At 38.3% G+C, this 62,558-nt stretch overlaps 3 protein-coding genes across 5 annotated transcripts; 2 read left to right on the plus strand and 1 right to left on the minus strand.

Annotated features, from left to right (window-relative positions):
• Nucleotides 1-3,711: 3,711 nt before the first annotated feature.
• ttc29 (tetratricopeptide repeat domain 29) lies at nt 3,712-9,938 on the plus strand. Of its 3 annotated transcripts, none has more exons than XM_042740408.1 (11): nt 3,712-3,818; nt 3,956-4,045; nt 4,128-4,196; nt 4,282-4,451; nt 5,663-5,848; nt 6,127-6,339; nt 6,844-6,929; nt 7,008-7,099; nt 8,814-8,937; nt 9,112-9,335; nt 9,449-9,938. In XM_042740408.1, the coding sequence occupies exons 2-11, from the start codon at nt 3,960-3,962 to the stop codon at nt 9,468-9,470; spliced, it is 1,272 nt and encodes a 423-aa protein (XP_042596342.1). In that variant the 5' UTR covers nt 3,712-3,818; nt 3,956-3,959; the 3' UTR covers nt 9,471-9,938. The 3 variants fall into 3 exon arrangements, with proteins under 3 accessions (XP_042596342.1, XP_042596345.1, XP_042596344.1); XM_042740411.1 differs by having other exon boundaries at nt 9,115-9,335; XM_042740410.1 differs by having other exon boundaries at nt 3,727-3,818; nt 3,959-4,045.
• A 2,799-nt stretch (nt 9,939-12,737) lies between these two features.
• On the plus strand, nt 12,738-46,250 carry LOC109111371 (cytochrome P450 4B1). The gene is made up of 12 exons (XM_042740412.1): nt 12,738-13,035; nt 13,599-13,743; nt 13,844-13,888; nt 14,184-14,311; nt 14,724-14,848; nt 14,927-15,081; nt 16,604-16,710; nt 16,847-17,037; nt 23,212-23,345; nt 23,936-24,000; nt 24,743-24,825; nt 45,942-46,250. The coding sequence occupies exons 1-12, from the start codon at nt 12,850-12,852 to the stop codon at nt 46,117-46,119; spliced, it is 1,542 nt and encodes a 513-aa protein (XP_042596346.1). The 5' UTR covers nt 12,738-12,849; the 3' UTR covers nt 46,120-46,250.
• A 7,946-nt stretch (nt 46,251-54,196) lies between these two features.
• LOC122140080 (serine/threonine-protein kinase pim-2-like) lies at nt 54,197-55,990 on the minus strand. Its single transcript, XM_042741868.1, has 7 exons — nt 55,921-55,990; nt 55,287-55,532; nt 55,088-55,170; nt 54,872-54,943; nt 54,618-54,798; nt 54,394-54,497; nt 54,197-54,316 (listed from the first exon to the last, which is right to left on the minus strand). Exons 1-7 carry the CDS (start codon nt 55,943-55,945, stop codon nt 54,197-54,199), a joined length of 831 nt encoding a protein of 276 aa, XP_042597802.1. The 5' UTR covers nt 55,946-55,990.
• Between the last annotated feature and the right edge of the window lie 6,568 nt (nt 55,991-62,558).

Here is a 62,558-nt window from a genome sequence, read left to right on the forward strand (position 1 = left end):
GGAAAGTGGTTTAAAATGTATGCATTTACTGTACAAAGTACTGTAAAAAGTTAGGGATGAAAGCATAAACTGACTAGCATCTGAGATCTCACAGACTAACGTCTCCCCCTAAAGGCCTAAAACATCTACAAAGGCACAGCACCTCGTGTTTAATGTCCTGAAAATAAAAGTGCCATTGAAGTTAAACTTTTAATTCTCTATTTCTTGTTTATTTAAGGATATCCTGGAACATGTAACTAGTTCATGTGTGCTTTCCTGTTTCACAAAATTGGATTTAATGCTTCAAGCGAGTTTAAAGAGTTAAAGTTACCAGTATGTACTACTACGGGTCAGTCACAACAAATGGCAATAAGTAATTTATCTAACTACAATCACCATGCACTTTATATTTTATACATAAGCTGGCATCCATATTTTAAGTAAACACCATGGAATTTATGTAGAATTTTTCCAAAAAGTCTAAATTTTGTAGGGATGCATTCAAACAGAATTGAGAACAGAACTGTCCTCTCCTCTCTACGGCCTCATAAATCCTGCTTTGTATTGGGCCCCATGCTCCTGGGTCAGCTGCCTATGGAAATCTACCCAGTCTTCTTGGCACACACTGGAACCCCTGAACAAAAGGGGCACCCAGAATCACTCATGAAATGCCACCTGGACTCTGAAACAAAGACAAGGTCAGCCTGAAACTTTTGACTAATATATATGCCTTTGTACATGTTGTTATACATGAGCAATGAAGCTCTAAGATTTAGTGGGAGATCTGACATAATAAATAATGTGAATAAGAATGCAGGGCTGAAAAATTATTGGCTCGATGGCCCAGGTCTGTCACTCACACTATTGGCCCCGTGCTGCATTCTCACTATACATTACATTTGTTGATCATGTTTTTTGTTTGTTTTTTTTTTTTTGTTTTTTTTTTTTGGGGGGGGGGGTTAAAAACTTGAGCATAATTTTTTTTGTTTAGTTTTCTGAGATAGATCTAATACTGTTGGATAGTTACGAACTATTGTGGAATTGCAGTATAGTTGTATAATTTCCTGCTGCTAAAGAAATACTATTTTTAAATAAATACTATTTTTGTCTTTCTATTGTAATATTTCATATCTGCTTCATTGTTACTTTGCAGTTTCTTTGTAATTTTTTGTGAAATTTACTGAGTGAAAAATTACAATTTTCTTAATGAAAATTGTTGCACTCCATGTTTATTATTATAAATGTAAAATTATTATTATTACTTATTTATTTGTTTATTTTATGTTATTTTATTGCATTTTTTCCTTATAGAATGCCATGAAATATAAACAATTTTCATAAACACGAACATGGCTTGCTTGCTCTGCACTGAACAAAATTTGCTTTCAGTCAAATTAAATGAGAAGTAACACACTGAATTAAATGTGATTATTTTTTATTTTTTTTCCTTACAGTATTTACCCTTTGCCTTAACATGGAGACCTTTTGAATGCATTGAATGTAGTCAGGGATGCTCATCTCCGCAAGCATGTCTTTACGAACATTTTACAACCAAAACGGTGTGCATTCAGCAACAATAATCCTCTTTTTCACCACATTATCCAGCCGTCAGAGCACTGAATGGCTGCAGAGCTCATGCACTGAAAGACCTTCTAGGGTGGCATGATGGGTGGAGCTACTAAAAGTGGTCATATAGTGGGTTTACCACTGCAGAGCCAATCCACAGCTAGTCTTTGTTTTCTCACACTGGGGCTTCTCCACAGGTGACTAAAGGGGTGAAATCGTGGCCCTCTTTCGTGCCTTGGCCTTCAACCCACCCTCACACTCCAGCACACACACCAAACGGCATAAATGACACAGTCTGTTATAGTCTTGGGACGGTTCTTTGAGTCTGTCATGATTCACAGCTTGTGGAAGCAGAGCAATGAGTCTGGAACCAAGTTACCACTCATTCAACCAGTGCTGATCCGGTCAAGACAATGCAATTAAACCTGAACGACTAAAAAGGGGACGTGATGCTTTCAAGTTTCTGATTTGTTCCCAGGGTCACTAGGATGGAGAGGCAGCTAAGTTTAAATTATCCACTAATTGACTTAAAGGGGAAAGTTCAGCTTGAATCACCAACCCATAAAAAATAGGCCACTAATAGAAACTGACTAGGGATTAAATATTCTTTTCATTTAGGGTAGTAATTTTTATGCTACCAGTTCTCAATAATAATAACCAGTGAAGGTCTACAGTTTGTGTGCATAACTCTGTGACAAAGGTTTGCTTTTATTTAATGGCATGGAGTAATTAAGTGTCCACGTTTAATTAGAGCATGCAGAATAAAGACTATCAGGAACATATATAAAAAGTTCAATCTAATGATTTTGTTCACACATAGCACCTGTACAGAAAAGGCCATACTGTATGATGTGTATGATGCACTTACAACTATAAGTTAATGAAACTTGAAAATAAGCTTTTGAAGCATTTTCACTGATGACGCAACAAAACCGAATCAGACATATTGAACTGATTCATTGAAAAAGATGTTCAGTCTGATTCAGAAATTAATTCAAATTACCAAACCTTCTGTTTAAATCACTTTAAAGAAAAGGCTGTAAAACGTGTCTAACGCCTTTTGAAAATAAATAAAAAAGCCTGTAAAATCACTCATTCATCATTTTGGTAAATTTTATTAAATATATATATATATATATATATATATATATATATATATATATATATATATATATATATATATATATACACACACACACACACACACACACATTTAACATAGGCTATATCCTATTATTGCACCGAAAGTGGCAAGAATACTAAGTTAGCTTTGTTAACTAAAAAGTAACAACTATGCCAATTAAATTAGCCTGTCATATCGATCACAGAAACTAATATCTAGGCTAATCATTGTATCATATTGATGCCTGATAGTCATATATATTCATATGTGTGTGTTTCTGTACCTTCCCTACCTGAAGAAGCAAAGATAAACAGGAGAAAACACAGACATCTTTCTGAAGTAAATTTCATTCCCGCGCGCGCCACAAACTACATCCGGTGAGAGCGACACAGCGCCTCCTCCCGCCGCTGACGAGGCAACACGTGTCTAGGCTTAGCTCTAGATGTGTTTAAAGTAAGAACAAAATGAAATCTCACTTGTGCCAGTGATCTAGGCATTCTGAGACAAAGGTGGCCACACATTAATTAATGAGTCAATGGACGATGAACCGATGGCCACAACTAAACAGCACTAAAAAGAAAAATGAAATTAAAAGCATCAGCTGAATAAATCACACGCATAAGGCAGTATACAGCGACCCCGTGTGGTCAGCAGGGGAAGGTGCAGCAACAGTTATATGGCAATACTTCTGTAACAGAAATTTCATGAGTTATGGGTACAGATTATACACATGATTGTAAATTAATAAATGTCTTGACCATAAATCATTCCATCATTTGTAATCATGTATACTGCGCTTTTCTAGATATTTAATCATATTTAATTTTCCGTATGTTTCTTGACTTTAATGATAAGAAGAAACATTTTGTCATGAAAAGCAGGAAATATCAAGAAGTTTAAAAAATAATTTGTGGTTTGTTTACCTAAAAAAGGGGGGGGTAGGTCAAATATGTTCTAGTCACTCTCCGTTCTATAACACACTAAGATAAAATTGCTCTTTGTGACGATTTATAAATTAAAATAACTGTATAATATAACAGACTGATAGACTGAGGAGAGACAGAGTTGAGCGGAAGTGAGCAGTTTGGTCGCTATGGCAACGGAACTCCATTCTGTCAACATTAGCAAGATACAGAAGAGTCACAAACAGGTAATCCGCAGATATAGATGTTTATTGGCACTTAATAAGCTTCATCATGTCTGTTTAAACTAAGTCGTTGTCACACATTTGTTGTTGTTAACTCAAATGTAACTTACTGTAACTTTGTTTAAATGTTTGTTAATCAGCAGGATGTCCTCAGCAGTGAGTGGATCGAGGACTGCTCTCCTCCCAGACATCTACAATCCCCATAAACACAGCGAAACACCAATGTCTAGGTAAGTTCTGCATATCAGCGCTAACGTTAACTGAAACATTTGGCCTTCCAACAGTTTCCAGACTGTTTTTGATTAAGTTTAGGTCCAGCCCGGAATGGATGAAGGAGAACCCCGTCCATCCAGCTGCAGAGAAAACACAGAGGCCCACCGAGTAAGATCTTATCCGTGGATTATTTATAGTGGTTTTAGTTTGTGAGATGATTGTTATGCTGACCATCTCGTTTCCGCTTCTGGAGGTTCCCGGAGCCTCTGCGTCAGAACGTGTGCGTGGATGTGCTGCGCGAGGGCTTTCCTCGCGCGTTCGCGCAGATGTTCGCGCTGCTGCAGCGCTGGGACGCAGCGGATCCGCGCAGACTGCACACGCTCCAGCAGCGCCTCACCTCCGCCGAGACTGCCGAGAGACACGGTAACGGCACAGAAATTCTGATTTACACAAACGAATCGTAAAAGTGGGGCGCGATGGACTGTATTAATTTGAAGGGACTGTCCATGTTTATTTAATTTTATTTTCATGTATTTTTATAGTTGTTGTATCTGTATTTTGAAATGTACACTTCATTGCATTGTTCTAGGCTGATTATACATACACAGGGCAAGTTTGTACAAGGTTGCTGTCACTGGGCAGCCAGGTGAGAGACACATGGCCCTCGACCGATCTAAAGTATCCAGATAGAAATCTGTTACCCACTCTCAATGAGAAAGTGCCCACGCAACATTGCTTAAAAAAGCTGCCCCGTGTATCATCAATGCAAATGTCCATAAAATTAGATGATGTCCTGATAAGGAGTTGCAAGTTCTTTTTCCGTTATTTCTTACAGTGTAGATTGGGAGGATGGGTTGTTGTTGATGTTAAGATAAAATAAAATAAAAAACTTTGTCACCATAGCCTATATTTAAGTATATTTATTCTGAATTTATACAGACATCCATCGCTTTTATATTTTAGAAGTTATAATACATAGATGTAGTTTATTTATGAGTCTGATTCTGTGATTTGATTTTTCAGTGTCTGTATTTTTCTTTTTTTATAATTACAAATTAATGTGTATTAAACTGTTAAGATGCATAAATAAAATAAAATCATTTGATTTAGGGTTAATGACTTAAAGGGATTATTCAATCATATTAGGTGTAATTTATCCACCTGTTGTTTTTGTTTTTTTAAGGGGGCGCTCATTTGTAACTTGAATGTTTAATTAATATTAACAAACTTACTCTAACACTGGCACTCTCTATTCTACTTATATTCGATCTACTATTTTTCTTTTTATTTATTAAAATAATTTACCCTCTAACACTAGCGTTCTCTATTCTTTTTCTATTGTATCTACTTGTGTTCATTTTTATTTTGAAAAATGACCCTGTAACACTAGAGCTCTCTATTCTATTTCTGTTCTATCTACAGTACTTGTTTTCTTATTCCCTTAACCTAACTTTCAACTTTAAAACAGTTGTTACAACAATTAAACAGTATGTAATAGTTGTCACCTTTGCTAATGTAATATACTGGATCCACCTCCTGTACATGCTTATCTAAATAAATTACAGTTCATCAGTACATGTACATTAGCTCTGTCTATTAATCAATGCTCAGCCTCTCTTTGTTTCCTGCTGTAGGACAGTATGGAGAGGCGTATGACAACCACATGTTCTTGGCCAGGTTTTTCACCGAGCCGGAGGACAAATGGTTAAAACATCATTTCATAGAGCTGGCCCTCCATTCAGCTCGCAAATTCAAAATGGACTCTGGCAAAAGAGAGGCTGAGGCCAACCTGCATATGGGACAAGTTTATTTAGAGAAGGGTAACTTACTTACACAGTCCTTCAGTACCGTTTACAACAGCCATTCAATCTGCCTCTTTACGTTCAGATTCAAATTTCCTACCTCAGTTCAAATTTAAATCAACTAGACTACACTGAACTGGAATTTAAAAGACATCCTCAGTTAAAATCAATTTAAATTCAAATCAGCATTTCTTTTAAATTGTGGAGAGAAAATGTGACCCTCTTTGTAAAATTCACCCAAACAGAGAAAAAAAATGAATGGTTGAATGTAGAGATGTTGTGCGTGTGTGTTGCAGGTCAGCTGGAGCGAGCACAAGAGCATTATGAGGTGTTTTATCACCTGACCATGGGCCGTACATGGCAGGACCCCAGCGGGCGCATGCATCACTCACGCTCATGTGAGGAGCTCCAGAAGGTGCTCACGCTGCTGGGACAGAGATTGCTTCAGGAACAAGACTACACTCATGCCATTAAGATGTTCAACGAGGCTTACCAGATGGCTAAAGAGTGTATGCACACTCCGTTCACACTGACACTGATTTAAGACAGAGTTATAAAGTGCAATACCATAACATAACACAACATATTATAATATACATACATATTATAATATAATATATATCTTGGTAGAAATTGCTTTCCGTGGGGCCCCACATATTTGTGTGGGATGCGTGGTGCCTAAACACTCTACTGATTAACTACAATTTATAAAGTATTAATTACTAATAACTAATGGTGTTTGCAGATGATTTATTATTGCATGCTTATTATAAAGTATTAGTAATTATCTTATTGTCATATAATGAGAATTAGATTGACATCTTCTACATTTATACTGGCAATACAACCCGTTTATGATCAGATTTTCAAACGCTTGGCCAGTTGTGCATTCCATGAATAACTTTAGAGCAGCAGAAGGAACTTCCACGTCAGATTTCCAGCAGTAAAACCACACAAGCCCTAAAGCACAGTTTAATGACTCTTCCTGTTGTTGGTTTTGATCTGCCGTCTAGCGGGAGATCGAGGGTCAGAAGGAGAAGCAGCTTATAGACTGGGCCTGGCGTATCAGAGCACTGGAGACCAGAAGACTGCTAAACAGGTCTGTTCAGAGCAATCACAAACTCTGCTTGTTCATTCTGTAATTATTTGTTCTTTGAGGTTTTGTTGCTTGTGTCAGTTTTTCAGCGTATGTATGGAGATCTCCACAATACTTGAAAATGCAGACAGCATGGGAAGAGCATACGAAGCCATTGCCAAATCTCTGGAGAGGTACAGAAGATGCACACACACACACACACACACACACACACACACACACACACACTACACATTTAAAGCTGAGATGTAAAGCTTCATTTCTAAAATAATGACTGTTTGTAGAGACAGAAAAACCCAATGTTTTGCAATGAAAAGGTGTTTTTTTTTTTTTTTTTTTTTTTTTTTTTAAAGGACCAGTAAACATGGTTCTAGACATATTAAAGTTCAGTTTCCTGGAAATCTTGCCATCAATTGATGTATAAATTGAACGGAATATAAACTGCTTTGGATTAGAAAAAAAACAAGTTGTTCAAGTTCAAAATGTTGAACACTACTCATAGGGTAAAAAAATCACATGCATTGGACTGTTGATGGTGCTATAGAGCAGGAAATTAGATATGTGGAATAAACAAGTGTCATATTTAGAATCACTACTCATGCTGTAGATATCTCCAAATTAATTTCCATTATATTAAATTAAAAAAGAAAACTATATTTTATTGTGCAATGACTCCTCCCCTAATTGGAATCAAACAGGGCATGAACATTTTCTGGAGCCCCAGTAAATAATTATCGAAAACATGCTGGTTTTTAGATCAATATGGCTGCACCTAGAAATTGTTATATATTACTAGTATAAATATTGGACATACTTGATTGGATTTATGTTTCTTGTGATCTTAAAATGCTTGAACTCCTTCAATACTCTTTACAAAGCCTCCCAGTATGCACCTGTACTCAAGCTGGCTTAGTTCACCCAAAAATGAAGATTTGCTGAAAATGTCCTCACCCTCAGGCCAATCATGATGTATATGAGTTTGTTTCTTCATCATATTTGTAGAAATGTAGCATAGCATCACTGTCTCGGCAATGGATGCTCTGCACTGAATGGGTGCTGTCAGAATGAGAGTCCAAACAGCTGATAAAAACATCACAATAATCCACACCACTCCAGTCCAGCAGTTACTGTCGAGGTCAAAAGTTTACATCCCCCTTTCAGAATCTGCAAAATGTTAATTATTTTACCAAAATAAGAGGGATCATACAAAATACATGGTATTGTTTATTTAGTACTGACCTGAATAAGATATATGACCCCATTCAAAAGTTTACATCCCCTTGATTCTTGATACTGTGTTGTTACCTGAATGATCCACAGCTGTTTTTTTTTTTTTTTTGTTGTTGTTGTTGTTGTTGTTGTTTTTTTTTTTTTTTGTTTTTTTTTGTTTTTTTTTGTTTTTTTTTGTTTTAGTTTTAGTTGTTATTGTTTTATTTGTTTGTCCTGAACAGTTAAACTGCCTGCTGTTCTTCAGAAAAATCCTTCAGGTCCCACAAATTCTTTGGCTTTCCTGCATTTTTGTGTAATTGAACCCTTTCTAACAATGACTGTATGATTTTGAGATCCATCTTTTTACATTGAGGACAACTGAGGGACTCGTACACAACTATTACAGAAGGTTCAAACTCTCACAGATGCTCCAGCAGGAGAAACCATGCATTAAGAGCCGGGGGGTGAAAACCAGCCAGATGGTGTTAGTACAGGAATGTGTGTCTATATGGTGAATGTAAATTAGTTGGTTTTAATAGAATGACTTCTAGTACTGAATAGTCAGTGGTTTTTGGTAAATTAAAATGTGATTATGGTTCTTGGACCCTGATAACTGATCAACTATGACTTAACAGTAACCATTTCTTTCTAAAGCTTCTGTGTGTTTGTCTGTTACAGTGAAGGCAAACTAACAGAGGCAACTGAATATTTGGAGAAATTTGCAGAGATTTCTCTAAGCAGCAAACAGGACAGAAACCTCGAGAAAGCCTGCATGTGCCTCGGAAACATCCTCAGCTTGAGAGTAAGAGACAGAGAGTTTAGATTTAAATCTACATGTGGGTTAAGAAGTTGTGTCCCAAACCCTAGTGAGCTGCCTATATCATTAGCATATGTTGCATGAGATCTTTGTGAACTTTAGGAGTGTTTATAGAGTTGTAGTATTCCTGTGTATCTGCATGTTTATTTTTGTACATAGAAGCAGTATGATGGAGCTTATGAACATTTTGGACGTGCGTATGAGATTGCGTGTTATCTGGCATCGGTGGCCAGGCTGCAGAAGGCGCGGGTGTGTGCAGGCAGTGCTCGTGCGCTCAGCATGATGCAGACCTATCACAGGCTCATAGAGACACCAGGACGCCAGAACATCAAGAGAATCATCAGCTGGAAGAAGAGGAGAGATGGCAGCTTAAGTGCACCATTGTGAGTGGACAGACAACTGAACACTTCAGCTGAATTCTCTGCCACATCACAGGTATCTGAATTGCTTCGGTGTGTCAGATAATGCACAAACTTACTCTCTTATTTCTTAACAGAGAGGAAGAAATTAAGAGATGAACAGTGGAGGGCAGATGTCTGTCTGAAGGCTGAATAAAGTACTATGATCTGTTTCCAATCTGTCTTTTAGAGAGATTCCATGTGGAAAAGAAGTGGAAAAGAATTTAAAAGAATATACTTAAGAGTCAACTGAATGTAATGTTTTATGACAATTAATTGGATCTTATTTTTTTTACAGTTAAATGAAAATGTATTATATTTTAAATTCATATTAAATGCAATTAGCTGAACTTTAGAATTCTATTTTCACACACTAGTAGGACTTGAGTTAGGCTACCTTTGTATTCTGTTGTTTAAAGAAATATGGTTTAAGTGTACTGCTGAATGTGCTGACAAGCATTTATGGTAAACTAAAATATAACTGAATTTGATTTCTATTCAAACTGTACATATAACCTTTAAATCTAATATCTAATAATACATTAAAGTTAAAAGGACTTCACGTATGATGTTCATCAACACATCAAATTAAGTGTACTTCTTTAAAGCGCAACAAAAATATTATTAAAACATAATTTAAAATGTACTTCAAAGTAAAACTTTCAAAGTGCACTTTTTAAAAGTGTGCTTAAGTGTGTTAAGTCATGAAAGTGTCTTTCTTCAAGCTTTCCATTTAACAAGTTCTTCACCAAAAGTGATCATTTATTCATCATTTATTTGTATTATGTTTTATGCACTTGATACACACATATTTCTGCACAAAATATTTGCATTAATCTCTTGCAAACATGAATGATTTATCAAGTATTTAAAATATGACACATTTAGAGAATGATTTTGAACCATCTGAAGCCACACATAAACAAAAACCGCACATTCCTCTTGGTCTTAGAAACACAGACAAAACGTTTTGCTCTGATGTTAGACTTATTCTTTATGTTTGTCCACTCATGAATGAATGAACGAGTGTGTAAAAACCTCAACACTTTTAAATTAATAGCATAAACAGACATTATAACACTGTACAATGTGTAACATCGAGATTAAAACATAATTACATTTGATTATATCTGAACAAAGTACTGCTCGGAGAAGCGTTATGTAAGGATGTTGATGTGTAGCTAGCTTAATGATTAATTTTATCATTATTGCAAAGTGTATTTAGCAGTTTTATTTGCCCTGGGATGGAAGTTTGAATGTGCACTTGTAGTGTGCAAATTGTAAGCACCTTCCTGTAAATTCTTAAAAACTGTACTTGCAGATACTGTAATATTAATAAAATGAAAGGTCACATAAGTGTACTTAAAAGTACACATTTAAAAAGTGCACTTTGTAATAATATCAAATAAAAAAAATATTCAAAGTACATTTTAAATAATTATTTTAATAATCTTTTGTTGTGCTTTAAAGTACACTTATTTTAACTTTACGAGACCCTGCGGCCTCATATGAGGACATTATATTTTAGTGAATTTCTCTGAGACTATACATGCCATGGTTTTAAGTATTGATGTCCTGTACAGAGCACATTCAGGGCTTTTCAGAAATACTAAATGTTTGGATGTTTCACCAGGACCACTCCCTCTCCTTGGTCTTCAGATATGTCTGATATTAATTTAGTGACACTCTTATGGAAATATGATAATATTTTGTAATTATCATTTAAATCTGTCAAATTTTTAAATTGTTTGTCATAAATCAACATCTCAGGAAAATGTTATGGGGTTTCAAATCAAAATATGACTTTTTTTTTAGATAAAGGTCTTTGATTTTATTATTTTGTTTTTATGATGAATAAAGTTTTAAAAGCATGTTTATTACGCATTTTGGGAGACATAACAAATGAATAGGGAAATAAATTATATTTCAATATTCCTATGGAATATTATATATTATGAAAATCTTGTCAATCATTACTCCCATTATTACACTTCTTTTTTCATTACATGTTGCCCCAAAAACACATTAATATGCAAATTAGATTTAGTTTATAGATACATTGTATATAATGAGAAAAACCCGTTTATGGACATTTTACACACATTTTGCAAAAAATGGTATATTGAAAAATGGTATATTGAATCATTCTGTTATAACATAGTTGAGAATCATCGTTTTACAAAGTTTGGTAAAAAAAATAAAATAAACAAAAATCTTGAAAAATACAAATTTATTGGTGAATTTTTGTTTTTTTAGAAATTTTGTGTGTATTTTTGTTTATATATGTTTAATGCTGAAATAGAGTCCAACCCTAGTGTTTATTACCAGTCAAAAGTTTTTGAAAGAATTCTCTTTTGCTCAAACCTACATTTATTTGAACAAAAATACAGCAAAATCAGTAATACTGTAAAAAAAATTGACTATTTAAAATAAAATTCTATTTGAATATATTAAGCGGGATAATGCACATCCAGCCGGTTGTTCTCGCAGAATAAACCCCTTCAGGCTGATCAAGACCCCTCCGCTTCACGTCGTCAATTATACATTGTTTTGTTTGTATCCAACCCGCACAAACATCGCGGGCAGCGCTCATGAGCACAGGTACGAGACTCCGCCCACGCTGCGCGAATGAAGGTGAATGAATCACCTGAGAGCGCAATGGAGCGCGTTCAAAATACATACAAGCGTGTATAAGAATGACCTGCTGCTTTACATAAATATAGATTTGCTATTGTTATAAATATTAGATAATGTTCTGTCCTATAAAGCACTTTTAATATTGTTTTTTTTTTTGTTTTAAATTTTATCGCAGATCATTTGTTTTTGACAAATTCATGACATTAAACGTAGTTAACATTATAAGATACTGTAAAGGCCTTAAGTCAAGTTTAAAACAGTTTTATGTTAATTATTGCAATATTAATGTAACCATCTTTGCCAGAAGTGGCCCTGACTCCACGTTAATGTGTTGACTAGCATACTAAAGTATTTATGTTGTTTTTTGTTATATTTGTGTATTTTTGTTTTGTTTTGCATGAATTATTATTCCAAATCTGATTATTGCGTCGTCATCATTACAAATGTGTTTAAAATATATATATTTAAAAAACAGGCTACATTGACAAGTTTCATAAAAATTATTTGACGTAGGCTATATTTTAGTTCACACTTAAAATACTTTTGTTATCCAAATTAAGTTAAAGTAAATAATAAGAATAAGAAGAAGATTCTGTGATATTGCTAATTTTTTTTTATTACCTGAGGGAAGAAAAAATAGGTTTTTACAATGTATTCACACCAGCTAGCTCTCATAAAACCAGATGGTGACGGAAGTCTTTATTTCTTCTAGTATACAAGGTTGTTTGTCTTGTCCAGTAGAAAGTCCGCCTCTCTCTCACACACACACACAGACACACACACAGACACACACACATCACTTCCTCTCTCCCACATCGAGCTCAGTGTCAGCGGGCCCCGAGCGCGACAGTCTCCTCTCGTTATGCAGCTTTACTCGAGTCTCCCGTTGAGTCTGGAGTCGCTCTCCGTGAATCATGTCTTCGCTCTCGCGTTGCTTGTGTGCTCGGCGATAGTGGTTAAATTACTGGTTATGAGGAGAAGAGGGATCCGAAGTATGGAGGCTTTTCCAGGACCACCTGCACACTGGCTCATCGGACACGTCAAGGAGGTAACAACACAACCTCAAACAGTGACTGTCTCTGCTTTGGAGTCCACTGTAGTCAGTGCATGCTTTTTCTGGTGCTTTCGAACATCTGTTATTTAATTAGAATACCTTTTTGTAGTTTTATTCTACAAAAAAAATTTAAATCATCATAATATTTTATATATGATCATATTTAATATTTGTTATGTTTTTTTTATGTTTATATTTTTGTTTATTTTGGGTATTATTTACAAAATTAATATTTTCTTGTAAAACGTACTCCAGTATTTTTTGTTTGAATTACAACTTTGAAAAGTCATTGTATAACAGTCATAATACACAATGTAGCCATTGCTTTTGTTATCTTGGAGGGATGAAACCTCATGCCTGAGCTCTTGTCTATTCACTAACTAAACAATTACATAATTATATTGTGCAGCAATAAACACAACAGCCTTGCATTGCATTCACATTCTTCAGCAGCAGTCGGTAGAATACACGTGAAATTAATAAATTGAGGGCGCAATTTGTTCTTGAAACGTGTTTTATTGTCAATTACAGTTACACAGACCTTTTTATATTCATAGTTTCGCCAGGATGGACATGATTTGGAAAAGATTATGAAGTGGAGTGGACAGTATCCTTTTGCTTTTCCGCTGTGGTTTGGCCCATCATTGTCCATTCTGAACATCCACCACCCATCATATGTGAAGACCCTTCTCACCACTACAGGTGCTCTAAAGATTCATATCACAAGATTATTCTTTCTGAAATATTTACACCCAAAACCAGCATTTTAAGATGATTTTTTTTCTTTTCGCTTTATTTACAGAACCCAAAGATGATTATGCATACAAGTTTTTCATCCCTTGGTTAGGTAAGATCACACGTAATATTGAAAACGATTTCTTTATTAATCTACTATTAGGTTTATTATTGGGTGTTTCTTCAACTACGGTCAAGTCTGTCTTATTGTTAGAGAATAAACTCAAACACAGTTTTCTCACAATTTATTCACTAGCAATGCCCAGTGCATGGCACAGACACCAAGAGAGTATTAAGACATTTTAGTCTGTTTAGACAATGAAGGTCATTTCTTACCATCTCAAGTCATCATTCATTCTGTGGTATTCTGTTATCATCAGTAGAGTGACTCGTGACTGTCTCCTCAGGCGATGGCTTGCTTGTGTCTACTGGACAGAAGTGGTTTCGGCACAGACGGCTTCTCACTCCTGGTTTCCATTATGATGTTCTGAAGCCTTATGTGAAACTTGTTTCTGATTCAACCAAAGTCATGCTTGTATGTGAAAGGAATAGTTCACCCAAAAATCAAAAATATCATTATTTACTTGCAATTTATGTTAAAAACAGTTTATCCTGTCCCAGCAATTAATGTGCACAACTGTAAGACTGCTGCAGAAATTTCTCTGCTTGTTTAATCATCTCAACCAACCCGAAGCAACAACATTTTCACAACCAATTATTTAATATTGGGGCAGGACTATTTGTTTGTCCAAACAATTGAAGGTAAAATGATTTTTTTGAAAAGTACATGCCTCTATGACTTATTGATCATTTCATTTTTACAGTGTTGCTGGGTGACCTGATACACTTAAACGAATTGAATTATTAATAGAATTATTTAAAAAGCTTGTCTTTTGATTGCTATGTTTTAGTTATAGTTTTGAGTCATTTATTTTTCTGTCTTTCAGGATAAGTGGGAAGTTTATGGCAAATCGGGAGAGTCGTTTGAACTGTTTAAGCATGTAAGTCTGATGACGCTGGACAGCATCATGAAATGTGCGTTCAGCTGTAACAGCAACTGTCAGACAGACAGGTCAGTTCATACTCCTTTACCCCGTCCTTTTGTACACATCCGTCTCCTTTCAGTATAACCTTGCTGATCTCTTTGCAGTGGAACCAACCCGTACATCCAGGCGGTGTATGACCTCTGCCACCTGGTGAACGTCAGGTTCAGAGTGTTTCCTTACCACAGCAAGGCCATATTTCATCTCAGTCCACATGGATACAAATTCAGGAAGGCGGCCAGAATAGCACACAATCATACAGGTGTCGTTTTTTTGCTAAGCCACAATCATTCACCCAATCATGCAACGATTAGTTTAACTCTAACTGTGATTTTTGACCATATGAATTAAATGAGGTTTTGGACGTTTTATAATATGGCTGCATATGTCTTTCTAATATATATTTGTATGTATGTATGTATGTATGTATTCAATACTGTTGTTTGTTTGTGCATCCCACCAATCCATCTATTGAGGATTAAGGAAAGCTGTTTGAAAACCAGTTTAAAATTCAAATCCATTTTTCAGAATTCCGCAGATTTTGTGAAACTCCATAGATTCTATTGAGTCTGGGCCTGCTCATGGGCTACTATTATACACATACCCGCTTATGTATCTTAGTTAAACCAGAATATATGCTACCATTCAAAAGTTTGGGGTCAGTATGATGTTTTCTGTTCTTTATTTTATTTTATTATTATTATTTTAGATTTTTTTGCATTAAATTTATCAAAAGTGACAGTAAAGGATTTCTATTTAAAATAAATGCTGTTCTTTTAGCTTTATATTCATCAAAGAATTGAGACTGAGCAGTTTTCACAAAAATATTACACAGCAATTATTACACCTGATTCAACTCGTCACCTCATTAATGGGGACTGGTGTGTTGGAGGATAAGCGAGCGGATAACCTCAGCTTTCGGTTCCAAAATCGGAGGTTAGTTTCAGAGCTTATGTAATTAACAATAGTAACTTGCTCTCTGAAGATAACCTGCTCCAGAGCTGGTTATGTTCCAGGTTTAGTTCACTTCTGCGCTATGGGCGTCTGAATTTTTCGCGCTTCGTCGGATGATCTGTCGTTCAGTGGGCGTTTATGATCAGCCAGCGCGTGCATGATCAGCGCATGGTCTACTGACCTTCAGTGAGCGTGACCGGGACTTATATATATATACATAACTGTATTGTATCTAACTAATATGGTTATTATATTTTATTGTCATATCAGTTATCTGTATAAATTAAAAAAAAACACTAGTTACTCGTCGATTCATCACTCTGTTGAGAATGTCTTGAGTCTTAATCAGGATCATACTCCCAGACACGTTTTTGGAGCCACATACCTTGAGTAAGCAAGGTTTGGGGTAAATCAACTGAGAGTTCAGGATTTAACAGATGGTAAGTTAACCGTGCTTCCTGGAATACACCCCTGTTTTCAACATTGATAATAATCAGAAATGTTTCTTGAGCAGCAAACCAGCATATTAGAATGATTTCTGCAGATCATGTGACACTGAAGACTGGAGTAATGATGCTGAAAATTCAGATTTGATCACAGAAATAAATGTTACTATATATTCACATTGAGAATTATTATTTCAAGTGATAATAATATTTAAGTTTTACTGTATTTTAAATCAAATAAATGCAGCCTTAGTGAGCAGAAGAGACTACTTTCAAAGACACTACAAAATCTCACAACCCCAAATTTTTGAAAGGATTTGTAAATCTGTAAGAAAAGAAGCTATAAAGCTATCATGTCATTTAGATTTCTTTCTTTTTTTTTAGCGGAAGTTATCAGAAAGAGGAAAGAAGTCTTGAAGATTGAGGAGGAACAGGGCATTGTTAAAAACAAACGATATTTGGACTTTTTGGATATTCTTCTGTCTGCCCGAGTATGATATTCTCAAGCACTTACACAACTCTTATATTTAAAGAATATAAATGAAAATAGCTGATATTTTGTTGCATATTGCATAGTGCCATTGTATCATCTATCATCGATGTTAGAGATATTTTTGTCGCTCACAGGACGAGCATCAGCAGGGTTTGTCAGATGAAGATATCAGGGCTGAGGTGGACACATTCATGTTTGAAGGCCATGACACCACGGCCAGTGGAATATCTTGGATCTTCTACAATCTGGCATGTAACCCTGAGCACCAGGAGAAATGCAGAGAGGAGATCCTGCAGGTTCTGGATGGAAAAGACACAGTGGACTGGTACTGTCATTACTGTTATTACTCATGTGACAATGGGTTGGACAGTTGACTTGTGGAGTGTAGGCTCCTAGGTTGGTAATAATGGTATGATCGTGGGAAAAATATGGCTGCTTGATTTTAATGGGTCGATAATGTCCACTGGTTGTCCACTAAAAATGGCTGTCCCCTCAAAGAGTGCCCTACTTAAGGGTATCGGGGGCGAATTCGGATACAGCCCACGTCTACATGCACAAATGCTGCCATGTGATTGGCTGTTTACATACTTGTGTTAATAAGCAGTTAAACAGGTGGATTTAATAAAGTGGCTGGTGAGTGTATATCAAGTATATTTTGCTGGAAATGAGTTTGCCATGGTATCAAAATTTTAGATGCTAGCAAAATTTCCCGATTAGAAACTAATACTGGGCTGAGGGCTTCCGGTTTGGCGTTGGTAATGGCGGCAGCATAGAGTAACAGCTCTAGTAAGAGAGAGTACGTTTTAAAATACCCCTTGTCTCAGATTGGAAACATCAAAATTAGGATATTAAAGGAAGGGGGTAAGATCATGACAAGAGGGAAAGCGAGGAAGACTGGAAACAACACTGGAAATATAGGAGACGTCGAAAGTCAGTCAGGGCTAGCAACGAGGCCAACGTTAGCCGAGGACGAAGTTAGCAAAGCCACGAGCAAAACAGATGAGCTAGTTCGGCAGGATTCATCTAATAACATGGCAACTCTGGACATTGTGCCGCAAGAGATAAGAGATTTTCGCAGTGAGAACGGGGAAAGCCTCAAAGTAATTCAGGAGGACATACAAAAAATAGATAGCAGGATGGATGAGGCAGAGCGGCGCATAACGGAGTCAGAAGACCGGATAAAAAATATCGAGGACGCCACTTTGGAACTTTTAGAGTTACAAAATCAAGTTGCAGCTAAACTGACGGATCAAGAGGGCCATTTGAGAAGGGACAACATCAGGATTCACGGCTTAAAAGAAGGAGCGGAAGAAGGGGCTCAGTCGATGGTCGCTTTCATCGAGACCCTCCTGAGAGAAAAGCTTGAATTACCGCCGTCCCTGGAACTCACAATTGAACGAGCTCACCGGTCGTTGGGTACGTTACCCCCAAAAGACGCACCACCGAGATCAGTAGTGGTGAAGTTTCGCAGTTACAGATGCAAGGAAGTAATCGTGAAGAAGGGATTCGAGTATGAAGGCAAGAAGATAATTATAGATCATGATTATGCACCAGAGATCTTGAAACAGCGGAAAAAATACGTGGAGGCAAACAAAGTGCTCAGGGATAAGAAGATACGCTTCCAAACAGCATTTCCAGCACGTCTCCGAGTATTTTACGATGGCGGGACATGCACATATGATTCAGCGGAGGAGGCGACGAAGGACATGGCTGACAGGGGCTATCAAGTGAAGGTCGTGCAGTCCACGGAGGACGTGATGTGGAGGGTTATGTGAATTGAGTGTCGCCGTGACCGAGGAGCCAACGATGGAAGACAAGCGGATGCTAGACCTGGGTATAAGCAGAGACTGCAAGCTTTTAGGAGGACGCCGGAGGCAAACGACTGATTCAGGGGTTTCCAGATGTTTCCAGGACTTCCTTGCTCCTTTTTTTTTTTTTTTTTTTTTTTTTTTTTTTCAAGGTGAGAGATAGAAGAAGAATTCCCTCAAATTAAGGTACAATTGTCGGGACTGTAATCTCCGAGTTATGGTATGTACTTTTTGTTAGATTTGGGTTGCAGCGAGGGCCCCCTGGCCGTAAGGGCCAGAGGCTATCCCTCCGAGTCTTTTTTAGGCTCAGATGAGGTCGAGAGAATGACCTTAACATTGGAAGTCCTTTTGTTTTTGTTTTGTGATTTGGGGAAAAATTGTTTTAGAGCCGGTTCTGTTAGGCTCATGGTTGTGTGTTTATATGGTAGCATATGGGGTGGATTGGGGATAGTAATGAGAACAATTAGACCTAAAATATGGTTATGCAAAAAAACGTAATTAAAGTGGTTTCCTATAATGTGAATGGTGTTCTCAACCCAATTAAAAGAAGTAAAATTCTAAGTAAAATGAAGAAAGCAAGGCTGAATCCTACAACCAAGGACTACACTTTTTACTCATCTCCACACAAAATATACTCAAGAATTGATTACATCCTAATGTACAATAAAGATAGATATATGGTGGGGAATTGTGAGATAGGGGTGGTGGACTTATCTGATCATAGTCCGGTTTATGCAACTTTGGCGTTGACATCTAAAAAAAAGAAACAACATTCTGGAGACTTAATACCAGTATATTAAAAGGAGACATTAAAGAAGAATTAAAATTTGAAATTCAAAGATATTTAGAGGAGAACGATAATGGGGAAGTGTCCCCACCAGTACTATGGGACGCGTGTAAGGCGGTGTTAAGAGGGAAAATAATTGCCAAGTCTGCTTATTTAAAAAAATTGAGACAAAAAAATCTTGTTGCATTACAGTTGGATCTACAAAAAGTAGAACAGGAACATAAAGAAAGGCCGAATGATAAAATTTATCAGGAAATTAGGAAGAAAAAAGCAGAGATAAATGATATTTATTCAGCAGATATACAAAAAAGGTTACTGTTTACAAAACAATGGTATTATGAAGCAGGTAGTAAATCAACAAAATTACTGGCATATAAGTTAAGAAAGCAGGAGGCCAGAAGTAATATATACAAGATTAGGGACTTTCACAATAAAACAATAAGGCATAAGACAGCAGACATACAAAAATGTTTTGAATTATATTATAAACAACTTTAAGACCAACCATTCATCGATAATAAAGCAGACATAGAAGCCTTTTTAGACACACTTTCAGTACCAAAGGTAACAGACGAACAAACTTCATGCCTGATATCAGAGATTACAGCTCAGGAAATAAGATCTGCTATTTCTAAACTCAAAGTGAATAAGTCTCCGTGAGCAGATGGATACTCCTCAGAGTGGTACAAGTTGTTCAGGGAATCATTAATCCCAATGTTAGGAAGAACGTTTAACTGGGTGTTAAAGAAGGGGGAAATATCATATTCATGGCGGGAAGCTATAATTTCAGTAATCCCTAAAGAGGGCAAGGATGAATTGGACTGTTCCAGTTATAGACCTATTAGTGTCCTGAATCAGGACTATAGACTTTTCACTGTAATATTGGCTAGGCGTATTGAAAAAATCTTACTGAGTATTATTCAGCTGGACCAGACGGGATTTATTAAAGAAAGACAAATGCAAGATAACATAAGAAGGGCCTTACATGTGTTGCAGCATATTAAAGAAAACCATACTGAAGCAGTGATTATGGGAATGGACGCGGAGAAAGCATTCTGTCAGGTGGGATTTCCTTTACAGTGTGTTAGAAAAATTTAACTTCCATGATATAATAATTAGGACAATACAAGCCTTATATACCGACCCAACGGCTAGGATTAAGATTAATGGTAGTTTCTCCAATTCTATTTCATTAAGGCGCGGATGTAGGCAGGGTTGTTCGGCTAGTCCCCTTCTCTTCTCATTTTTTTTGGAACCACTTAGCCAATCCATAAAACAAAAAGCACAAATACAAGGCATAGAGATAAAGGGTACATGTCAGAAGCTTGCACTTTTCGCAGATGATGTTCTAATATTCTTATCTAGTCCTGATACATCCGTGCCAGCACTCATGTCAGAATTTGCAAAGTTTGGTCAAATGTCCGGATACAAAATAAATGTACAGAAAACACAAGTCCTCACTTTTAATTATAGCCCCTCTGAAGCTGTTAAAGAAAATTATAAAATTAAGTGGGATTTAAAATTTAATTTGACAAAAGATATTGGCCAGTTGAAATCAGCAAATTACGACCCACTAATATCCAAAATAAAAGAAGATATTGCAAGGTGGAATTTAATCCCCTTTATGACTCTTACATCTAGAGTAGAGGTGATTAAAACCAATGTTCTTCCCAGGGTGTTATATCTATTTCAGAATCTACCAGTGGAGATACTGGACAGGGAAGTTATAGAATGGGATAAAATTATTTCAAGATATATCTGGCAAGGAAAACAACCTAGAATAAGGTATAAAACATTACAACTGTCTAAGGTGAAGGGGGACTGCTCTCCCGTGCTTAAAAAGTTATTATCAAGCAGCGCAAATAAAGCCTTTGTTGAACTTATGTAATCCCTCCTACTCTGCTAGGTGGAAAGAAATTGAATTGAAAACGACAACGGAAGCTCCAATACAGGCATTTATCGGGGATAACAAATTCAGGCATCAATCGGAAAATATACCCAATCCATGGATTGACATTTCACTTAAAGTGTGGTTTGAAATTGTTACAAAGAACAAATTGACACACAACAATAAGCTGCTGAGGTGGATAGGATATGATACAGAATTTTCCCCTAATAGAAGAGATAATAAATTTAAAAATTGGGAACAAGGCCCTCATATGTTTTGGGAACTATTAGAAAATAAGAAGTGTAAAAGTTTTGAAGAAATCAAAGAACAATTTGGTCTGGTAAATCAAGATTTTTATAGATTTTTGCAAATGAGGCATTATTTAGAGCATGATATAAAAAAGGAAAATTTTGATGTTGAGGTAAACATTATTAAACTCTTGATTTCCGCATACCAATCTAAACTAAACAAGAAACTAATTTAGAAGATATAATCATGGATAGAAACTTTAAAAGGAGACGATACACACTACATAAAATAAAAATGGAAAAATGAAGCAAATATAAAATTGATGGATGAAGAATGGGAAGATCTCACTCAACAAATATGGAGAGTGACATCATCCTTAACTTGGAGGGAACATGGGTGGAAAAACTTAGTGAGATATTTTAGAACTCCAGCTCAGACAAAATATCGGGATACAAGCTGTTGGCGGGAATGTGGGGAACAGAAAGCAAATCATGTTCATATTTTCTGGAGTTGTCCTTCGATGGAGAAATATTGGATGGACAAGATATTACGGGTTAATCTCCCTTTCAATTTTGACACATTTTATTTGGGAAGACTTAATATGGAAGGCAAAAAAATCTGAATTGTAAAATGTTTAAAATTATGCTACTAGCAGGAAAAAAGGGAATTACTAGGAAGTGGCTAAAGGTGGATGCGCCAAGAAGGGAAAATTGGATTGATGTGATGCATGATATATACATTATGGAGAAACTGACGTACACTGTTAGATTTGAAATGGATAGGTTTGAGAGGTTGTGGAATGGATTCTTGAATTTATTAGACCAATAAGATCGGACTTTGTGTAAAATAGAATACCTGGGACACTCCCCTTGTTTGTTATTGCTACCAGTTTATTTTAATTTAATCTGTTTTTTTTTTTTTTTTTTTTTTATTGTGGTTGGAAGGGGGGGGGGTTCATTTAGTTCTGGGGGAAAAAGATGTTGTAGGACAAAATATGTATTATATGACCAAATGTGTATTTATGTCATGCAACTTCAATAAAAAAAAAAAAAACTAATACTGGGCTAACTAATGGACCCACAACTTTGAAAATCATACAGTGTGAACTCGGCATAAGTAAAAAAGTCCTCAAATAATTAACGAAGACAAGTAAACAGTCAGTAATAAAAATTTTACAAATAATAGAAAAAAAGATGCAATGATATAAAAAGTGCTTTAAATTTTTTGTCTAACACTATAGTATTCAGCTATTAATCGACTACGGAAATGAATAAAGTGATAAATTGTAAAAATTAAATGCTACATAGTCTTCACTGTCTCCCAAATAATTATCTCAAATGTCTATTTTTATAATCGAAACCAAAATCATTGTTTTTTTCCCCACTTAAATAAATCATGAATTAAATGAATTAAATATTTTACAATTGGCAGGTACTGTATCTAATTTCATTTTAAGACTCAAAGCATTTCACAGCGAAACACACTGACATAATCATTATTTTTGTCTTGTTTAATCTATATACACATTATACAGTACAAAAACCAAATGACTCAACTCTGCTCAGATTTTAAGAAAACAGACTGTGATCATTCATAGCAAACCAATTCACATCCCACTCATTACACCTTGATTTCACTGCTCTCATGAGCATATCACAAACAGAAATCCTGCACACTGATGTCACAACTACTAAACATTTTCAGATGTCAGTAATGCCTTATTCACTGTCAGTTTCTCTGAGACTTTCCTCTCTGCTTATGTTTCAGGGAAGACCTTAATAAAATTCCTTATACCACAATGTGCATTAAAGAATCCCTGCGGCTTTGCCCTCCTGTCCCGGGAATATCACGAAAGTTGACTAAACCCTTGACCTTCTTTGATGGACGGACTGTACCTGAAGGTAGGCCTATATTTCAGTTTGTTCCTCACACAAAGCAGACAAGTGCACAAGTCATATTCTACATTAACGGTACTTTTAATAGTACTTTATGGCACTTGTTGTCCTTTTGGAGCAAGACAGTCACTGGTCACCATCTAAATGTTTTGCAAGAAAACATTTTTAGAGAAACTTTTGTGCGTACATTTTTGATTGATCAAGTTCATTATTGCTTCTGAAGGGGACCATATAGTTTCCCCAAATGCATCAGTTATAAAACCCAAACATTTTGTGAGAAGCAACAGCATAAGCCAACATGGACACACTTATTACAAAGGCTGACCTTGATATAATATTTCACTTAATGGTTTCAGTGTTTTGGTTTCCAGTGAGTATGAAGTTTGACAGACTGCTGCCTACTGCTTTATGACCTGCCTACACCTTTAAACAGATATGATGACCTACATCTGATCAAACATTAACCTGGCTGCTTGTTCTTCAGTAACTTGGCCTATGACACCAAATGTTATCAGTTCATCACAAAACAGTGAACGTACTGCAGGCGGAATACATTACTGCATGCCTTAAAACACTGTTTTACTCTTGTACCAAAGGTTGTACCATTGGAGTCAGCATTTATGGGATCCACATGAATGCCTCAGTGTGGGAGAATCCATATGTATGTGTGCATTCTTCATATCTGAAATATCATTCAGTACATAACATAGCTCAGTTACAACAGAATAATGACTGAAAAATAATCATTTAAAAAGAAGTGAACAGTGGAGTCCAAAATTAAAAGTAAACCATTTGCATATATATTTAGTTTAAGTGAAAATGAACAAAAACTGAATGAATGACAATCATTTACTCACATCTGACTAGTTCTATAGAAATAATGAAATCATAACCAATTCTATAACCATAAACATTTTTATTCATCTTTTAATCAATTTAATCTAATAAAAATATCTAAATCTTAAATTATTTCCAAATTTAAATGTAATTTTGTTATCATCATTTTGGACCCCTAGGTAATATAATACAAAATACACATCTGCAAAACAATTGAAGAATATACTGTATGTGGTTTATGAACAAAACCATATTTTAACCATAAACCTTATATTTTATGTTTGTAATATTCCTTAATAGAAGACAATATTGTAAGACTTCATAAAATTATGAAGTATTATAATGTTTGTACATATAAATATATTTAAAAAGCCACTGAAATATTCAAATCAGAAATAACCCAAATTATATGACTTAAATCAAGTAGAAATAGGTCTTGAAGGTAACAATTGCCAATTTGTACAATGTATTTAAAAAAAGTTTTTGATGATTTAATTTCATTAATATAATAATTTATGTCTTTGGTGTGTTTTCTAAATGTATTTAATGTGTTGTGTTGTCCACAGCTGTTTGATCCGTTGAGGTTTCTGCCGGAGAATGTTGCTGAGAGGTCACCGCATGCTTTTGTGCCCTTCTCTGCTGGACCCAGGTTTGTTAAAGAGACATGAGCGGTTTAGCAAGTGGGTCATTCATTCACACTTCAGTCACACAGAACAGAGCTGCTGTTTGGTTTGGAGTTTGGAGCGTAGATTGGCTCTGACCTCATTTCAACCCTCATGAGAGCAAACAGCAACAATATGACTTGCCGATTTCTTTCTTTTTTTTTAAACCTCACAATTTGGACTTTTGGACTCAGCATTCCAAGGTTTTATCTTGGAATTCTGCATTTATATCTTATGCATTCCGAGATTATATCTAGCAATTATGATTCCTAAAAAAAAAAAAGTCAAAATTGTGAGGAAAAATTTTAAAAGGTTTTTCTATTGAACAGAAAAGGAAGATTGTTCAAGGTACTAATTTCTGTACAATGACAGACAGTTCATAGTAACCACTTTGTCAAGCTTCAAAAAATATTAAATTATAATGACAGTAGCCCATATGACTCTTCTGTACTTATATAGTTGTAGTAAACAAACTCAAATTTAAGTCATTATTCACAAAACATCTCCCCCTCTTAAATGTCATTCTGTATATTAAAAAAAAAACCTGCAAGAAGCTAGTATATGCCATCACAAACACTTTTGGTATCTGCATGCATGTGGGAAGATTTTCAGTGAATAACAGCTTCTGCTCTGTTCGACACAGAAGGCTTGTACTGCAACACTCAGAATGTTGCACACTGCTCTTGTGGACTACATTCATGATAAATGCATGGGGTCTTTTGTCCTTCCAGCAGTTTAACACATTTCACTATGAACTGCATTTTTATAGAAAATAATTGCATGACGAACAGAACTTCTGTTGTGTGAGCTTTTCCATTACATGCCTGCAGCTTGATGCATTTATGTCTTTGACCTCAAATCAACTCTGATTAGAGCAAACAGCTATAAAGCAATTGATAATACAGGTCCTTTTGACAATGATTTTGTTGGAAGAGATTTAAGTTGGCTATGCTTGTGAAAAAGAAATGTGCTTAATTGTACTCAACATGCACTTGTAGTGTAGAAAATTCTGCTGTGATCTGATTGGTTGACTGAGTTCTGATAAGAACACCTGTGTCCTCTTACTAATCAAGCCTCAGTCTCAATAGGCGCGTTTGACTTGAAGCAGCGCTGCACAGAATGATCACTGTATGACATCAAAGTACCGCGAGAGCGATTCGAATGAATTGGATCCGTGTGCTCTCTTATCGCTCTCGCTGTACTTTGATGTCATACAGTGATCATTCTGTGCAGAGCTGCTTCAAGACGAACGCGCCTAATGTGTTTGTGTGTGTGAGAAGCCATCTCTCTACTCATACATGGCCTGTGTGGAATTGTTGTGTTGTTGAAAATAAACCAACAATTGCCAACACTTGTAACCATGGAAATGTCTACTCCTACATACTGTTGTCACAGTACCAAAATTTCAGTATTCGGTACCGATACCAGTTGTTACGTACGCCGCGCTTCGTAATTTTTGTTTGTGCGTATGTTGTTGCATATGCTTGGCGTGTATGTTTGTGTACTTTATTTGTTTCAGGTGTGAAGCTCGATTGGAGCGTCCGCCTGTCAATCAGCTGACGTAGGATGCTGACGTCTGGGATCGCGCCACCAATCGCCTGTCGCCGGGTAGTTTATGAATGGCTCTAACTTCAATGGCGGGGGGATGAAAACAGACTCTGGGTTGGGAAAAGAGTTGGCACACGCTGTGAAGACGGTTCTCTTGTTTGAGAGACCAGTCTGAGCGACTGATTATTGTTCGGGGCTCGCTGCTTTTGTGATCTTGCAGTTAGATCAGTTCTCTTTGTTTGCGCTTGAAGGCGCACTGTGTTGCCCTTGGTAGCTTACGTGTTTGCAGTGCCTGCTAAATGTTTGTTGCTGTCATGAAATCTTCATCTCAGTTCATCGTTTAACATTGTGTAGACTGATGGGAGAGGTTGTGAGCCAGGTAAGCAGGTCGCGACTTACATTTGCACACGTAGTTACGGAGATGTATTAGATGCACTAGTGTTAGGAGTGGTGCTAATTATGTATGTTATTGTTTTAGTTAGTATAGTTTAGTTAGAGCGTCTTGTACGCTGAAGATGTTTCTTTCTACCTTTTTTGTTGATAGTTAGTTTAGTTCTTTAACTTTAGTTAAAGGGGCTTTTTGTTATATTCAGTTTTTTGATTTAAGCACCACTCTTTTGCTCCTTCCTCTTCCCCAGATTGTCTGTTGCTCTGGTTACTCTTGTTACGTTGTACTAATTATAAATATTCATTACTTTATTATTCTTCATTATTATTTTTCCCTTTGTTACTACTTCACTTTATTGTAGTTGGAGAATTAAAATCTTTCAACTCAGTTATGGATGGTTGTCTGTTCCTTTCCAATAACAGATTCTCGTCACTATATTGACACACATGCAAAACTTTTGTTACGTCTAATAATATTCCTAGACAAATAACATCTAAATAACGAGGGACGTAACATATTTGGGGGCTCATCCTAACTTTTATATTGCTTATGTTTTGTGTGTGTGTGGTGCGGGGAACTGCGCTGGAAAGGAATTAGTGCATGTTGAAGTGAGTATGGTGGAATATTGGCAATGAGTACTTTTGATTTGCAATCATTTATTGCTGATCCAACTTTAGAAATCTTTGATCGATGTAGAAAAGACGATTTGTTGCAGATAGCTGAATACTATCGCATTCCTGTGGTGAGGCAATCTCTAAAGCACATTATTAAGAATGAAATTTTGGAAACACTTGGTCGAATTAAAAGTATTTTTATTTCCAGATGCGGATAGTGAGAGGGCTGGCATGTCGGCTGTGGAAAAAACGTTTGACTAGTGTGGGAAATGTGGCGGAAGCAGAAGATGAGAATGCTGAGGTGGAGGTTGAGGCCGAGCCCAAGGCTGGCTTACCCCCCTTCTACCCACTTTCTCCGCTTTCCGTTGGCTCTGGGGGTGATGCGCGACTGAGGGTCCGCCTAGCCAAAATCCAGATGGAAGCGCAGGAACGGGCTGAGACGCGCCAAGCTGAAATTAAGCTACGCCTAGAAATCCGTAAACTGGAAATTGAAGCTGAGACACAGGTGAAACTGCGACAGCTCGAGTTGGATTCAGCGACGGTTGTCTCGGGCCGAACTGTGCAGCCTAATCCTGTTGTTTCAGTAAATTCAGAAAATTCTGTGAGTGATGTTTCGACCATTACATTTGATGTTAGTAAACAGATCGCTTTAGTGCCTCACTTTAGAGAATCCGAAGTGGATGCGTATTTCGCTGCTTTTGAGCGTGTGGCTGCTGCACTTCGTTGGCCAAAAGAGGTTTGGTGTCTGTTACTACAATGTCGATTAGTTGGAAAAAAGCACAGGAAGTCTGTTCTGCACTAACCTTAGAGGAAAGCATGCAATACGATACCGTAAAGAACGCTGTTCTTCGTGCATATGAATTGGTGCCTGAGGCATATCGGCAACGTTTCAGGAACCATAAGAAGTCAGCTCAGACATTTGTGGAATTTGCCCGTGAGAAGGGAATTCTTTTTGATAAATGGTTGTCTTCTAACAACGTGCAAGATTTGAGTTCGTTGAGAGAGTTAATGCTTTTAGAAGATTTTAAGAATTGTCTATCGGAACGAGTAGTCACGTACCTGAATGAGCAAAAGGTCACCATGTTATCACAAGCTGCGATTCTTGCAGATGAGTATGTGTTAACGCATAAGAGTGTGTTCGCTTTACCCCGACCAGAGAAAATGGTGAGTTCGTTTTCAACTCAAAATTCAAGTACCCGTGCTAAAATCAGTTCACCACAGAATAAAGAAACACGAGAATGTTTTTATTGCCACAAGATGGGACACCTTATTTCTGATTGTTTAATGCTGAGACGTAAGACTCAGGCTCAGCAAGGACAGTTAAAGCCTGTTACTTTTGTGAAGACTGTGCGTCCTAAAGCTGTTTTAGAGAAAGATGCGATTGACTCAGGGTTTAAACCATTTTTGTTGAAGGGGTTAATCTCCGTAAATGGTAAACCTGGAGAGCAGAAAGAGGTACAAATCTTGAGGGATACAGGATCGATTCAATCTTTTGTAGTCTCTGATGCACTTCCTTTGTCGGAGCAGATGTTTTGTGGGTCAAGTGTGTTAGTTCAAGGGATTGAGATGGGTGTTGTAAAGGTACCGCTGCACCGGATACACTTGCAATGTGACCTGGTCTCAGGTTTTGTTAAGGTGGGGATACGTTCTTCCTTTCCTGTGAAAGGGGTTGCATTCATTCTCGGGAACGATTTGGCGGGAGGTAAAGTGTCACCTGTGCTCGAAGTCGTTGATAAACCTGACTGTTTTATTCCTGTTTGGTGATATATCTGATAATTTTCCGGAGGTATTTGCTGCTAATGTAGTTACGCGTGCTCAAAAACGCAGAATTGGAGATGACATTGTTTTGGCCGACACTTTTTTGTCACCTGTGTTCACCGAGGAACATTTTGGGTCAGGTCCAAAAGAATCTGAAAATGTTAGACATGACAGACATTCTGATACAGCAATAGCTGAGTCTGAATTGTTAGCTGAACCTATTTCTCATGAAGGAATTAAGACTGCACAAAGAGAAGATGTGTCGTTAACTAAATGTTTTTCTGCTGCGGAAAGTCCTCAACCTAATAAAGTCAACGCGGCTGAATACGTGATCGAAAATGGGTTGATGTTAAGGAAATGGCATCCTCACAGAGACTGGGGAGAATGAGTGGGATGTTGTATGTCAAATTGTTTTACCTACTGTCTATCGGAAACAAGTGTTGAGCTTGGCACATGATCATGATTTAGCAGGTCATTTGGGGGTGACAAAAACTTACAACCGCATTCTCAATTTTTTTTTTTGGCCTGGCTTGAAGAGCGATGTGTCTAAGTATTGCCGCACATGTCATGAGTGTCAAGTGATGGGCAAGCCCAACCAAAAGATTCCACCAGCTCCATTAATTCCGATCCCTGTCATTTGCGAACCGTTTGAGCATATAATTTTGGATTGCGTTGGTCCCTTGCCGAAATCAAAAGCAGGTAATCAATTTTTGTTAACTATTATGTGTTCGGCGACACGATTTCCGGAGGCTGTTCCCTTGAGAAGAATAACTGCGCCTGTCATCATTAAAGCTTTGATAAAGTTTTTTTCCACGTTTGGATTGCCAAAAATCGTGCAGACAGACCAGGGTACGAATTTTCTTTCTAATGTTTTTAGACAAGTGTTGAAAACTTTGGGTATCTCACATCGGATCTCGAGCCCGTATCATCCTGAAAGCCAGGGTGCTATTGAACGATTTCACCAGACGCTGAAGTCAATGTAGAAAAAGTACTGTCTAAGCTCTGGTACAGAATGGGACGATGGAGTACCATTAGTGTTGTTTGCAGTTCGTGAAGCAACCCAAGAATCTCTGGGGTTTAGTCCTGCAGATTTAGTCTTTGGTCACACCGTACGAGGGCCGCTGAAGGTGTTGAAAGACGGAATGTTGAATGACACTAAGTCATCTCAACAAAATGTGCTAGATTACGTCAGTCGGTTCCGAGAACGACTACATAATGCGTGCTCATTTGCACGAAAATCGTTGTCCACTGCTCAGGAGGGCATGAAGAAATGGTATGACAGGAAAGCTGTTGTGCGTGAAATTCAACCTGGTGACGAAGTTTTGGTACTGTTACCAGTACCAGGTTCAGTTTTGACTGCTCGTTTCTTTGGTCCGTACAAGGTATCAAAGAGATTGAGTGAGACTGATTTTGTAATCCACACGCCTGACCGCAAACGGAAGTTTCGTACATGCCATATTAACATGTTGAAATTATATTGTTCTCGAAAGGTGTCTGAGAAATCTGTGGAAGAGAAAAAAAAGCTTGTTGCTGTTCCTACTGATGTTCTAGCTGCTGCTGTTGTTGCGGTGTCTGATCCTACGATAGTGAAGGACGAGGTGTTGAGGTTTTCTCTTGGTGAGTGTGATCCTGATGATGGTGTTACACTTCGTAATGATTTATCAATGTGTGGTAGACTTTCGAATTCTGAGATTTTAAAAGGAATTGTCTGAAAACCTTGAGAATTTGCTTGAGTCACAGAAATGGGACGTTATGAGGCTAATTCAAGAATTTCCCATGCTGTTTAGTGATGTGCCGACTCAAACGCATGTATTGCAGCATGATATTCAAGTGACGTGTAATTCTCCTATCAAGCAACATGCTTATCGTGTGAATAGTTTGAAACGTTCTGTGATGAGGACTGAGGTTGATTATTTGTTGAGGAATGACCTAGCTGAACCTAGCTATAGTCCGTGGAGTTCTCCTTGTCTTCTTGTTCCAAAATCTGACGGTACATTCAGGTTTTGCACAGATTATCGAAAAGTAAATTCTGTGACCGTACCGGATAGCTATCCTCTTCCCAGGATGGAAGACTGCATCGATAACTTGGGTTCTGCTAGGTTTGTGACGAAATTAGATTTGCTGAAAGGGTATTGGCAAGTGCCATTGACCGCTCGAGCTGCGGATATTTCAGCTTTCGTTACTCCGGATAACTTCCTGCAGTACCGGGTTATGGCATTTGGGCTGCGAAACGCCCCAGCAACTTTTCAGCGCCTTGTAAACATTGTGTTGTCAGGAGTGAGAAATTGTAATGCCTACCTTGATGATTTAGTAATCTATTCTTTTGATTGGTCCGAGCATTTGACTGTTCTTCGGACAGTTTTTGAAAGATTGGCTGATGCTTCCCTGACAATTAATCTGGCTAAGTGCGAATTCGGTAAAGCAACGATCACCTATTTGGGCAAAGAAGTAGGTCAAGGTCAAGTTCGCCCTGTTAGTGCCAAAATATCTGCTATTGCTGACTTTCCTATTCCAACGACAAGACGAGAGTTACGTCGTTTTTTAGGCATGGCTGGTTACTACAGAAGTTTCTGCCGAAATTTCTCCACTGTAGTACATCCTCTAACCAGTTTGTTAAGTCCAGCGAATGCTTTTATTTGGACTGATGCGTGTCAACAAGCTTTTGAAGGTGCAAAGTTGTTGTTGACTAGTGCACCTGTTCTTGCTGCTCCGGATTGTACACGTTGTTTTAAATTGGAAGTTGATGCTAGTGCTTTAGGCATGGGAGCTGTTCTTATTCAAGAGGATGATGTCGGTTTTGAGCATCCAATTTGTTACTTTTCTCGAAAATTCAACCGACATCAGCGAAATTATTCTACCATTGAGAAGGAAGCTTTGGGTCTAATTCTGGCTTTGCAATTCTTTGAGGTTTATGTGGGTTCATCTGTTCTGCCTGTTACTGTGTACACGGATCACAATCCGTTAGTGTTCTTGTCCAGAATGTACAATCACAATCAACGTCTTATGCGTTGGTCGTTGATTGTGCAAAATTATAACTTGATCATAAAGCATAAAAAGGGTTCAGAGAATATCATTGCTGACACCTTATCTAGAGCTTAAATACTGCTTCAGGTTGAGTTTTAAGGGGGTGAGTGTTACGTACGCCGCGCTTCGTAATTTTTGTTTGTGCGTATGTTGTTGCATATGCTTGGCGTGTATGTTTGTGTACTTTATTTGTTTCAGGTGTGAAGCTCGATTGGAGCGTCCGCCTGTCAATCAGCTGACGTAGGATGCTGACGTCTGGGATCGCGCCACCAATCGCCTGTCGCCGGGTAGTTTATGAATGGCTCTAACTTCAATGGCGGGGGGATGAAAACAGACTCTGGGTTGGGAAAAGAGTTGGCACACGCTGTGAAGACGGTTCTCTTGTTTGAGAGACCAGTCTGAGCGACTGATTATTGTTCGGGGCTCGCTGCTTTTGTGATCTTGCAGTTAGATCAGTTCTCTTTTGTTTGCGCTTGAAGGCGCACTGTGTTGCCCTTGGTAGCTTACGTGTTTGCAGTGCCTGCTAAATGTTTGTTGCTGTCATGAAATCTTCATCTCAGTTCATCGTTTAACATTGTGTAGACTGATGGGAGAGGTTGTGAGCCAGGTAAGCAGGTCGCGACTTACATTTGCACACGTAGTTACGGAGATGTATTAGATGCACTAGTGTTAGGAGTGGTGCTAATTATGTATGTTATTGTTTTAGTTAGTATAGTTTAGTTAGAGCGTCTTGTACGCTGAAGATGTTTTCTTTCTACCTTTTTTGTTGATAGTTAGTTTAGTTCTTTAAACTTTAGTTAAAGGGGCTTTTTGTTATATTCAGTTTTTTGATTTAAGCACCACTCTTTTTGCTCCTTCCTCTTCCCCAGATTGTCTGTTGCTCTGGTTACTCTTGTTACGTTGTACTAATTATAAATATTCATTACTTTATTATTCTTCATTATTATTTTTTTCCCTTTGTTACTACTTCACTTTATTGTAGTTGGAGAATTAAAATCTTTCAACTCAGTTATGGATGGTTGTCTGTTCCTTTCCAATAACAGATTCTCGTCACTATATTGACACACATGCAAAACTTTTGTTACGTCTAATAATATTCCTAGACAAATAACATCTAAATAACGAGGGACGTAACACCAGTGAAAATCCACGGTTCTCGGTACCAATTTCAGTACCAAAGCAAAACACAAAAATATGCTAATTAAAAAAAAACACTTTTTTTCACTAAAAATAAAACCAATGCCATTCTTTATACTTATTTACAATTGTGTTTAAAGTTTTTCTACAAGTAATATAATTATGAAAAACTGTAAACAAGTTTCACCCAAATTTAATTTGTCTTTTAATTAATGAAATATAAACACATTTTATTTTTTGTTAAATACATGGAAGAAATATTGTGTGATTTATTTCTTTAAAAAATAAAGTTTTATTAATTTTTTCAACAGTAATAGCAGTATCACATACATTCTACTAAATAATAGTAATATTTCTAGCACAACGCCTTTATGTAAAAATGAACTTTTATTTTTGAGGGGTTGCAGTGTTTCCCACAGCCTTACACTCTATTTGTGGCGGCACTCCCCGCCCCCATATATACATATATATGAAAATTCATTTCCTGCCAGCAGGAGGCGCTTTAAGAGCGGGAGAGGTACAGGATTCTCCGGTGATGGCTGCAAAGCAGAGCTGAGCTCACAAACGCTGCCTTATCAAGCATTACATGCAAAATGAAATGAAAATGAAATCGAAAATTTTCTAAATACAGTTGGTTTCCTTCTGAAATACCAGTGATATAAAAACACCCGCTCTGGTTTTTGATTTTGAAACGTGCAGTGCTCATGTTTATTCAATGAAGTCAAAGCCTTTTGGAAAATCTATTTGTAGCGGTCAGTTTTGATATTGTAATAAATCAATGTGTGGGAAACCCTAGGTTGCCGTGAATACCTTTAAATTGACACTGATATTACTCAAATTAAACAGTAAAAAAAAATGTGAAGTAACTCAGAACAGTTCTGGTGATGTTGTTTGTGTATTTATGTCCTCGGCAGATGCTGAAATTACTGCAAGCGTCACGCGCTTCAGTCTATGTAGTAAACAAAACCGCACGTCTCTGCCATTCATTCATTCACACAGAGACGTGCAGAACATGCAGGATTCATATTTCAACCAACTTTTGCGGCTTAACATTTACAGATACTGGTCCATATGGAGATTTGATTAATTTATGCTAACTTTGACAAATTCTGTGACTGTCCATGTTAAAATGTAAGTTTCATTTTCATGACTGGATTTTGATATCCCGTCCACGTTTTCTGCTTCGCGGAAATCATAGCGCTGTATGCGTCAAGAACCGGGTTGACCGGGTACTCAGAACCACCGGTACTTAAAGAAACCTGGTACCGTGACATTTTCATTTTTTTAGTACCGACTTGGTACCGAAGTACCAGGTCTTTTGACAACACTACTCCTACATGTTAAGAAAATAAACTGGAAACATGAGATTGATGACTGAATGAGTTTTAATGGACTCACCATTCCGGTAGCAATAGCCAAACCAGCCTAATATTCCTTCCAATTTTCTACATGGTCCTTCGAGCCGGAAAGGCTGCTAGAATGGATACTGTTTGAGACCTAAATGCTCAACAAGAATTGTGAAGCCTCCAAGATGGCATCAAGATTATGTGATAGCTCAGTCAAATCCTTCGATTCATCCAAGTAGACAACTGTCACAAGAGCCAGAGGATTTAGTCAGCAGGTTACATCACAAGGAGCTTCCATTACTGCAACCCAAAATGAGTTGAAGTCTTTGTCTGAGGAGATTAAACCGATAAAGGGAATGTTGTTGGATATGGGACAAATGATGAAGGATATGCAAAGGAAAAATGGGTCTTCATCTTCTATTCGATCTGAGTGCAGTTCTAACGAAGAGTCCTCTGTTTCAACTTAACTGAACCAACAAAATGAGGTAAACCCTGGAGATTCTATAGTGGATGAGTTGAGTAAATGTATATGACAACATCAAATTAAACAGGGAAATGTGTCTCCTACACCACCAAAGCTTAGTGGACAAATTACTCCATCTCAGGATATGCCATCTGTCTCTTCAATGCCTATTTCTACAGCACCTACCACTACAGGGCAATTGGAGACACAAGATCTGCAGCCTTCTAATCCAGGGGGTATTCCAAAAAGCAGGTTATGTGACATACTCAGGTATGTTTGAGGATAAGCGAGCGGATAACCTCAGCTTTCGGTTCCAAAATCGGAGGTTACTTTCAGAGTATTTAAGTAATGGTAGTAACTTGCTCTCTGAAGATAACCTGCTGCAGAGCTGGTTATGTTCCAGGGTTAGTTCACTTCAGTGCACATGTGATCTACTGATGAGCCTTCAGTGGGCGGGAAAGATACCGCACAACATTATACACTGAACAAAATTATAAACGCAACACTTTCGTTTTTGCCCCCATTTTTCATGAGCTGAACTCAAAGATCTAAAACTTTTTCTATGTACACAAAAGGCCTATTTCTTTCAAATATTGTTAACAAATCTGTCTAAATCTGTGTTAATGAGCACTTCTTTACCGAGATAATTCATCCATCTCACAGGTGTGGCATATCAAGATGCTTATTAGACAGCATGATTATTGCCCAGGTGCCACTCTAAAATGTGCAGTTTTACTGTATTGGGGGGTCACATCTCCTTCACATAGAGTTGATCAGGTTGTTGATTGTGGCCTGTGGGATGTTGGTCCACTCCTCTTCAGTGGCTGTGTGAAGTTGCTGGATATTGGCAGGAACTGGAACATGCTGTCATATACGTTGATCCAGAGCATCCCAAACATGCTAAATGTGTGATATTTCCGGTGAGTATGCTGGCCATGCAGGAACTGGGATGTTTTCAGCTTCCAGGAATTGTGTACAGATCCTTGCAACATGGGGCCGTGCATTATCATGCTGCAACATGAGGTGATGGTCATGGATGAATGGCACAACAATGGGCCTCAGGATCTCATCACGTTATTTCTGTGCATTCAAAATGCCATCAATTAAATGCACCTGTGTTCGTTGTCCATAACATACGCCTGGCCATACCATAACCCCACCTCCACCATGGGCTACTCGATCCACAACACTGACATCAGCAAAATGCTCACCCACTCAATGCCATACACGCTGTCTGCCATCTGCCCTGTACAGTGAAAACCAGGATTTATCCGTGAAGAGAGCACCTCTCCAAACTGCCAGACGCCATCCAATGTGAGCATTTGCCCACTCAAGTCGGTTACGACGACGAACTGCAGTCAGGTCGAGACCCCGATGAGGACGACAAGCATGCAGATGAGCTTCCCTGAGATGGTTTCTAACAGTTTGTGCAGAAATTCTTTGGTTATGCAAACCGATTGTTGCAGCAGCTGTCCGGATGGCTGGTCTCAGATGATCTTGGAGGTGAAGATGCTGGACGTGGAGGTCCTGGGCTGGTGGGGTTACACGTGGTCTGCGTTTGTGAGGCCGGTTGGATGTACTGCCAAATTCTCTGAAACGCCTTTGGTGATGGCTTATGGTAGAGAAATGAACATTCAATTCACGGGCAACAGCTCTGGTAGACATTCCTGCAGTCAACATGCCAATTGCACGCTCCCTCAAAATTTGCAACATCTGTGGGATTTTCTTATGAATCTAATTTTTTTTCATGGTTATCTTGATTTTGTAGTAGGAAGGGATCAAAGCCTTTTGCCACCTGATCAAATGCAGGGAAATGCATTTTATATGCCTAGTGATCCATGGATGCCTTCAAGTAGGCCGCCCTTCTTTCCAAGTGAAGGATTGTTCAGGCCTCCATACCTGCCTGATTTTCCTTATCCAGTATATTTATCTTATGGCATGCTCCATTTAATTGTGTTACTTCAAGAGTTGTTACGTTGCCTCTTAGAGATCTTTCAGCTGGATTTTCCTATGCATCTCTTGGTCATTCTCAGCAAATTCCTTTGCAACATAAATCTAGAACAGCTATGGAGCAGCAAGTTAATCCTTCCATTATGTCTGCTCAGAATCCTTTGACATCCAGAGATATCATTGCTTCAGGAACTGAAGAGCAGCAAAGAGATATGAATTAAATATCTGCACTCTTTCAAACTGGATTACAACAGATAGTACCTGATCAGCATATGTCCATTCTGACAGCAGCGACTGTGTCTCAAACAATGATGCCAGCTTTACAGCCCTCAAGGTCAGCTCTTATTGAAAGACTTTCATTTCGATATTTCATGAGTGATGACCCTTATGAGTTTGCCTTGCTGAACATGGCGTTAAAGAATCTGATGCCGCTAGAAGAAACTGAACAATATAAGTATCATATTCTTCTGGATCATTTGAAGTTTGATGCAGCCCAACATTTAGCCTTGGCCATGCCCATCATTCCCACCCTTACACTACTGCTTTGAAGGCTCTCCAGAAAAGGTATGGTCAACCCCATCAGTTGGTGCTTTGGGAGATTGCTGCTATTAAGAATTTGCCAGCTGTACGTTCAGGAGATCCTGTTGCATTTGGTCAATTTGCTGTACGAGTTCAAGCTCTTGTCGGCATGCTTCAGTCCTGGGATCATGAAGGAGCAAAAGAGTTATTCTGTGCATCATATGTCCATCAATTGCTCAGTAACCTTCCAGCACAGCAGGTCACCAGTTTTGCAAGATATGCTAAAACTACTCGACCAGATGAACCCTATGACTTGGTTAATTTCTCTGTTTGGTTGGAAGAAGAATCAGAATGTCAGAATCTAGCTATCCAAGTGTTTGAACAATCTAAAGGTGTGAAGTCCCAGACAAGAGAAGGGAGGCCTACCAAGTCCCAATTTCAAACAGCTGCTTCCCTTCATAAGGTGAGTCCAGAAGTGAATGTACCCACTCAGAGAAAGATAACTGAAACTACTAACAGTGAAATTATCAGATCACAGGAAAGGAATGAGGGATGTAAACCATCTTGTGCATACTGTTGCAGTACTGATCACCTTCTTAGTCATTGTCCTGAATTCCAGAGCTTTGATACAGTAGCCAAACGGGAATGGATTGCTGACAATAACCATTGCTGGAGATTTGGTTGTGCCCATAGATCATTCAGCTGTGACCTGCAAAGAAAATGTCCAGTGTGTCAGAATTGTCACTTAGGAATACTGCATGAAGTGAATGCACACAAACCTGATTCTGGGATATTTCATTTGAGCAGACCAAGTCGTCTTATCTCTGTTCTTCTGAAAATTCTAAAGGTAGTTCTGAGCCACCAAGGAAAGACTCGAGACATATGCCATATTAGATGACGGTTCAGAAGGAACCATGCTTATGTCTTCTGCGGCAGAAGTTTTAGGTCCTTATTGGGCAGCAGAGTCATTGCTTATTCGAACCATCCAAAAAGGCATAAAGAAAATAGAATGTACTACTGTTTCTTTTTCAATTTTGCCAGCTATCCATAAGCAGAGTAGATACCAAATACGTGGAGCCTTTACTGCAAGGTGATGTGCGTCTTTTCTATCAGACTCAGAAGCCTGCTGAGCCTTTGCACAATGCCTCCGTTCACATTGTATTAGAGAAGTTGACTCAGCCCTTGCATATTGCCTCCATTCCTGCTCGTGCAGAGAAGCCACCTCAGCCCTTGCACATTGTCTCCATTCCCATTGTATTAGAGAAGTTGACTCAGCCCTTTGCATGTATCTGCTGGTACAGATGGTTCAGTATCTTTTATAAGAGGGAAATTAATCAAGGTCCTGTCCTCTGTTTCTGCTGCTTGGCCCTCGGAATTCTCTCTATTTGCCACTCTGCCCATGGTCCTTTGTTCAAACCTGTTTGCTCTTTTTCAGTTCATCACCTTGTCCCTAGCCAAGGCTATTCAGTTTGTGATCAACTTAATCTTAGTCATGCTGTTGGAGCCTTGTTTTACCTCTGGGATTCTATTAGAGCAATTGACACTAATACTTCCGTCTACAACCCTGCCAGAACCATGGCCTCCACCTTTTCCAGGAGTTCTGTTATGGCCTGTAGGGTCATATGCAAATGTTTTGTTGAAGCTTTGTGTTTATCTAGTATCCTGTTGGGCAGTATTGGACAGCTCCCTTTGTCTAGTGTCTTCCCAGAGTCATGGTTTCCACATTTACATGTATTTATAATGATCTAATGTATTGTTAAAGTAGGTACCCTTTATTTAGCTCCTCGCATACAAATCTTGACGTTACCATTATTAGAGTTGAGAAATTGTGGGAACTTTTATGGTTAATAGTATAGGGATTTAGTAATATTCTGTTGAATTCCAATGGGTTGAAATGGCGGTAGTTTTTGTGAATGAAACATGTAAATTGTATATAAAATGAATTGATATCATGAATTTTCTTGTATGCAAATATGTTTGTGTAGCATATTTGGGGGCGGCTGTAGAAAATTCTGCTGTGATCTGATTGGTTGACTGAGTCCTGATAAGAACACCTGTGTCCTCTTACTAATCAAGCCTCAGACTCAATGTGTTTGTGTGTGTGTGTGAAGCCATCTCTCTACTCATACTTGGCCTGTGTGGAATTGTTGTGTTAACAATAAACCAACAATTGCCAACACTTGTAACCATGTAAATGTCTACTCCTACATGTTGAGAAGATAAACTGGAAACATGAGATTGATGACCGAATGAGTTTTAATGGACTCACCATTCCAGTAGCAATAGCCAAACCAACCTAATAGTCCTTCCAATTTTCTACATGTAGTGTACTTCAAACCTTAAATAAAAAAATTTAAAAAAAAATCTTATATCTAACTGTACTTGTAGATAATATAATATCAATGAAAGTCTACTTAAGTGCACTTTGTAAAAAGGCCAAATTAAAAATGATTCTCTAAAGAACATTTTAAATCATTGTTTTAATCGTGCTTCAAAGTACTCATTTTGATGTGTTGACTAACATACTAAAGCACATGTAAAGTAGTTAATTATAATTTTAACTGTAGCTGTAGTTATTCGATATTACATTGTTTTGATAGTGATTTAAAGAAATGACTGGTGATTATTTTAGTGTAGTTTTATTAGCATTGGACTATTGATGTGTAGGTTAGTGTTGTCACAGACGGGGAATCTTCAAGCACTGATCAACTGGTGAGTTCAAGTACAGAGCTAAGCCAGTACAACAAAGAGTCACTTCCCTTAATCGATGTGTCTGAATCTCCACAGAGCCACAACTACGGTCCACGAGGAGCAGGCAGAAGATCCACAAAGAATGTCCATGCAATCTTGATTCCAGCCGGTGAGTGAGTGAGGTGAGTATTTAAAAGGTGTGGTGATTGCTGGTGCAGGTGCAGGTAATTAGTATTCAGGTGACGGTTCACGTGGGCGGTGCATGGGAGATTGAGTGGATGGTGACTGGCAATGGTGACTGGGGCTGAGGGAACGAGCTGAGGGGTGTGACACTCCCCCCCCCTCCACGGGTGACTCCAGGCACCCTAGAGCGGCGACGGGGACGACCACGACCTCTGGGAGCCGGGCGGTCCGGGTGTTGTCGGTGGAACTCTTCGAGGAGAGCCGGGTCCAGGATGTCGTTGCGTGGTACCCACGACCTCTCCTCGGGACCGAACCCCTCCCAATCTATGAGGTACTCCAGGTGGCCGTTCTGCCGCCGGGATTCGAGGATCTCTTGGACCTGGTAGATGCTGTCTCCGAGGATCTCGGGTTGGTCTGGAGGGGGAGGCGGTTCCGGTTCTGTGGAGGAAGGAGAAACTGGATCAGTGTGACGTTTTAACAGTGAGACGTGAAACGTGGGTGAAATCCGGTAGCGTGGTGGTAGGTCCAGGCGGTAGGTGACGGGATTTATCTGGGAATGGATGGTGAACGGCCCTATGTAGCGGGGACTCAGCTTTTTGCAGGGCAGTCGGAGGCGGATATCCCGAGTGGAGAGCCAAACCTTGTCTCCAGGTAGATAGACGGGATTAGGCGATCTGCGGCGGTTAGCGGTCTCTGTATGCCTCCGAACTGCCCGTTGGAGATGGATGTGAGCTGAGTCCCACACCCTCTCGCTCTCCTGGAACCAGTGATCTACCGCGGGCACCTCAGAGACTTCTCCTGACCAGGGAAACAGCGGTGGTTGATAGCCTAAAACACATTGAAAAGGGGTTAAGCCTGTAGTGGTTTGGCGAAGGGAGTTTTGGGCATACTCAGCCCACGGCAGATACTGGCTCCAGGTATCCTGGTGTTGAGAGCAGTAAGTACGGAGGTACCGTGAGATTTCTTGAATCTTCCGCTCGGTCTGGCCGTTGGTCTGTGGATGATATCCAGAAGATAAACTGACGGATGTCCCGAGAAGCTGGAAAAACGCTCGCCAGACCCTGGAAATAAACTGAGGACCTCTGTCCGATACAATGTCCTGTGGAGTGCCATAATTCCGGAACACGTTGGTGAAGAGGGCTTCGGCGGTCTCGAACGCTGTGGGAAGACCTTTTAAAGGGATTAGTTTGCAGGATTTAGAAAAAACGATCTACAACAACCAGAATGGTAGTGTACCCCCGTGAGGGGGGAAGGTCAGTGGCGAAATCCACCCCTAGATGGGTCCAGGGTCGGCGAGGAATGGGCAGTGGTTGTAATTTACCTACGGGAAGTTGACGAGGTGTGGTGGTAACGGCGCAGACCGAGCATCCGAGGATGTACCGGGTAACGTCACGAACCATGTTCGGCCACCAGTACTTCTGCTGGATGAGCGAGAGGGGTTCGCCTGCTGCCAGGGTGTCCTGAGCCAGGTGACGTGTGCGCACTTTCCAGTAGAGGGAGTCGCTGGCTTGTGGGCACGTATATAAGACCCGTGGGAACCTCCGGAGGTGCAGGCTCCTCGAGGGTGGCGGCTCGAATTTCCTCGTCGATCTGCCAGAGGATGGGCGCGAGGAAAACGGAGGGTGGCAGAATCGAATCAGGCTCGTTGGTGTCTGGTTCTGGTGAGTACATACGGGACAGGGCATCTGCTTTAGTGTTCTTGTGACCGGGCTGATACGTGATCTGAAAATTAAAGCGAGCAAAGAAGAGTGACCAACGAGCCTGACGAGCATTGAGTATTTTGGCGTTCTGCAGATATTGGAGATTTTTGTGGTCGGTGACAACAGTGAATGGAAACTGGGCTCCCTCTAGCCAGTGCCGCCACTCCTCAAGGGCGAGTTTAATGGCTAACAACTCACGGTCTCCGATACCATAATTGCATTCGGCAGGAGAGAGTTTTTCTAGAGAAGTACGCACACGGATGGAGTGAGCAAGGTTCACCAGACCATTGGGATAACACGGCTCCAATGCCGTGGTTGGCCGCATCAACCTCTACGACGAAAGGCTTGGACGGGTCAGGATGTCGAAGTATGGGTGGTGAGGTGAAGAGGTGTTTAAGATGGCCGAAGGCCTCTCGAGCTTGGGATGTCCAGCGCAGCTGGCGCTGACCTCCTTTTAGGAGGGATGTTAGAGGAGCCGAGTGCAGGCTGTAGTTCTTGATAAAGCGTTCTGTAGAAATTGGCGAAGCCAAGGAAACGCTGGAGTTCTTTCACCGTTGTGGGCTCCGCCCAGTTGGCCACAGCATCCACCTTGGCAGACTCCATATGAACTCCCTCCGCAGAGATCACGTATCCGAGGAAGGAGACAGTAGTGCAGTGAAACTCGCACTTCTCAGCTTTTAGGTAGAGGTGATGGTCTCGGAGTCGTTGTAAAACGTGGCAGACATGGGTTTGGTGTTCTTCTATGTTCCGGGAGTAGATCAGGATATCGTCTATGTAGACAATGACGAATTGGTGGAGATAATCACGGAATATTTCGTTCATGAAAACTCTGGAAGATGGATGGACTGTTAGCAAGTCCATAGGGCATCACCTGATATTCGTAGTGCCCAGCAGGGGTGATGAAGGCAGTCTTCCACTCGTCTCCCTCTCGGATACGGATCAGGTTGTAGGCACTGCGGAGGTCGAGTTTGGTGAACACCTTGGCTTCGCGCAGTTCCTCCAGAGCCGCCGGAACGAGTGGTAACGGGTAGGCGAACTTGACGGTGTCGTCATTTAGCACCCGATAGTCGATGCATGGTCGAAGTCCGCCATCCTTTTTGGGGACGAAGAAAAAAACTGGATGCAGCTGGAGATGTGGATGGTCTGATGAACCCCTGATCGAGAGCCTCCTGGATGTATTCCTCCATCGCCACCTGCTCAGGACGGGAGAGTGGATATATTTTCCCATGCGGTAGTTTGGCACCTGGCAGCAGGTCGATACTACAATCCCAGGGCCGATGAGGTGGTAACCGGGTGGCTTGTTCCTTGCTGAACACATCGGAGTAGGAGGAGTAAAGGGCAGGTCTTCCTATGGAGGTGGAGTGCAATTGAAGATGCGGGTGGCGCAGACTGTGAACTCTGGACTGGTGAACGGTGAATGTGACTCTGGCATTCCGGGTCCCATGCCTGGATTTCCCCTGTGCTCCAGTTGATTTGTGGATTATGTTGGGCCAGCCACGGCCTACCCAGGACAACGTCAACGGTGGCGCGAGGAAGTACGAGGAGGGCCAGTTGTTCCCGGTGTCCGTGGGGCAGAACGAGTTGTAGCTCGTGTGTCCTTCTAGTTATTTTGCCACCGCCCAATGGTGATCCCTGAATGGTAGTGATACGGTAAGTAGTCTCATTCTGGATGATGGGAATACGGTGCTTGGTTACGAAGTGAGATGAGATGAAGTTGCTGGCGGCTCCGGAATCCACCAGGACATGGATGGAAAGATTACGTGAGTTAATTGTTATCTGGGCTTTGATATGAGGTATGGGAGATACTGATGGGGGTAAATGAGACTGTACTCACCATTGGGCGAGGCGGACGGACTGGGCAGGCGTGGATCAGGTGAGTGGCCTCGCCACAGTATAAAACACAGCCGCTCCTGGATACGGCGCCTCCGTTCAGAGGCTTCTAGGCGGTAGGAGTCGGTGATCATGGGTTCCTCCTGGTCTCGTGGTAGCGAGGGCGTTCTGGCCGATGGAGAGATGGCATATGAAGCCGTTGAGGCACAAGCCGAGAGGTGCTGAGCAACATTTATTGTCTTTCTAATGAATGTCTCTAGACTGACATTATCGTCGTAAATGACCATTTGCTTTCTGATCTGGGGTTTTAAACCTTTACGGTACGCAGCTAGTAGGGCAATTTGGTTCCAACCACTGGTGGCGGCTAATGTTCGGAAACGGAGAGTGTAGTCGTGTATTTCAGCGGCTCCCTGCCGGAGATTTAAGAGTTCATCATGGATTGAGAGAGGAGTTAGAGCCACCCCGAACACTTCCTGGAGGTGAGTGACGAAGGCGTCGAATGAGGATAGAACTGGACTTTTGGAGCTCCAAAGAGCCTCTGCCCATTGTAGCGCTCGTCCGGTGAGAAGAGAGATCACAAAGGCGACTTTGGTGGCCTCATTGGGGAATTTACAGGTATTCGCGTTGACGAACAGTGAGCACTGCAGAATAAACCCACTGCAGCCACTCGGTTCACCCGTATAGCACGTGGGACGTGCAAGGGGCGTGCTGTTGGTGGCGGAAGCACCGGTTTCGGTGTGTGGTGAAACTTACTGTAGTACTTGGCGGAGGGCAGTCACCATTTCGGTGAACGGGTCCGGAGCAGCTCCCTGAGCTGCAGCGTTAACATCCATGGGAGATATGAAGTTCTGTTTTAGGTGCTGGAATCCTGTCACATCCACACAAGGAGAGGAGAAGACGGGTAAGTATTTTCGTGAAGCTTTATTAGCATAGCACTATAACGGAGCAGGTAAGTGTGGTCACAGACGGGGAATCTTCAAGCACTGATCAACTGGTGAGTTCAAGTACAGAGCTAAGCCAGTACAACAAAGAGTCACTTCCCTTAATCGATGTGTCTGAATCTCCACAGAGCCACAACTACGGTCCACGAGGAGCAGGCAGAAGATCCACAAAGAATGTCCATGCAATCTTGATTCCAGCCGGTGAGTGAGTGAGTGAGGTGAGTATTTAAAAGGTGTGGTGATTGCTGGTGCAGGTGCAGGTAATTAGTATTCAGGTGACGGTTCACGTGGGCGGTGCATGGGAGATTGAGTGGATGGTGACTGGCAATGGTGACTGGGGCTGAGGGAACGAGCTGAGGGTGTGACAATTACATTCAATATTTTACATGTATTACAGTAAATTGCAGCTTCATTACAAATGTGTAATTTAATTTAAATACATGACATACAAGTTACAATAGAAATGACATAAATGACATTTTAGCTTTTCATAAATGCTTGTCAGTGCATTCATCCCTACACTAACCATATTTCAAAGACAATAAAATTATGAAATTATAAAGATGTACTTAAGTCATGTGGGTCTGAAGCACTCTGAAGTTCAGCTAACTGCATTTAATATAAATCTAAACTATAATACAGTTTCATTTAATTGCACATAACATGCAGTGAAGTGTCTGAAAACGTTACAATCAGTTTTCACTAAAGTATATATTCTTAAAATATATTATTTCCATAATTAGTACTGCTTAAGTATGCTCAGTGGTTGTATTTTCTTTCTTCATTCTTCATTTATTCAAGTGTTTTTATAAACAATACACGTCTATGTGTATGATTAAATAAACTATTATTTAAAAAAAAAAAACTAGATTGTGCCATATCCAAAAGTGTTGTTTACAAGTGTGTGATTTGTGAACAAATTTTCCCGAATTTTTAGTTCTCAGTATTAATGCAAACATATTTGCTACTGTGCTTATTTAAAGAAAGCTTCTGGTGTGTATTTGATTACAGAAACTGCATCGGACAGAACTTTGCCATGAATGAGATGAAAGTCGCAGTGGCGCTGACACTGAAGAAATACCGGCTGATTAAAGACCCCCAGCACATCCCCAAGATGATCCCTCAAGTCGTGCTCAGATCACTCAATGGAATTCACATCAAGATCAAACCAGTAGAAAATGATTTATGATCTGTTTGCGGGTACATTGAGTCTGTTTGACATGCTAGGAGGTGTGTTTGCCTTAATGACTTCATTTAAATATTTAATATACATTTAACACCTGGAAACTGGATGGTTAATAAATACCACACACTAAAGTGGCCCAACTGTGTAATGAATTCAGTCCTTAAGCCCTGATCACACCATCAGTATGAACAAACACTTTTACTCATGCCAGCTCTCATCAAATATTCACTGGCAGTGTAAACGGGGCTTGATTGTCTGTTATACTATACTTACAACATAGCATTTAAAAATTCTGAAGGGAAAACTTCCAAGCAATATGAATTAACTTTAAGTACTGAATGAATCTTTTGCATCAGCTACTTTACTACATGAATTCTAAAACTAGAGATCTCTAATATATAATAAATACAGATGAAATCTTTTGATCTGTAACTAGTGCAAAAAAGATGAAAAAATACATGTTTATTAATTTATTTTTTTTGACAAGCCTTTTTGTGTATAATGAAATGTAATCTATTTTAGTGTTTTTTCATATAGTTTACTCTCATCAGCACTACACATTTTAAATAAAAATTCAGTTTTACACTAAATTAAACTGAGGTGATCCTTAGAAGAATAGTTCAACTAAAAATAGAAATGCACTCATTTACTCACCTAATGATTTATGACTCAGCAATGTATGACTTTCATGAAACGCAAAAAAAAAAAAAAAAAAAAAAAACTTTTTTTTTAATCCATACAATGATATTTAACAGGGTTCAATGTATTTTGGAAGCGTGTATGAAGCCCCTCTGCTGGAACCTTCAGGCATCAACAACACCATCAACAGCTTTCAAGGGTTAAGTGGGGAAGTCGTGGCCCAGTGGTTAGAGAGTTTGACTCCTAACCCTATGGTTGTGGGTTCGAGTCTCGGGCCGGCAATACCACGACTGAGGTGCCCTTGAGCAAGGCACCGAACCCCCAACTGCTCCCTGGGCGCCACAGCATAAATTGCTTCCCACTGCGCCGGGTGTGTGTTCACGGTGTGTGTGTGTTCACTGCTGTGTGTGTGCACTTTGGATGGGTTAAATGCAGAACAGGAATTCTGAGTATGGGTCACCATACTTGGCTGTATGTCACGTCACTTGCTCTCTATGCAGACTATGAATGGGGTAAGATGAGCCATGTCATATATCATGAAAACTGCAGAATTTACCATATCTTTAGGACAAACTTTAGGTTCTGTTTCTCAAGTATGCACCAAGACTTGTGCATCTTTCGTCCTCCATTTTATTTGTTCAGTTATTTTCAATGAAAAACAGTAACTTGAATGTATATTAATAATCTATTATACTAGACTATACTTATATATATATATATATATACATACAGGTGCATCTCAATAAATTAGAATGTCGTGGAAAAGTTCATTTATTTCAGTAATTCAACTAAAATTGTGAAACTCGTGTATTCAATAAATTCACTGCACACTGACTGAAGTAGTTTAAGTCTTTGGTTCTTTTAATTGTGATGATTTTGGCTCACATTTAACAAAAACCCACCAATTCACATTCTCAATAAATTAGAATATGGTGACATGCCAATCAGTTAATCAACTCTAAAAAACTGCTGAGGATTTTTTGTTATTTTTGAGTGTTGTCTCTGTTTTTTTTTCTATTGTATACAATATTGTGGGGGAGTGTGCTGATCTGACAGTTGTCCAAGACAATCATTGACACCCTCCACAAGGAGGGTAAGACACAACCATTCATTGCCAAAGAAGCTGGCTGTTCACAGAGTGCTGTATCCAAGCATGTTAACAGAAAGTTGAGTGGAAGGACAAAGTGTGGAAAGAAAAGATGCACAACCAACAGAGAGAACAGCAGCCTTATGAGGATTGTCAAGCAAAATCGATTCAAGAATTTGAGTGAACTTCACAAGGAATGGACTGAGGCTGGGGTCAAGGCATCAAGAGCCACCACACACAGACGTGTCAAGGAATTTGGCTTCAGTTGTTGTATTCCTCTTCTTAAGCCACCCCTGAACCACAGACAACGTCAGAGGTGTCTTACCTGGGCTAAGGAGAAGAAGAACTGGACTGTTGCCCAGTGGTCCAAAGTCCTCTTTTCAGATGAGAAAAAGTTTTGTATTTCATTTGGAAACCAAGGTCCTAGAGTCTGGAGGAAGGGTGGAGAAGCTCATAGCCCAAGTTGCTTGAAGTCCAGTGTTAAGTTTCCACAGTCTGTGATGATTTGGGGTGCAATGTCATCTGCTGGTGTTCCATTGTGTTTTTTGACTTCATCCATTTACCAAGAAAACCAAAGTCACTGCACCCGTTTATCAAGAAATTTTGGAGCACTTCATGCTTCCTTCTGCTGACCAGCTTTTTGAAGATGCTGATTTCATTTTCCAGTAGGATCTCTATACCCCAGAGAGAATCTATGGAGTATTTTCAAGAGGAAAATGAGAAACAAGAGACCAAACAATGCAGATGAGCTGAAGGCCACTGTCAAAGAAACCTGGGCTTCCATTCCACCTCAGCAGTGCCACAAACTGATCTCCTCCATGCCACACTGAATTGAGACAGTAATTAAAGCAAAAGGAGCCTCTACCAAGTATTGAGTACATGTACAGTAAATTAACATACTTTCAAGAAGGCCAACAATTCACTAAAAATTTGTTTTTTATTTATGTATTTATTTTTTTATTGGTCTTATGAAGCATTCTAATTTGCTGAGATAGTGAATTGGTGGGTTTTTGTAAAATGTGAGCCAAAATCATCACAATTAAAAGAACCAAAGACTACTTCAGTCAGTGTGCACTGAATTTATTTAATAGACGAGTTTATTTAATACTGCGTAATTCTTCAATGATAGGTTTAAAAGAAGATTCAGTTTAGATGTGATTTGTTTCATATTTAAGTGAAACTGTATGTGTGGCTTTGGAGCCCCCTACAGTTAAGTGAGTGGAATTCACCGTCGTAAATATACCACTGTCCTAATTACAGAGGATAGCTGTGCACGCGCAGTTGTTGCTGCCGTAAAGCGATCCACCCTTTTAAAGTTTTGTACAGCTCACTGAACTTATGCACTTCGAGAACAGACTTTTGGAAAGAAACAGAAGCTGTTCATCTTTTTAGAAGTCACTGTACCATCAGAGTGACCTTGAAACTCATTTTTCAAGGTAAAAAACTTGTTTTAAAACTTTTGGGTGTCTAGTGTCATTTTGATATTCTACCGTATATTTGTATTATTGGCTGTTGTGTGTTGTATGACTGTTAGATATATTATTGTGTGGTTGGATATATGTAATAGCAAAAAGTTGTTTGAAAGTATGTTCTCATCGCAAAATGATTCAGTGTTTTGAAGCGCCTGCTGGTCAAAAGTGTGTCAAATCAATTAAAAAAAAAAAAAAAAAAAAAAAAAAAAAAAAAAATATATATATAATATATATATATATATATATATATATATATATATATATATATATATATATATATATATATATATAAATAAATAACCTTAGGCTAAAACATGCTTAAAACAGCTTTTAAAAGCCAATTTTATTGAAAGTATAATACATTAAATGCAATAAAAATAATAAAATATCATTAAATATAAGTGCCTGCCTGTATAATATGTGGTTTTAAAAACATTTTATATTCATTTGCAGGGCTTGCTTTGTTTGTTTTCTGTAGAGCTTTTATATAGAGGCCAGTGAGAGACTATTAATTACTTATCATCACAGATGGCTCATTAAAAAAGTCTACAAGGAAGGCATCTTTTTTTTTTATTCCAAAACTTGTAAAAACTGGTAAAAACATACAGAAACAGGGAAGCGAGACATAAATATATTACAAAAAAGAGCAATCATAAATATATATATATATATATATATATATACAAAAATAAACCTACAGTCTTTTAGAAAAGTCTAAGAGATGAAACGAGAGAGTCCAATTCAACAAGAAAAAGGGGGAAAGACAAAGGAGATTTAAGCCAATTTTGCTTATGAATGAAGAATTTTGCATTCAATTTAAGAAAATTAACAACATATTCAGCAGATAATAGTTTTGGATTTTAGAAGATAACATCTTTGAGGACAAAAGTATGGGACACATTTGTAAGGTTAGAAACATAGTTGCTCAAGTCAACCCATCATTTGTTGGTAACACCACAATCAAAAAACAAACGGGCAGCTGTTTCCTCAACAAAACGAGCAAGACTCATCGACGTTAGAATACTTAGAAATAAACAAATTAACGGTAAATTTTATGAAGGATTTGATAATAATCCCCTTAACCTTGTTAGAAATGCAAAATTTACTTTTTTATATTTGTTATAAAGGAACCCCAATAGAATTTCCCTCTTGGAGTAATCTTTCTCTTTGTCTGAAATATTTTGCGGATATGTCTGTTATTGTATTTCTGATCTAAAATAACAATACCACCCAAACATAAAGCCAGATAAACACTGTTGCCTTACTGAATTTAAGGTGACTTGTAATTAACTGGGTTAAGCCTGCTGGGATGGCTCTCATCAAAGTATTATATTCCTTTGGTGGGACTGGAAAATTATGGAGATTCATAAATTGTTCATAAGTTAAAATATTACCAAAATCATCAAACACAGATAGAATACAGTTCAAGTTGTTATTAAACCATCTAGGGGGGAAAGAGACTGATTTCTGACCGTTATATCAGAATTATTCCAAAGGAGAACTTTGTGGTGGGAGAAACCATGGACAAAACACTATTACCACGAAAGAAGACATTGCTGATGGAAGTTAGATTAGGTAATTATTAATTATAAATTAAGGAAACCTATTAAGATAGGACACCAAGTTGGTCAAATATCTTATTTGGAATAAAAAACCACAGTGACATTGGATTTGTAAAGCATCTTTTCAGGGTGTTTACAGTGTCTGCGAAGTCCAAATAATCAAGGACACCTTCGCTTCTGGAGTTAGCAAGCACATCTCTTTTTAACTTGTATAGTCTATTTTTCCAAATAAAATCTTTAAATATTTTATTAATTTCCTTTATAGCTTTATCGTTGACAGACAAAGAAAGAGCAGAATATACAAACGTTATGAAACGTTATGAAGAGACGAGAATACTTTTTGTACACGAAGAAAACAAAAATAACAACTTTATTCAACAATTTCTCGCCTCTGTGTCTCTCCAAATTTGACAAATCTGAGGCGTACGCTCTTCTGTGTCTGTCCAGACAATCATCCATGCATTCATTGAAATCTCCTCCCAGAAGAAAATAAGCATCAATATACTTCCTATTTAGCTTCCTAAGTTTATCCACTAAATGAGAGAACATTACTCTGTTGGATGCACGAGAGTTGTGACCATATACACAGCAAGCTATGAAGGTGGCATTATCTTGATTGATTTCAGCAATAACCCATCTGCCTTCATCAGAGCCCAGAGTTTCTAAAACTGTCCCTTTGAATCATAATAGCAGTCCCAGCTGAGTGATTGCTGCCATGGCTAAAGAAATTGAGTTTCCCCATTGATTCCTCCAAAACCTAACATCCGTTTCCTCTGAGTGAATTTCTGGAAGAAAGATAAGATCAGCTGCACTTCTTTTACCAAATAAAAAATGGCTTTTCTTTTTAAACTGTCCTGCAAACCTCGAACATTCAACGTTACAACAGACAAAGCCTTGAACTTGTACTCCATAAGAAGAGCCACCAAACAATTTAAACAACAAAAGATAGCGTTGTTTAGCTTTAACCTAAATGTAAAGGGAGAGGTGGTTAATATAACCACATAAAATATATTGAGATGAAAAACAATTAGAGAATAAAAAAGTCAAGATTAATATTAAGGATAACAACAATTAAAGAGGATCAAAAATAGTAACTTCCATATTGCAAAATTTTACACCAAATTTATTTTATCAAATCATGTCATGGAGGAAGTGTGCTCAAAAGCATTTGATTGTAGTTTCAACAGTATGGCTTTACATGGGGGGTATAATATATATAGTTAGGTGTTGTTTTAAAAAACTAAATATTTTCCTTTCATTTTCTATTTATCGTCATTAGTGTCCCATTTCGTTATCATCAGTTATTTAAGCACTGGGTCATTAGATGTAAAAGGATAGTTCACCCAAAAATGAAAATTCTGTCCATAATTTACCCACCCTCAAGATGTTCCAAACCTGTATAAATATTAGATATAAATATAAGATATTCCTTGGACACCATGGTACAAAAAATAGATACTATATTAAGTCAATGGTGTCCAAGATCTGTTTGTTTAGTGACATTCTTCCAAATATCTGCCTTTGTGTTCAGCAGAACAAAGAAACTTCTAAAGGTTTTGAACAACTTGAGGGTAAGTAAATTATGACAGAAATGTTGTTTCTATCCCTTTAACATCCTGTTATATTTTCTGCTAAGAGCAATTTATCTCCATACAGCTATAAAAAGCATACATTATTTGGTGAATTTTTCTTTCAAACCAAAACATAACAAAACAGGACATTTACATACAATATATTAAAACTCATCCTTTTTTTACAACACATCATATTGACAATTCTCTATTTTTCCATAGATGGCAAATTGCACTATACTCATTACAAAAACAACAAAAAGGTAATAAAAACGAAGGTGGTCTGTGGAAATGAGGAGGCAAACCTCATATTCACACTCTGGACAAAAATAAAGCCAGGGACGCGATCTCACGAAGATTTTACTGGCCTGGCATGTCACAGACATCGACCAATGGGTACTAAGCACATCTGTTGATTCAATATAAAAAATAAAAAATATTTTCATGTCATAATAAGATTGTTAATAATTTCAAAAATAAACAAACCATAATTTCTGTGAGCCTAACACTTCTGTCTTCGACAAGATGGCACAGTGTGAACAATGCCAAGCCAGTAGGTCCTCCCTGAAACAGGGGACTGACTACAGACCTATTGAGGTACGAGTTCTTTTATAAAACAGATGTTGCAACCAGAATGGATAAATATAACTGAAACTGAGAGCAAGGTATATTTACACTAAACAAGAAACAAATCAAAACACAAGCCTGATAAACACAACTATGGCAACAAATGAAAACTTAGAAACACAGGAAACCAATGAAACAGGAGAAAGAAAAAAAAACAGGTTAACAGAAAACAAGAAAAACAATAACTTTTAATTTTTTAACTCTAGGTTAAACAGCCATTGGAGCTGTTGGGCATGGATCTCATTGGTAAGCTGTCACTGAGTGAGGACAGTATTCAGTACATTTGTGTGATCATCGATTACCTCACGAAGTGGCCCCAGGCTTATCCTTTGAGGTCCAAATCCACCAAAGAGGTCGCTGAGTGCTTGATCAAGTTTGTGCACATGTTTGAAGCCCCTAAAAGGGTCTTAACTGACCAGGGCAAAGAGTTCGTCAATGAGGTAAGTTCTGTGTGAAGATAACATCCATAGAACAAAGCTTCATTTTTCATGTAGTTGTTTTTCTTCTTATTTTAATAATGTTGAAAATGTTACATATTCTCAAAGGGGCTTTAATGAGAATGTGGTGCCATCAATGAATCATTTGTGAATGTTAAACAATGCCTAAAAGATTTGCATACGCAGGGTAAGAGTTGTGGAAGTGTACACAAGACGGTAAGCGTAAATTAAATATGCATTTAAGGTGTAAGTTGAATGTAATATTTGTAGGATTTTAATTTTTTTCGTAATTTTAATTTTTGTATTGTGTGTATTTAGTTTATTGTTAAAGTGAAGTTAATATGATTAACATTGTTCTGACTTCTTCGGCAGCAGATCCTCTTCTTTCATCTTTATTTTTAATAAGCTGTAACAATGAGATGCTATTATAGTTTTTATTAAGATTTAGATTTTTAGATTAAGTTAAAGTTTATTTTATTTCAAGTAGCAGAAATATTTTCTATAGGTTTCAGTTAACTAAAGATGATAACTAATTAAATAATTCCTAAGGTTGTGATGTTCTTCTTATTAGAACAGCTGCATGCTGGTTTAGGCTCAGTCTGGAGCGGATCTCTGTAGCATCAGGACTCTGGTTTGAGCCGGCGCTGCGTGTCCAGCTCCTCCAGCATCCACACAGAGCCCTCAGTCACACTCCAGAGTGAAGCACAGCATTACACAACACATGAACACCGCCTGCTGTCCACTCGTCCTCACTGCAGGTGTCCAGCTGTCTCTGCTGCTCCTGTGTCCTGCACTCCTGCTCACCCTGTGTTCACAATCACAGCCAGTTACCTACATTTATCCTGACAGGACAATCCAGCTGTCCGGTCAACACTGAGTCACTGAGATGAGTGTGCTGTGATTGGCCACCTGTGGAGCGTAACCAGGGATGCTGTTCAATGTCCTGTAAGCTGGGACGCTCGTCCGCTGCTGCTCTAAGACACCATCTAATCAACTGACAGCAGTCTGTTACACACAACACAGTACTTGAGCAACACAACATCAACTTCTGCTCGCTCCGGCTGTGATTTCTGACGGTGAACAGCTGCATGTTTGCCATCTCTTGCCTGCAGACAGGTGACTCATAATTCTGTGGAGATCCTGGCAAGGATCCGGCCGTTCCAGGATCAGGACGTAGCGGCCGGGATGGTCAAACCACTCCAGCAGCTTCAGGACACTGGGACAGACAGGAGCTGAACTGACCCGGGTCATCAACGCGACCTCCAGCGGCAGCAGACCCTGACCTTCCTGCAGCGGCAGAGATACCAGACCCTTGAGTCATCGCTAGACGGCTGAGTGTGGGTTCATGTGTGTATCAAACCTTACATGTGACTGAACTTACAACTTCCATGTCCTCGTGCCCCTCGTCTTTAGTCACGTACTTGATGGCCACCTGCAGCCAGATGAACCACAGTACATTACACCTGCTAATGATGACAATAACCTCGTGCTCTGTACAGATGAAATACGGTTTATGCCACAAGTGTCCTAAATGAGGGCTGTTTGAATGAATTAAGGAGGACAGAAAATGTCTTACTGGCAATCCATCAGAGCTGCGGGTCCCAGCAAACACAGAGCCGAATCCACCTTGACCCAGCATTGGGCCCTTTATATACGCATCTGCAACAACCACAAGATCACCAGAAATTAGAAAACATTTACTGTAATCATCATCAGTGGTGAACATTTCAATGGCAAATCCCTTAATTCAGCGATGTCTTCAGAATAAGTCTGACCTTCAGCAGAGCGTTTGGCGGGTCTCTCGTCTGAGGTGCAGGGATCTTCATCCTCCGAGCTCCGCCTCTTCCTCTTCCTTTGAGTCGACTCAGAAGGCAGAGGAGAGATATAGCCAGGCAGCTCTGGACTCCACGGCCGGGTCGGGGTGGACAGTGCTTTCTGAATGTGGTCTCCACACTGTCTCCCAGCCTCCTGACCAGCAGCCATCTGGGTTAAAGCAGCAGTGGATCTGGAGCGGCCCGCAGCTGAAAGAGCAGCAGCCTTTCACTCTCTATTTCACACTCGTTGACTTTCTTCTGGTTTTTAACGAGTTTCTTGAAATAAATCATCTGAACAATATCTTGAGGTTTAGTAACCGTGGTATGAGCGGAATAATTAACTCTGGTCAGATTATTATTGAAAAATAGGAGCTGAACAAGGATGCAAAGTGAACAAGGATGCAAAGTGACACATAATACACTTTTTTATGAAATGGCAGTTTTTCATATTCATTTAGTGCAATAAGTGCTTATTTAACTGGGAGTATTCGAGATAAATTTGCTAAACTGCACAAACGTATTAATGTGAGGATAGTCTAATACAACATCATACCATAACATACCAACAACAAATATGAAAAATTAAAACACTCACCTCGTCTTTCGCCGAACTGAGCCATCAAAAATATCCTAAAAATCTCTCCTTCACAACATAAGAAAAGATGACCAAACAAACCAAACAAAAACCAATAAAAGAAATAAAATACTCCTCAGAAATAATCTCAAAAAGTCAATTCAAAGAAAATATCCTCCACAGAAATTATATGAAGTAATTATGAAATCACTTTCTGCGCTCATCAAAGTCTGTCTCGAGAGTCTCGCCTTCAAACATATACTAAGTATACATGATAAAACAGTTGTTTGCGTGCACCGTATAAAAACAGCATGATTCAGGATTGATTTGCACACCTTATTAAACATTGCTGAAACTTAAACTGCCACGATGTAAATAATATAAAACAAATTAATTAAGCTACACTTGCACAATTTGCAGACAGCACATACTTTGTGGTCAAAATGAGCCTAAACTACAAAATAATACGCTTGATTAGTGATAGAAAAGATCCATTTCTAAAAGCAGAAACATAATAGGGCCAGTTTGAAAAGTTGTAATTACATTACATTTACATTTACAAGCGACTTACAAATGAGGACAATGGAAGCAAAAAACAACAAAAGAGCAATGATATACAAGTGCTATAACAAGTCTCAGTTAGCCTAAACACAGTATACGTAGCAAGGGCTTTTAAATAATATAATTAATAAAAAGAAAACAGATACACTGTAAAACCGGACAAGCAACTCAACTCAAACCGTTCGAGTAAACAGATATCCTTAAAAACCTGACAAGTTATGTTAACTCAAACAGTTTGAGGAAACCGATTGCCTTAAACCATTTAAGTTTTAAAACTAATAGTTGTGAGTACTCTGAACTTAATTCAGTTGAGTTCACTGAAAGAAGATATACTTTGCAATTAAGTAATTAAGTGATCAACTGAGTGATAATTGAGCACCAGTGATGAATAATTATAATTATATATAATTATATTATAATTATAATAATTATGATGATAATTACTTACAGTTCGTGAAAATGTTAGGCCTAAATACAGTTAGTAAATATTAAACATATTTATTAAATATAGCTGTATTTATTTGGTTGTCATACTTATTGTTTTAATTTGTGAAAATGTTAGGCCTAAATACAGTTAGTAAATATTAAACATATTTTTGTAATTTGAGTTTGTGCTGAAGGAGTCCCGATCAAGTATTGAGTGCAGAAATGAACTTGAAATTTTCTGTTTTGCAAATCCCTTTTTTTATTGATCTTAGAAAATATTGTAATATTTTCAGATACTGGATTTTTGACTTTCATGAGCTGTAAGCTCTAATCATCAAAATAAAATAAATAAATAAAATTAAATGTAATGACCCTAGAATATATGAAAGTTTCACTTTTTGAAATAAGTTACCAAAAAAAATCTAATTTTTCATGATATTTAAATTTTTTGAGATGCACCTGTATGTATGTATATATGTATATTTTTTGAGCAGAGCCGGCCCAAGGCTTAAGTGAACTAAACAACTTCTTGGGGCCCCCAAGAGTACAAGAAATGACAGCTTGATTTAAAATGACAACTTGATATATTTTTTTTTTAGTGTCAATGGACCATGGTAATGTACAAAAACGGGATATTAAATAATAAAATCTATACGTATCATCATATTATTCCACATCGATGCGTCATGCACAACTCAGATCAGAATCAGATCAAAGGTGTTTCCGAACAAATAGTTTTCACAAGATTACAGATTTCTACATGCTCACGGATCTTCCCATTATAACAAGAAAAGAGCTTTCTCACATAATTTGTTTAAAATTTGAAGAAAAGTTTTGTTTGTCCACGTATACTGTTTCAGGAATGACAAACGCAAATGTAAAAAATTACGCAAGTGAATCAGTTAAATTGTACCGCAAGTCATTGCTATGATTAACAGTGATAAATTATGTAGCAATGGATGGAATGAGCTACAGTATCTGACAAGCTGATGTCAAAATAGAGCTGTGCAAATTCAGAGTAACAAACATACAGCAGCAACAAGTCTGTGGTGGCTGAATTTAGCAGCTTCTACAGTTAAAGATAAAATACTTAATGCATTATTATTTAATTATTGGATCATTAATAATTATCTTTTTATTCATACTTTAGTAGAAGTAAAAGTACAAAAATTTGGTATAATAGTCATTTTCTAATAAATCCATAAGCAAGACACGACAAAAACCAGGGAGTGGATCCTCTGCTGCCATCTACTGGTTATAATGGTAATTTCATGTCATTTTAATCTTAAAAATCCTTGTTTTCCACCAGGAGACACATTTCTGGCATTTTTTTTTTAATTTTTGTGAATGAAAAGTGAATCTTTTAAGTGAAATTTCCTGCACAACTGTAGAGTTAAAAAAGTAATGTAAGCATTTAAATATTTTAAGTGTTTTAAAAAGATTTACTATAGACGAACAATGGGTAAATGGCAGTGTGTAATTTTTGTTTGTTTGTGTTAAATATTCATGTATCTCACTCCAGTCAGGCAACTAATGTTAGCAATCCTGATATATTATAATATAATATAACATTTTACTTAGCTTGTTTTAGATTTTTGTTTTTGTTTTTTTTTTTATATTTGTTTTAATGGGTTTATTTGTTTTTTTTTTTTTAATTATTTTTGATTTAATTGGTTTGGTACTGATAACAGCTTAACATTATTTATTTACCTTAGCCTTGCTTTGGTGTTTTGATATTATTTTGCATTTTTTTTATGGTTCTGTTTTATAGTTGTTTTTTTTTATGTACAGATGGCTTGCTGCTGTGTATAATAATTTATGTTGTTAAAATAACATTATTTTCTGTAAATTCATTGTCTGCTGGTTTATTTAGATACTTTTCAGTACACCACATTAAGTATGCCAGCTAGTACTGTAGGACTTTTTAATGATGAAGCACAAATGAGCACCTGAGCTCTGTTAATGTGAGTTTGCTACTGTTACAATTAAAAATCATAGAAGGGTAAAAACATTGGAATGATGTAAGCAACACAGCTACAACAAATACAACTGATAATGGGCATGTTAGATGTCATATTGGCAGTAAAATTCTGCTTTGGGCCCCATGAAGGCTTGGGCCGACCCTGTGTTTGACCCTCTAACTCTAGCACTCTCTATTCTGATACAGTTCTCTAAAAAAAACTTGCCCCTTTTACACTTGCACTCTATTCATTTACTAACTGCTTGTTTTCTTAATAAAACTAACTAAGACACTTTTTTTTGTTTAAATTGACAATTTTAGAATTGCACTCTATTCATTTACTCGAGTCCCGGGCCGGCAGGAATTGTGGGTGGGGGGAGTGCATGTACAGTTCTCTCTCCACCTTCAATACCACGACTTAGGTGCCCTTGAGCAAGGCATCGAACCCCCAACTGCTCCCCGGGCGCCGCAGCATAAAATGGCTGCCCACTGCTCCGGGTGTGTGTTCACAGTGTGTGTGTGTGTTCACTGCTCTGTGTGTGTGTACTTCGGATGGGTTAAATGCAGAGCACTAATTCTGAGTATGGGTCACCATACTTGGCTGATTTTGATGTGTTTTTTAAAAATAAGTTATATATATAAAGGATTAATTCTTATTACCTGTTTCCATATTTGGTTTGTTTTCTTGTTATTTGTTTTCTTTTTATTTATTATACAATTAACAAAAGCAATTTCAGAAATCTGGTCACCTTAAAGGGATACTCCATCCCAAAATGAATATTTTGTCATTAATCACTTACTCCCATGTCGTTCCAAATCCATAAAATCTTTGTTCATCTTTGGAACACAATTTAAGATATTTGGATGAAAACCGGGAGGCTTGTGACTGTCCCATAGACTGCCAAATAAATAACAGTGTCAAGGTCCAGAAAAGGATGAAAGTCGTCGTCAGAATACTCCATCTGTCATCAGACGTGCAATCTGGGTTATATGAAGCAACGGGAACACTTTTTGTAAGCGAAGAAAACAAAAATAACGACTTTATTCAATAATTCCTTTGTCAACGGTCTCCTCTGTGTCTCTCCATATCACCGTATGCTGTGTATGCTCTTCTGTATCATCGGCACCACAATGATGCACTGTTTTATTTAAAATCAAAGTTAAATACATGTGGAAACAGCGCATCCTTGTGGCGTGGATAATACAGATTTGATGTCTTAATGAAAAACACTGCAGTTAAAAAAAATGATTTTTCCCCACAAAATTGTACTTTTGTGCAGAGATGTCCATAAAAACATAATCATAATTGTGATTTTTCTTTTTGTCCTGACATGAAAATAACATCTTTAAAATTCAGCTATTTTAAAATGAAACTCTTCATTGCACTACAGGGCCTTTGCTTGAAAAGCCTTGACCAACCAGAGTGAATCAGACATGAAGTGTAATTTGTATTCTTTATTTTTTCCTTCATTTTAGAGAAGTATAGACCATGTTGCTATAGACATCAGGCCTTAAGTCATGCATCAGTTATTTATGATCCAATAGCTCTTCTACTAAAATTATGTATATAGCCTGTATATTATGAGTACAGTCTAATATATAGAAAAAGGCTATTGTCAAGGCAATGAAGAGGAAAGATCTAATCACAGCTAGACTTTAAGACGAAGAACAATAAGATGATCCACTTGCAACAATAAAAACACAGGAGAGAGACACTGCAGCATAAACACAATACAAGACAAAGAAGAGGGCAAGATACACACAGAGTTATGAGGGTAAAACAAAGCACAGGTGAAGCTAATCAATGAACTACAGAAACAGACTACAATAAATGAAACAGAAATTCTACTGGTCTCTACTGGTTATTTATGATCCAATAGCTCTTCTACTGGTCTCACAGACTGTTCTCCTCCCCTCAGGACGGAGGTATAGGAGTGTGACCTGCAGATTAAGGAACTCCTTCTTCCCCTCAGCTATTAGACTCTTAAACAGGTCAAGTCAAGTCACCTTTATTTATATAGCGCTTTAAACAAAAAAGATTGCGTCAAAGCAACTGAACAACATTAATTAGGAAAATAGTGTGTCAATAATGCAAAATGACAGTTAAAGGCAGTTCATCATTGTATTCAGTGATGTCATCATGCAGCTCAGTTCAGTTTAAATAGTATCTGTGCAATAATTTGCAATCAAGTCAATGATATCGCTGTAAATGAAGTGTCCCCAACTAAGCAAGCCAGAGGCGACAGCGGCAAGGAACCAAAACTCCATCAGTGACAGAATGGAGAAAAAAACCTTGGGAGAAACCAGGCTCAGTCGGGGGCCAGTTCTCCTCTGACCAGACGAAACCAGCAGTTCAATTCCAGGCTGCAGCAAAGTCAGGTTGTGCAGAAGAATCATCTGTTTCCTGTGGTCTTGTCCCGGTGGTCGTCTGAGACAAGGTCTTTACAGGGGATCTGTCTCTGGGGCTCTAGTTGTCCTGGTCTCCGCTGTCTTTCAGGGCTGTAGAGGTCCTTTCTAGGTGCTGATCCACCATCTGGTCTGGATACGTACTGGATTCGGGTGACTGCAATGACCCTCTGACCTGGATACAGACTGGATCTGGTGGCTACGGTGACCTCGGAATAAGTGAGCAACAGACAAATATTAGCGTAGATGCCATTCTTCTAATGATGTAGCAAGTACATCGGGTGTTATGGGAAGTGTTCCCGGTTCCGGTTTACCTAATTAATGCAGCCTAAAAATCCTTTAACGGATTTGGATATTAGAAGTGTATTAGTGTGTTATGTGTAAGCCAGGTTAAAGAGATGGGTCTTTAATCTAGATTTAAACTGCAAGAGTGTGTCTGCCTCCCGAACAATGTTAGGTAGGTTATTCCAGAGTTTGGGCGCTAAATAGGAGAAGGATCTGCCGCCCGCAGTTGACTTTGGTATTCTAGGTATAATAAAATTGACAGAGGTAGCTAGCTAGTGGACTTATCTATCTCAGAGAACAGTCGGTCCAAATTGTTTCATCTCATTGAACATTTGTAATGTTATTGCTGTTATTACTACCATTGTATATTTGTTAATATTACTCATATAGCCTCATCTCAATTTGTACATCTGTTACTGCTGCTATTGTTATCATGTAGTTGCACTCAATTTGCACGTTACTGCACTTTTGTTTTTTGCACATAAGTTAATACTGTACATTCGGATATATAGATAGTCTATATTTCTAGTTTTTTTCACAAGTCTATATTCCTACTCTATACTTGCATATATGTATATGTTATATATGTATACATAATCTATATTTCTGTTTTTTTTTCATAGTCTATACTTCCTTTTATTTTCTTTTAATGAAAAAAAAACATGTCTTTATGGCATTGTTTTTCAACTCTGTTACAGACAAATTAGGCAATGTGTAGAAATAACAATAAATCATAAAAGTACAAACAGCCCTTACACTCCAACATTTGGAACTAAGATAAAATTTGCATACCATGCATACTTAAAAAAAAAGAAGAAAAATAATACCTATGTCTTCACAGAATTGTCCTCTTGGAGAAAATATTTTTAATCTGAAAATGTATTATATACAATATCCAGTAAAAAAAAAAAAAAAAAAAATTAAGAGTGCATCATATCTCAATAATGTTTGAGATTTTAAACAACAATTATATAGTTTTTTTGTGTGTGTGAAAATAATTCATAAACAGAGTTGACCCTTT

Source organism: Cyprinus carpio, chromosome B16, assembly GCF_018340385.1.
Source record: "Cyprinus carpio isolate SPL01 chromosome B16, ASM1834038v1, whole genome shotgun sequence".
Lineage (NCBI taxonomy): Eukaryota > Metazoa > Chordata > Actinopteri > Cypriniformes > Cyprinidae > Cyprinus > Cyprinus carpio.

What these genes read in the sequence shown, in the direction of transcription:
- ttc29 (XM_042740408.1), top strand. Translation starts at nt 3,960, where the DNA reads ATGTCCTCAGCAGTGAGTGGATCGAGGACTGCTCTCCTCCCAGACATC. An exon ending in ACCAGAAGACTGCTAAACAG is followed by an intron (nt 6,930 to 7,007) that starts GTCTGTTCAGAG and finishes TGCTTGTGTCAG; the next exon opens with TTTTTCAGCGTATGTATGGA. An exon ending in GAAACATCCTCAGCTTGAGA is followed by an intron (nt 8,938 to 9,111) that starts GTAAGAGACAGA and finishes TTTTGTACATAG; the next exon opens with AAGCAGTATGATGGAGCTTA.
- LOC109111371 (XM_042740412.1), top strand. Translation starts at nt 12,850, where the DNA reads ATGCAGCTTTACTCGAGTCTCCCGTTGAGTCTGGAGTCGCTCTCCGTG. An exon ending in AATAGCACACAATCATACAG is followed by an intron (nt 15,082 to 16,603) that starts GTGTCGTTTTTT and finishes CTTTTTTTTTAG; the next exon opens with CGGAAGTTATCAGAAAGAGG. An exon ending in GGAAAAGACACAGTGGACTG is followed by an intron (nt 17,038 to 23,211) that starts GTACTGTCATTA and finishes CTTATGTTTCAG; the next exon opens with GGAAGACCTTAATAAAATTC.
- LOC122140080 (XM_042741868.1), bottom strand. Translation starts at nt 55,945, where the DNA reads ATGGCTCAGTTCGGCGAAAGACGAG. An exon ending in GCAGCTCTGATGGATTGCCA is followed by an intron (nt 54,944 to 55,087) that starts GTAAGACATTTT and finishes ATCTGGCTGCAG; the next exon opens with GTGGCCATCAAGTACGTGAC. An exon ending in ATCACAGCACACTCATCTCA is followed by an intron (nt 54,317 to 54,393) that starts GTGACTCAGTGT and finishes TTGTGAACACAG; the next exon opens with GGTGAGCAGGAGTGCAGGAC.